Below are 72,089 nucleotides of genomic sequence, written 5' to 3' on the forward strand. Positions count from 1 at the left end.
AGTAGGCAACCAGGCCATCAATTGTAGATGCCCATGACATTTTGATGAAATTGGAATAGAGACCATGTCCATCTCCTTTTCAAGCTTTGATACTAACATAACAAGCACGAGGTCATGAGGCTGAAGGAAAGTCATGGAGATGCCACTCCCTTGACCGTTGCAACTCCTTCTAACATCAAGGAATTTACTAGGCTATGACACCAACGTAATATGAGGGCTAAGAGTCTGTCTGACTAAGCTAAAGCCATCCTGGCTGAGTACAAAGGAATGAAAATTTAAGTGAAATGGCAATCACTATGACTTCTATAAGGCTGGATGTGTCCTGATGTCGTGGGCTACATGCATGCAAAATTACCACGTAGGCAACCATGCGAGGGCCTATAGATGCCCATAACAATGAAGCAACCTTGTAGATAGGCAAAATCTACCAAAATGTTTAGGAATGTATTCAAAACAAATGCTCATACCAAACTAAAGACAATAAGCATGGAAGAAATGCAAATGTTTACAAACGTCAAAAGATAGATGAAAGGAGGATAATTTTCATGCACTAATATGTCTAATGCTTGAAGATCAAACATCTTTCCATCATCTTTCAAAGAATCTCGTCGTACTATTTGCTCCAAGACAGAGGCATGCTAAATCATTTTGTACAACCACATTAAATGCGTGACAAAATCAAAGAAAGAACCAAAATGTCTCGAGTCTCCTGACTCAAAAAATACTCTGAAATGGAAAGGGAAACGTTGATGAGAGAAGAAAAGGTGAGATTGTGAAGAAGACATGTTCAAAAAAAGAATAGATCACATCACCCAAAAATTTTGAACTTTTTGAAGGAATGAAGGTGGAGAGGGAGGGAGCTAACAACAAAGATGTAGAATGAAGAGATTATGATGGGAAAGCCTACCCAAAGCTGAGGAGTGGAACTTTCCACTTGAAAGAATGAAGAGATTAGAAATTAGGTCTATGGCTAAGGGGGGATAAAAGGGTGACCAAAAGAGAGAGAGGGAAGAAAAAAACTTCGAAGATGGAAAGGACTATAAGAAAACAATACGACGTTTATGCTCAACAGATAACAGGATCTCGTATGCAAGAGAGAAAAGCAGATAGTATGGAGAATCAAAAATTTGATTACTGTAAAACTGATACAATAGATGGCGCTGCCTCCCAACCGTGCGCTCCTGTGAGAGAAGCTTCGATTGCGTGCTGAAAACAATAGAGGACGGAGGCTGGATGCTAAGGAATCAGGGTTGCTGTAGCTAGTGATGATAATGGGCTTCACGAGCTTACTCTTATATAGCCACCAGTCGTAGTCGGTTAGACTCAATTGGGAGACCGACCCAATCCACTCAAACCGACCGACTGAAGGTCGATCCCGAAATAAGCCACCGACCACGATAGAACCGTGGCACAAAATAGAGCAACTAACCTACGGTCTCCGTCCGGCCCACAACCATCCGGGATCATCTGGGGCTCCAAACAGACCTCGCAGCCCGAGAGTGGGCTGCCCCGAGAAATGCTCCGTCTACCCTCAGTGCGGTCAGTCATGAAATGCGTTCCCGCACTTGCATGTAGCCTAGTTGGCAGTGTGCCAACTCTATCTGAAGCTGTCCAACCATCAGGCCACACATAGCCCCCATCTGGTATCCAAACCAGGACCTACCGGATAACCGAGCTACTCAAATGCTTTCTCCTCATATGGGGGGCTTACAAGTAGAGTTCGCTGGTTCCCGCATAGTTACACGAGAGTGGAGTATTGATATCTAATAAGAAGGTGGTTATGTGAGGAAATGTTTGATTGCAAGAGATTTGGTTGATGTCCGATTGAGAAGTTTAGTTTGCAAGTGTGGTTAGAGCTAAAAATATGATAGTGCAAGCTAGGACAAGAGATTTACATCAAAATTTCAGCCTTTTGAATAAAAAATAAAGAAATCATATCACATACTATCCTCCACAAGCCACATTTTTAGCCCAAATTTTTTGTAATGAAACTTTTTGGAGGAATAAGCTTTTTGGGGTTGTTGCTCCCAACCTGTGGTGGCGAGTATTTATAGCTTTGGGACCCTCCAATTTTAATGATTTGTGCACAGAAATTTTGGGAGACTCCAACATGAAAATAGGACTCATGAATTTTCTCCAACATCACATAATTTCTAGGCATTCCTTACACTATGCCCATTTGCTTTCCCATTGCCTTGCACTCTCGTTTTCATCAACCATAGGCAAGTACTTCGCCATAGCCAAACGTCTCTTTCCTTCTATCCTTTTGTCCTTCTTCCTTCTCTCTATTGTGCCTTCCCTTGCATAATGTATCTCTCTCGCCTTGTGGTTGCAACATTCGAGCAATCGTTTTCTTTTGTTCACTGCCAGTCCTGAACTGTGCTTCTTTCATTGATATGCTCAGGGGTGTGATGCATCAGTCCTGATCGTGTAGTGTTTATTTTTGTTGCCTGCACTCCACCCTCGTAATCGAATACCCATTTCTTCATTTCACCCTATTTTTCTTTCATTTTTGTTTTTTTTTCCTCGGAGTTTTGGAAGGGGGGGTGGGGGGGGGTTCCCCCACGAAAGGCAAGGGTGCTTCCATTATCTAAGAAGAAGAAAGAAGTTGCTGAATTTCACAAAGGGAAGTGCAACATTGAAGTGGGAGTTGTTTTCACGCAGCACACATCAGAGCTCCATGCATGGTTTGTAAAACAATTCCTCCTGGAGTTGTGTTCTCTTGAGCTCTAATCACTCCATGATGCAGAATGGAATCACACCCCTATTGTGTATGCTCGTATGGCAGTCCAACTACCCACTTTCCACAGACCACCATACCTACCAGACAGACTGGCTGTCTGTAAACTGCCAACTATCAGTGGGCCACAGATGCCCAACAGCCCACCATTCCCAGCCCACATGTTAGCCCTACCTCTAGCCACACATGGACCATCTGCTGCCCACTGTTGCTGGTCTCTATCCTCTGCTTACACAGTAGGTCTCCAACTGGATCTCGCTGCTCATACATCAGCCAATGTACATCTCTTTTAAGCTTGCCTCTACTGCCCTTGTGGCAGCTCTGTTTATTACATCATATGCTATAGCGTGCTACCTGTATGTCAGCCCATGTGCTGACCTCATTGCAGCCCTCGTGGATGAAACTCTCCACACAGATCCACCCATGCGGCATCTTCTCCGCATGCCCATATGGCAGCTTCTCTGATCCCCCAATCCAATTGCAGGTACCATGTCGTCCTCATTTGGGAGCTTGCAGGTAGGCCAATAAACCATCTACTCCAACAGTTAGTCATCTACTCCAACGGTTAGTGTCGGATACTTGGTGAACAAGGCCAACCAATTGACAGACTATTTAACCAGCCAAAGGTGCTGGATGGGCCTGGGTGTTGAGAGGCACAGGTGCAACTTTGTGCAAGTCCAAGCTGATATTTGAGCTTATTGAGCATGAGTCCTCTAATCCACATCAAAAGTGCATCAGTTACCAAAAGATGGATCAGGAATGTCCATGTCCTGTGGCTCAATTTTAGAATCCCTAAGATTTAAATAACTTGAATCAAAGCATTATACGTTTAAAATGTGATAGCATCTCAGATGTTTAAGCGAGTATAACCAAATTTTTCATGTTATATTCCACCTAGAGATGATGCTTGGTTATCTAGTATTGGACACACTGCCGCCAGTCACACAGGCGTGATGGAGTTTATGATTTTCAACCTTATATGAGTCACTACAATGAGATCACTGCACACTGTGTTGTGCTTTTCGCAGATGAGTTTGGGCATGTTCCTGTATTCACCTTTCCCGGTCTATAGCATAGAATCAGCATTCTATTCCAACCTTACATGTCAATATCTCAGGTTATGTCATTAAAAGCACAACAGAATGCATACAGTTCTTATGCCACACAAGAATCGTCCAGAATGCTCTACATAAATAACTTTGCCCTGTCTAGTCATGCCATGGGTGGCCAGTGGCCAAAGTGGGTGCATAACATCTTGAGCATAAAGATATCACACTTCAGAATTCATGTATCTATATACACAACAACAAGGTAAGTTTCTATCTGTCCTCTCAAGCCAGGGGCACTTCAAGCCATGGATGAAGACTAGCACTACTGCTGCGCTGCAGATAATGGAACAACTGGCAATAAGGCTCTTCAGATGCCATGAAGCTTGGGGTATTTAAGAATCACATCCGACGCATGCAATAAACTTTCCTTTGATAGACCACTGATTGGCAACATATTCAAAAAACATCATCTCGTATTAAAAGAAGATGCAACCCTCCTGAATTACAAGATGACAAAAATCTCGACAACTTGCTGTTTAAAAGATAAAGCAGCTTGCATTTCCAGATAGCATTAAGGGTGGAAATCTTATATTTCTCAATGACAAGATCCATCAGAACCAAAAATTTGTTCTAACCTAGGCACCCAAAAAATGCTCAATTTGTCATTAAAGGGTCACAAAGCATCTCTCTCCGTCCCTCCCTCTCCTCTCCTCTCCCGTTCCCCCCCTTCCTCCCTCAACCCCCCCTTCTCTCTCTCTCTCTCTCTCTCTCCCCCCCCCTCCCTCCCTCAACCCCCCCCTTCTCTCTATCTCTCTCTCTCTCTCTCTCTCTCTCTCTCTCAATCTCAATCTCAAAATCGATAGTCTGCCTGGGCCCTGCACACAGGCATGCACTTCAAACAGTAAGGGTGCACTAAGTAAAGAAAAGAAACAACTGAATCAATGTCTTCTTGCTACAACAAAATCAAATCAAACCAGTTGATTACAATTGGGGTGGGGATCAATCTTTGGCACGGCTAGCGGGGGAAAAAATGAATCTTGACATGGCTCCTGTTCAATTCTCCTGAGCCAAGTGAAGATGGAAAACATTCCTTTGCGATAACCAACATAACCCCTGCCAAAGAATAGAAATTGAATGTTGGTGAAAAACTCAAAGACAACTTGCTAGTCTGCAAACCAGACTTTTTAATTAAAAAGGCCTTACAAACTTACCAGAAGGTCCCTGGACAACATAGATGAATCAGTAGAGACCTAAGACCTTCCACCAACCAAGGCCAACAACCACCCACAAAATGCAGTTCCATACAGCACAAATGAACCCTGTTCGAAAAATTTCAGGCAGCTCGACATAGCCAGCTGTGCATGGCAGAAAGAGATTTCGTCAGCAATATATAAATTAGATGTTGGCCATGGAAACAAAATGATTTGTATATGTAAGTTGTCAAATTAAGAATCCTAGATTTGCCACATACCTCCATAGTATACAGCAGCCTGTCCACTGCTGTAATGCGTGAGAGCTCCAAAAAGGTTTGTGTTGTAAGCCAAAGCCAGGGCTGCAAGTACACCTGGGACACCAGCTGCAAGATGCATGGCTAAGAAGGCTGAGTAAAGTGCCCCTACATGACCAGTCTGACTGGCAAATAGGTAGTGGATCAAAAAGTATGATGCCTGAAGAATGCCAAATGCTGCTGGCCAGCTTAAAGAAAATGATGTCAATATCTTGGCAACGCAACCTGACATCCACTGTACAATACCAAGACTGGTAAGCTGGCCTGCCATGCCTACCAGCACAGCAAACCAAGCAAGTGTATCCCATGCTGACTTCTCGCTGAGACAATCATCCCAGTTCAGCACACCCAACAGGAGTAATACTGAAAGCCCGAGCATCGCAGCTACAACACTTGCGACACCTATCTTGTCTCTGTAGTAGACAGTCTACTGGTCAGCACCATAGTACAGATATCGAGAAGTAAGGAAAATTTGAGTTATCTAAAATGCAATAGGAACTTTTCCATGGTTTACACCTTCATTATACAAGTAAAATGAAAAATTTTAAGGCTGTGGTTTCCTCCACAAACAAATTACTAGGGAAATCACATAAAAACAAGTTCCTTTTCCTCTGTGAGATTCCCATCCTCTTTTGTTACAGTAAAGGGACATAACAAGAACAGTGAGCTCTTAAAAATACTTTCAGGTAAATAGACTTCAGCTGCACATCGTAGAACTATAAAGTCTAGGTCACGTATTCACAGAAAGAGAATTTGTGATGAGTCATTGCTAAACCAATCCTTGGACAGATGCCTACGGTGCATTGTCAATGATGCCACATCAACATTACACACATGCACGTGCATATATGTCCCTGTATAAAAATGAAAACCTTGTATGATGACATTTTTGGTAAGATCGGTTTTTTCCATACCCCTTAAAAAACAGCGAGCGCAATCGACATTGTGCCAAGGCTAGTGTTAACTTGACAATAGACCACTTAGATTTAGTCACGTTGGTTTCTTTTAAATAGACACAAATTTCAAACAAATCCAGACTGGTCGAAAGAGCATTACCCAAATACCCAGAGAGTGACTGCAAGCAGCATTGTTGAAATCATGACCCATTCATTTTGTGTCACAGGACCCATATCCTGCAATTTCTTTGCTGCGATGGCTGGTGCATCAGGCGTTTCCTTGACCTCTGGTGGCACAATCTTGTACAGAAAGAGAGGAGTTGCTAATAGAGCGACAATAGCTGGGACACTTGCAGCTTTGAACCATGTAACCCAAGGATTTGACAAAACAACCCCTAATTCCTCTGCTAATTTCAGACAAAGGAGATTCTGGGCCGCTGCAGTTAAGAAGAGAGCACTCGAGTTCCCTGCAGCCTGTAAATTTGCGAGTGTTAAATTGCTAGCTTACATGCAGCTTTTTCCTAAATTTGGGAAAACAAACACGTGCATCATTTCATAGAATTCAAATCCAAGGATCATCTGGTTGCTAATAAATAAGCACCCACACACTCAAGTACATTGCCTTGATGTCAGGACCCATCAATTGCCGTGGCCAAGTCAAAAGTAGAAGCCCAGACCATGCCAATCAAAAATATCATATCCAGGAAAGACCCAATGCAAGAGGCATCGTCTCCACCAGAGGAGGACAACAAAGGGAGGCAAACTTCACGAAAAATAATCTGACACTTGCAAAGACCTCTCAATGTGTGTCAGGATACAGATCTAGCTCTCCAACTAGAGGCTTAGAACTCCTATAATCTGCTGCACTAGTTGTCCTCCGACAAATGGCACATAATTTGGATGAGTAAGCAGAGATGCAACACACGTCATATGCTATTCGATGCATATGTATTACTAACCGTGCTGTATGGATTGAAAGTGTGGGGTGGTGGCATTTCGCAGTCAACTTGGGATGACATAGAGAAGATTTAACAATCCTTCCTTAGAGGGCATTTGCGGGTTCAAAGTTACCACACCCTACTCAGTGTTGCCCCTGAAGACAAGCTGCAAGATTATAGAGATTCATGCTTTGGAACGAGTTTTCAGATACATTTTCAAAACCAAGCCCATGGACAATGAGAGGGTACCAAAAGCAGGAGCAAGAAACCACAGAAAAATCACAAGTAAAATACTGTCATCCGGGTAGGTAAGATCTCCATGGCTGGTTCAAACGGTGGAATACAGAAAAGCACTTGGATCTACCACTCGAAGAGATGGATGAGGAGATTTTCCACCATGGTTTGTTGGATGCACTCCATAGCAAATGGCGCTCAGAAAAAGGCCGAATTTGAGTACTACTGTTATGAAGCAGATTTCTGGTCCTTGTACACACAGAGGGCAGTCAGCACACAGGTATACATAAGTAAACCAATGCCTTCCCACAAGTGGAGAGCTCTTGCATCTCTCCGAACCCCATCACATATGCTAGGGATTGAGAAGAGAGCATGGGATAAGGTGCCAAGAGGTAAAAGAATGTCAGTTCTGTGATTTAGGTCTTCTGGATATAGAGGAACACCTGGTTATGGTTTGCCCCCGGTATGCACACCAGGGATGATTTCAGCACCCCCCTTAAGAAAAACATTCAACTGCCGGACCTACTGCTCAAGGCTTCACCTTTGGCTTTAGGGACACACATCATTCGTCTTCTCAAACACAGAGACTACCTTGAGACACACGATGTCACATAATAGTCTCTCCCCCTCTATGGGAGGAGTCTATCTGTTTTCTGGAGTTTTATACTTGCAATTTTTTACGTCCCATGGCTGAGGATAATACATCATCCTCTTCTTCTTCTTCTTCTTCTTCTTCTCTGTGTCAGATCAGAACCCAAAAAACCCATTGATTTTCATAACAAGCACACAGTTATCGAGTAAGATTGCAGGCTAAGCTTGTTTATTCAAAGACGGGTGAAAGGTAAAGAACAACAGAACACAGGGAAGGGAAAAAGAGAGAGAGAGAGAGAGAGAACCTGAAACTGAGATTGAATCAAATACGAACCAAGCCTTTTCGATGAAGGGTCGTTCGGTTTGCTCCCAGCTGATAAGGACAAAGACTGAATTATAGGCAAAAATACTCCACCTGCACGTGCGGTGGTGCTCGGCATGGCAGGAGCAATAAGAGCTTCACTGACAGTCAACCCATACGAAAGCCCCAACGTACTTTTGCCCAACATTTTCACAAAGTATGTTGCAATACGGTCGCCGAGACCCGTCTTTACAAATCCTCTTGCAAAGAAGAAAGATATAACAATGAGCCAGATAACCTCATTGGTGAAGGCACCGAAAGCAGCGGAGAATGACAACGTTCCTGAAACAATTGCAACGGTGAGGCCCAGAAAAGCCCAGGCTCCCACAGGCAACGGACTGAGAACCAATCCTGTGATTGTAGAAATGAAAATAGCCAACAGCTGCCATGCCTGGGAGGTGACCGCAGCTGGCTTCGGAACAAAAAACCTGAGAATGATACCTACCCCAACCGAGATAGCAAGGGGCAAAGGTTTCGCGCCCTGCCAAGGGGCTTTTACTGCCGTAACGGCAGACCCATCATCTTGTGCAGCCAACGCGATCCCAGGCTTTTCACGCTTTGCAGACTTATTGAATTGCAGGGACAAATCATTACTCAGGGAGTTAAATCGCGGGCAGAAAAAGGTAGAAGAGGCAGCAGCAGAAAACGCAGATCCATTGACTGAGAAAGATAGTTTTGGTAAAACTGACGAGCAACGTAAGGCTGTTGACTTGTGCACATGCGGACGGTGAGACAGGGAGAAGTACGAGGAGGAAGGAACACAGGGAGTCTTTAAGATGAGCCCATCCATTGTGGAACTGGAAATGCAAACACCAAAAGCGTTATTTGATCGAAATGTCGTCGCTATAATCCCTTCCTACGAGGTTCTTGCAGATTCCGGCACTGCATGCAAAGTGATATGAATCTCAGAATATTGTTTGCAATCCAAATTCGATCCTTCCTGCTCGTGCTAAGCCCGGGTTCAAAGATTCGTTCAGCCCCGATTGGCAACTGTTGCACCGTCCGTCTCTGAAAGGTGAATCGCAAAGGGCTATTCGGCGCGCAAGCAAGCTCCCCAGCTGCTTCCAAGCCAACGATCTGCTACTCAAAGACAATCGTCATCGCGCAGAAGGAGCTGAACTCAGAAGGTTGGCCCCAAACCTCTCTCTGAGAGTGTGGGTACCGATCGCCCCGCGCGAGCTTGGAGAGTTGCGAAGGAGGCGGAGTGCAGGAGGCCAATGGAGACGAAGCTTGTCGTTTCACAACGGGGGTTATCCGCCGACTAGCAAGGGGAGAGAGAGAGCGAGCGTGTGACTAAAAAAAAGTGTGTGTGTGTGTGATTTCCAAAAAAAAAGTGTGTGTGTGTCTAAAAATGTGTGTGTGTGTGTGTGTGTGTGTGTTTTTCACTATTTTCACCCCCCAAAAAAAAGTATGTGTTTCACTAAAAATGTGTGTGTGTGTGTGTGTGTGTGTGATGCCGGGCTTCCCATGCAACCAAAGTCACCTTTCCTCAATAGGTAAAAAGGCATCCCATGAAGTGCCAACGCTCAGCCATGAAATGCGGAAATTTTGTATTTTGGGAGGTCTCCGTCATTATCGCCTTCATCTCAGTGCACCCGTTAACATCGAGATATTGGATGATAATAGCTGCGTTTATAGGGATATGAATTCTTCGAATGTTAATAGCCAATGGATGCCTCGACACATGGAGGAGCTATAAGAACAATCTTTCTGACAAGAACACAAAACGTACGGCACAAGAAATGGATTGCTTGTTCCTACGCTCTTTCCCTATTTTGCAGCCATGTAACCTGGCAGACGTGAGAATGCGCTCTAAGATGCAGAGGAAGTCCAGTACAGATGAAACATGGTGGTGGAGATGATGTCAACAAGCTAGAGAAACACCAAGTGTCAAAGAAGAACATTCTGATTTTGAATGTGAATGATCTCCATAGTTTTTATCGAAGCTTTACTTTTATATTAATCTAAAACCTTGGCAAAAATTTATCAAGCTAAGTTTTTTAGTTTCACGATATTGACAAAACATAGTATGATTTTATATATTTTCTTTAGAATTTCTAAGTAAAATGTGTAAATCTTGGCAAAACTATTAAAATTTTTGCATAATATTTTCAAATCTTGGCGAATGTCTGGAAATTTTATTTTTATTAGGGCATTTTAACTTTCAATGCCAATATAAAAGTTTCACTTCTTAACGAAACTAACATGAAAAAATCATCTTGAAGCGATGACAACGCTCTTTTCTAGTGGCATCATGCAACACAAATCATAACCACAAAATGACTAGAGCAATATTGTCCACTACTCTCTTCACCTACATTTATCTACCAATCTATCGAAATGTAGCCCATTCCCAAAGTGCATGATTATGGGCACCAATGTTCAAGTGAGCCAAGGAATTCCTTGTTTTGTCTCGATGACTCTTTTCAGTTGGTTGAAATGAATCCTTTAATTAGAGTATGTAGATCCTCATATGTGAAAAGTAATAGAGCATAGAGGTAGTCAAAAGTACAAGATATTTTTCCTTAGTCTTCTTTGTTATTCATGGGCCTATTCTTACATGTGAAGTATTATGAGGCCACTTGGCAAAATAATATACCAAATAGAATAGAGTACAAAATTTTGATGGGTTTTAATGCAGGGAACCTAGTAGCATATGTTAGATTTTGGCTTCTCTAAACACCACATGTCAAATTTTCACTCATCTATAAGAAATTTTTTGAAAACAAAAATCCTTCACTTTTTGCTTTTGAGTGTGGCCTAGTTTTAGCAAAAAGGTTTTATCTTGTACATATATCTTTTGCAAAGCTAATGGTTCTTTTTTGCCTACAAGAGACCATCAATTCATACATTGGCCCTCCAAGGTTAACATACGACACTAAGTAGGAGATCAAGAGATGCATAGTATGCCTAGTTATGACAAATGCAAAAACACACCACAAAGTACAGTTTTAAGTCCAATCAAAATAACACAAGTACACCTAGCTATGACAAATGTAACAACACAACAAAAAGTACACTTGTAAGGCCAATCAATAGGAGCATAAGAAGGTGTGTGAGAGGTGGAAACTGTTAACGACAAAGGATGATATTTATTAAGGAAATCGTTGATGGGGGGCTCAATGATTCTTGCAATGGATTTGTTGGGTTAGCTGATTGGAAGAATGAATTAGACATTGGCAATACAGCATGATTTTAGTAAGTTGAGTGTGATTTTGTTAACTCTTTAATTAAACGTAAAAGTAGAGGCAATGTAGGTCGAGAAAAGTGAAGAAAAGGCAAAACACACTATGGACCAACCTATTGGATTCAAAACATAAGAACTAGCTGAAAATCTAGAGGGGTCGTCAAGAGTGCCATTTCATTGTACAATAATGTTTGTATTGTAAACAAGGCAAATGCAAAACTAAAACATCCACAACAATATCGATATGTGAGACTAAAGGACAGCAGAGAGGACCCACCATTAAGGAACTCATCGATAGACATCACATGAACCACCAAGGCAAACACAAAGTAACATGAACTATCATCCATGACTCCTCTGTTGAAAACATCATCCACAATGGTGAGGGATAAGAAACTGCCTGAATGGAAAACCTAAGATGGTGGTTGATGTGAAGGATAATAGCCATAGATCAAAGGGTAATGTGGAGAATGAATATCAAAGATCAAAGATCAAAGGGCCATCCTAGGCACATCAACTTTCAAGTTAGCATGAACCCAAGCACACCTTTGAGAGATGGTGATACATCGAGTGGTCTACCAAGAGAAACACCATGCATCCATGGAAAGATTGTTGTGGAATGGCCAAGGCATAAGAGATTTTGGGCATTAAGGAGGACTAATGCCAAAAAGTGAAATGTGTGACTAGAGTGAGAGGAAGGGAAAGTGCAATAGCTTTATTCCATGAACTTAGGCAAATGGTGTGGAGGTACCATTATTTTCATGAACTTATCTTTATCATAAACGTAGCAAAATGGTGTGGATGACTTGTAGAGGAACCCTTATTTTTATGCACACCCAAAAGAAACCCACTCACAAATGATGTGGTCTTATAAAAATTCCAAAATAACCCTATGCCAAGTTTGTATAAAGCACCTCGCTAGTTGTGAATGGGACAAACTTAATGTATTGGGAGGTGGACAAGCTATTGATCATGCTGTTGAGATATCAAGCTCCACTCGTGATATGCCAGGGTGACCGTTGTGCATTTATGCCACCGACTTGTTAGCTGCAGATGCGGTTGGTACACCACCCATGAATAATAGATGGATGACAGCTATCTTTATGTACTCTAGTTAGTGGCTCAGTTAGTATGCCACCTTAGTTAGCTGAGTTTGGTTTGAGACCCACATATAGGGTTTAACTATTCTTTTGTACTTAGAGTTCTTTTGGCTTTCACAACTAAGAAGAGGAAAACTGTTTTCAGCCTCCACCTTTGTGTATATTCCCCCATTGTGTATGTGAGAAAGCTGCAAGTGAGACTCCTTCCTTCTCTTCCACTCTCTTCACATGGTATCAGAGCTCAGTTCATGGTAAGGAGCTCAAGAAAGCAAACCAAGTTCGCGGTGTCCTAGTAAGAGGATCAGTGTTGCTTTCCTTTTTTTTCGAGTTTGGGAGCAAATCTCTGCAGGTAGTACAGCCAGAAAGTGCAAGAGTGCACTGTCTCTGATTGGGACGCCCTTCGCGATGTGGCGAGAGGGCAGTATATGCTATGGGAGACAGCGAAACCCTTGCTGAAATTATTTTTTGATTCGAGGCCATTTCAGGGCCCATATTGGTGGCGGAAGTTTTCCGCAGGCACTCGAAAAAGTGCCCTATTTTTACTATGCGACCACTGTTCTGCAAGTCGGTGAAAAGTTATCGCAGAAATTACATCGTATGCCTGTGCGCAGAGATATTGGGAGTGGTAGAATCATGCTTATTGCCTGTTGATGCATAATCGTCACTAGGAAGTGACTGTGTGGTCAAATACCACTCTCGTCAGTTTTGCAGATTTGCCCTTGTGAGGCAGAAGTTTTTGCAGTGACAGAATATTTTGCAGTGTTCTGTAATGGCGTATGATGCTCTTTCACAAATTGTCACTGAAAATCTTGACAAGAATAACTTCCCAGCATGGAAGTTTAGAATGACGAATTTCCTTAAGGGAAAAGGCTATTGGGAGTTCATTACTGGAGCTGAATAAGAACCAGTTATTCCTAATGTTCCCAATCAACAGGAGTTGTAGGCATTTAAACGCTGGCATGAGAGAGCCAGAAAAGTTATGTACTGGCTGTCTATCAGTATTTCACAGATTCTATGATTGTGCATATTTAGGATGCAAGCACGTCGAAGGAGGCATGGGATACTTTGACAAAAATGTATAGCATAAATACGCAACCCAAGAAAATGCAGCTCAAGCAAGAGTTGCATAATGTGCAAAGAGAAAATATGAGCATTAATGACTACCACATGAAGGTGAAGAAGATTGTAGATGCACTTGCTTCTATTGGGTCGCTAATGGAAGATGATGATTTAGTTTCTGTGACCTTGAATGGTCTAGGAAAGGATTATGCACAATTTCGGACATCCATTGCCATCCGTGAGAATTTTTTTTATTTTGAGGAGTTGATTGCTCTTCTAATTTCTGAAGAGCAAAGAAATGGTGGTGCATCTTCTTCAAGAGAAACTTCAAAAGAAGTTGTCTTCTACTCAGAAGCTGGAAGAGGTAGAGGCAGAGGTAGAGCAGGCCAATTTGGAGGCCGTGGCAAAAATCAGAATATGTAGCAAATTCAAGAAAATCAGTCCCATGGAGGAGGATGTGGTAACTTTAGAGGCAGGGGGAGCCAAAGAGGTCGTGGTGGATGGTAGAGAGGCCAAAATGCAAACAACAATGTTGAATGCTACTACTGTGGTAAAATGGGTCATATGGTTAAAGACTACTATAAAAAGCATAATGACATCATGACTGGAAAATTGCAGCAAGGCAATTATGCATCCTCTATTAGACAGGGTGATGACAGAAATGAGCATCTGTTTATGGTGCGGCACATGACCAATTCTGTGACAAGTGCAGAAGAAAGCAATGATGTGTGGTATGTTGACCCAGGTGTGTCAAACCACATGACAGTTCATGCAGAATGGATGCAGAATGCAAGGAAAATGGAAAGATCAGAATTTGTGGAGACTGGTGATGATACTGCACATCCTATTGTGCAGATTGGTAAAATTCATTTGTCTATGCAGGATGGAAAAAAGAAATACATGTCTGATGTATTTCATGTCCCGAATATCACCAAGAACCTAGTTTCTATTGGTCAAATGGTTGAGCAAGGCTTGTAGGTCAGATTTAATCCTCATGGATGCTTTGTTGAGGATATGAAAAATAAAGGTCACTTGATAGCAAAAGGGAAGAAGAAGGGCAGGATGTTTACGTTGGATGTGGACATGCCTAAATTGAGTACAGCAATGTTTGCACATGGGACCGGTGTAGTTGCAGATATTGATATATGGCATAAACGCATTGGTCATGTTAATGTACAGCGACTTAAATTAATGCAGGCCCAAAATATTATTACAGGATTGCCTAAGTTCAAGGTTGAAGAAATGCATAAGGTATGTGAAGCCTGTCAATTTGGAAAACAGGCAAGGAAACCATTTCCTATACATGTTCAAGAGAGTAAGAGGCCATTGGAATTAATCCACTATGATGTGTGGACTACTAAAGTTGCATCTATTGGAGGCTATCATTATTTTGTCACATTTATTGATGACTATAGCAAAAAAGTTTGGGCGTATTTTATGAAAAAGAAAAGTGAAGTATTTGGTCATTTCAAAGCTTTTAAAGCTATGGTTGAAAAAGAAACAGGCCTACAAATAAAATGCCTAAGGTCAGATGGAGGGGGAGAGTACCTCTCAAATGAGTTTGCAAGTTTCCTGCAGGAGCATGGCATAAAGCAGCTTTATTCATGCAGTCATACCCCACAGCAAAATGGACTTGCAGAAAGGAAAAACAGGCATATTGGAGAGAGATCTCGTGCCATGCTTAACGAAAAAGACGTGCCAAATTATTATTGGGCTGAAGCATCTATACAGCAGTCTACATAATGCATAGGACTCCAACTGCAGCAATACATGGCATGATGCCAGAGGAAAGGTATACTGGTAGGAAACCAGATATTTCTCATTTGAAACTTTTTGGTTGCATTGCCTATGTTCATGTGCCAGATGAGTTGAGATCCAAGTTGGATCCAAAAGCTGAGAAGTGCATCTTTATTGGTTATTATCTGTAGTAGAAAGGGTATAGATGCTATAACCCTTCTACTCGTAAGTCTACAATGAGCAGAGATGTTGTTTTTTATGAGATGAGCAGCTGATATAAACTAGTAAATGTGATTGATGATGTAGATGCACAAAATGGCAATGCTGCACAGAATTCACAGCAGCAATCACAAAATATTAGTGGACTTGTAGTGTCCTTTAGCAGTGGCTCACATACTTCACCATGGATAGGCAAATTGAGATCAGGAGGATCTCCTCAAAGCAATGCAGATAGTGGTATGCAAGTATCATGAAAAGGAAAAGAGAAAAAAGGTCAGCCCATGGTTGATGTGAATGCAGGTCACTCTTATGTGGATGGTGAATCCAGTGGCTCAGAACAGAGCCTTGATGATGAGTTGGGTATTCCTTCTGTTGTTACACCTGGAGTAAGGAAGACAAGGGATGTTTTGAGAGCACCTGGTAGTGAGCCTATTTTGCGCAGGTCTACCAGAGCTAGGTATCCTATGGATAGGCTGAAATATGATGGATTTATAGCCATTCACTATGCCTATATGGTCAAAGTGATACATGAACCAAAACCCACTTCTTTTGAGCAAGCCATGGGAAAAGAAAAATGGGAGAAAGCCATGGATGAAGAAATGGATGCCTTGGAAGCAAATGCTACATGGGAATTGGTGCCTTTGGGGTGCACGGGATGAGGTGGGGCATGGGTTAGAACTGCAGCACTGCAGCTGTTGATTCAGAGAGGTAAGGAGCGCACGGGGGGGGGGTAAAAGGTTGCACCTAGGAAGTGTATGGAATAAATGGTAAATTTTAAGGCAATTCTAGCAAAATATTTAGGAAAAAAGTAAAAATTAAGCAAAGAAATTTAGAAAAATGGAGGAAATTTAGGAAATAATTAGTGGAATTAGGAGATTATGCAAATTTAAAGGAAAAAAGGGGAGGATAGAAAAAGTTATAAAATATTATGAAAATTAAGAAAGGTGCAAGAGTGGGTTTTATAAAGGGAATTTAGGAGAATAACGGAGTGAGGGAAAATTTTGGATGGAGAGAGAAAGGGGGAGAGATAGTTAAAAAGGTTTTCAAGTGAAGAAAGGTAATTAGTATTTTCAAAAGGAAAAAGAGGATAGAGTGTGTGTGTGTGACTTGACAACACCCCTTTGCATAGTGAAAAGACAAAAGAGCGAAGCTAGATAATGGAATAGGACTAATTGTATAAACGAAAAAGTTTGTACAAATCGGAGAATCCCTGTTTATAAAGGAGACCAGCAGTGGATCATTTTGTAGAAATGACTTTGTGAAAACTATATAGAAGTTGAGCTTGGATAAGTCATGGCAAGCAGCACTTTTATTGAAGAGGGGACTCTGCCTACCTGCCACCATCCAATAAGAAACATGGTAAGAACTAGCTTAGCATTAATTGGGAAGACAGGTGTCATAAACACCCCCCCATTGTTATCGAGGTCACAATAAAATGGAAGCTTAAAAGCAAACTTAACCAGCTTGATGTAAAAACATAAGTAAAACATGGGACCATAGAAGTAACGCGAGAGGGAAGACACTTAACAGAAAGAGGTAAATGAAAGAAAGATTTAAAGTAAGTAACTATAGAGGGGAAAGATAAAGGCATAAAATAAAAGTAACTTAACTATAACTAGAGAAGGGTGTTTAGATTTTACTTTTTTTTCAATAAGAAATTAAAAAAAGGGGGGGGGGGCGAATTGACTTAAATGAATGTAGGGGAAGGGGTTGGTAGAGAGAGAGAGAGGGTTTGGAAGAGGCAAAGAGGGGATAAATAGAAAGGCAACGAGAGAGAGAGTGTGTGAAAAAATTAAGGTGTGAAAAGTAGGGGGGAAATAAAAGGTTAATATAAATGAATTATAGAGAAGGTAAAGGAGAGAGAGAGTGTGTGTGAAAAAAATAATGGTGTGATACGAAGGGGGAAGAAATAAGAGGTTAATATAAACAAAGATTATGGTGGATAAGAAGAGGGGAGGAGAGGGGGGGGGGGGGGGGGTTATCATTAAAAAAGGCCTGTAAGTCCAATCCTAAAAGGGTAGAAGGCATTGGTTGTTGAACCGCGGGCGTCCAACTACATCGAATGCAAACTATACGGACTCCAGAGGCAAGCGTGCGGCAGGCAAGGAGTAGCACAGAATCTCTTTGAGGGCTGGCGCAGAAGTTCAGAGCAGTAGGATCGTGAGAAACGGGAGAGACGTGTACGTACAGCTCGGAGCAGGCGGCTACAGGCAGTGCAAGGAGCTTAGTTGGAGTTAGAGCTGCGTGTGGGTGACAAGGGTAACGATCAGTACGGGATAGGACGAGCATGCGTAGTAGGGGGTTGTGGGAGGGACGGTAATAAGGGTGAGTAGATGGATTTGAGCATGCGAACTTTGAAGCAGGAGTTTCCAATCAGTCAACGAGTGTGGGGGAAGGCAAACAAATGGGAGAGGAACCAGTGGGACTCCAATTTGGGAGAACAAGAGACCTGGAAGTGGGAAGGAGTAAGCCTTAAATAGGTGAGTGAAATGCAGTCGAGGAAGTTAGGGAGTTCAAGGAACCAGCCAGTCGGGGAGTTGGAAAGGTAGGGGGGTGGGTGGTTTAGAGTAGTTATGTTTGGGAGAGAGGTTAGGTTAGGTTAAGAGTGAAAGAAAGAATAGTTTAGAAATAGGAAAAAGTTAGGGGGAAGTGAGAGAAAGGGGGAATAACAGAAAAGTTCGGGGGGGGGGGGGGGGGGGGGGGGGGGACTTAGGAAAATTAGGGAAAATTAGGAAAGATGGGGAAATTGGAAAATTATGAAAAATTAAGAAAAAACAAGGAATATTATAATTAGGAGAAATAGTAAATAAGTAGGGAAAATTAAGAGATTAAGAAAATAAAGAAAACTATTGAGAAAGGAGAAATAAGGGAAAACATACAAAATTAGGAGAAATTTTTAAGAAGAAAATGAAAAAATTAGGAAAAAATATGGAGAAATTTAGGTAGAAAATAGGAGAAAAATGGGGGGGGGAATTGGAGAAAGTAGGGAAAATAAGGAGGGAGAAAATAAGGGAACTTAGGGGGAAGGGATATGAGGAAAAATTAAGGGAATTAAGGAAATTGTACAAATCAAAGAATCCATGTTTATAAAGGAGACCTGCAGTGGGTCATTTTGTAGAAATGACTTTGTGGAAACTATATAGAAGTTGAGCTTGGATAAGTCCTCACAAGCATCACTTTTATTGAAGAGGGGAGTCTGCCTACCTGCCACCATCCAACAAGAAAACATGGTAAGAACCAGCTTAGCATTGATTGGGAAGACATGTGTCATAAACACCCCTCCCTTGTTATCGGGGTCACAATAAAATGGAAGCTTAAAAGCAAACTTAACGAGCTCGATGTAAAAACATAAGTAAAAGATGGGACCATAGAAGTAAGGTGAGAGGGAAGAAACTTAATAGAAAGAGGTAAATGAAAGAAAGATTTAAAGTAAGTAACTATAGAGGGGAAAGATAAAGGAATAAATATATAAAAAGAGAGGGGTTTGAGAAACGAATAGTTGAATTTTAATGATTAAAGTAGTGGGAGGGGGGATTTAGAGGGGAAAATAAAAGTAACTTAACTATAACTACAGAAGGGTGTTTATATTTTACTTTTAAAAAATAATAGTAATAAATGGGGGGGGGGGAGGGGGGGGCCATTGACTTAAATGAATGAAATAGGGAAAGGGGTTTGTAGAGAGAGAGAGAGAGAGAGAGAGAGAGAGAGAGGGGGTTTTTGGGAGGGAAGTAAGAAGAGAGAGAGAGAGAGAGACAGGGATTGGTGTAGGGGAGAGAGAGGTTAGAGGGAGGTAGTGATAGCGAGAAAGGGATGTTTTAGGGAGAGAGGAAACGGGAAGAGAGAGAGAGAGAGAGACACACACACACACACACACACACAGTGCTGTAGGGGAGAGAGAGTTTAGAGGGAGGTAGTGATAGCGAGAAAGGGATGTTTTAGGGAGAGAGGAAACGGGAAGAGAGAGAGAGAGAGAGAGCTTGGAAGAGGCAAAGAGGGGATAAATAGAAAGGGAACGAGAGAGAGAGTGTGAAAAAATTAAGGTGTGAAAAGTAGGGGGGAAATAAAAGGTTAATATAAATGAATTGTAGAGTAGGTAAAGGAGAGAGAGAGTGTGTGAAAAAAATAATGGTGTGATACGAAGGGGGAAGATATAAGAGGTTAATATAAATGAAGGTTAATATAAACAAAGATTATGGTGTGATAAGAAGAGGAGAGGGGGGAGGGGGGGCTATCATTAAAAAAGGCCTATAAATCCAATCCTAAAAGGGTGGACTATAGAAGGCGCTGGTTGTCGAACCACGGGCGTCCAACTGCATCGAATGCAAACTATGCAGACTCCAGAGGCAAGCATGCGGCGGGCAGGGAGTAGCACAGAGACTCTTTGAGGGCTGGCGCAGAAGTTCACAGCAGTAGGATCACGAGAGATGGGAGAGACATGTACGTATAGCTCAGAGCAGGCGGCTGCATGCAATGCAAGGAGTTTAGTTGGAGTTAGAGCCGCGTGTGGGCGACAAGAGTATCGATCAGTACGGGGCGGGAGGAGCATGCGCAGTAGGGGGCTATGGGAGGGATGGTAATAAGGGTGAGCAGATGGATTTGAGCATGCGAACTTTGAACCAAGAGTTTCCAGTCCGTCAACAAGTGTGGGGGAAGGCGAACCAATGGGAGAGGAACCTGTGGGACTCCAATTCGGGAGAACAAGAGACTTGGAAGTGGGAAGGAGTAAGCCTTAAATAGGTGAGTGAAATGCAGTCGGGGAAGTCAGGGATTTGAGGGAATCGACCAATCGGGGAGTTGGAAAGGTAGGGGGGTGGTTAGGAGTAGTTATGTTTGGGAGAGAGGTTAGGTTAGGTTAAGAGTGAAGGAAAGAATAGTTTAGAAATAGGAAAAAGTTAGGGGGAAGTGAGAGAAAGGGGGAATAATGGAAAGTTGGGGGGGGGGGGGAAATTAGGAAAATTAGGGAAAATTAAGAAAGAGGGGGAAATTGGAAAATTAGGAAAAACTAAGAGAAACAAGGAATTAATTAGGAGAAATAGGAAATTAGGGAAAATTAAGAGATTAAGAAAATAAAGAAAACTAGGAAGAAAGGAGAAATTAGGTAAAATATACGAAATTAGGAGAAATTTTTAAGAAGAAAAGTAAAAAATTAGGAAAAAATATGGAGAAAATTAGGTAGAAAATAGGAGAAAATGGGGGGGGGGGGGGGGGGGGGGATTTTGAGAAAGTAGGAAAAATAAGGAGGGAGAAAATAAGGGAACTTAGGGGGAGGGATATGAGGAAAAATTAAGGGAATTAAGGAAATATTAGGAAAATGAGGGTAAACAGGGAAAAAGTAGGTAAACGGGGAATTTTAGGAGAAAGAGAGCGGGGAGAAGGGTAGAGAGAGGGAACAATTCTGGAGAGAGAGAGAGAGAGGGCGGGGGGGGGGGAGGTGGTTTTAAAAGGTGAAGGATTATAAAGGGAAGAAAAGTAAAAAGGAAATAGGGATAGTAAGTGTGTGTGTGTGTGTGTGTGTGTGTGTGTGTGTGTGTGCGTGTGTGTGTGTGTGTGCACGCACGCACGGGCGCGCATACAATTCCTAGCATCTGGAATCATTAAGTAAAAAAAAAATCTTGCAAATAATGTATCCTTAGAGTTGAACCAAATTGATTTGGGGCCCAAAATCAAAGAAGGGAATCTAGTGCCTGAAAACAAAGAATGAGCATCCCCATAACCCTTATTGATTAGATTCGACATCCATAATTTGAAATCTCAAGCGAGCATGAAAATAATCACTATGGGTTCTAAATTCCCAAGCCTAGCATCTTGGAGACATAAATTCATAACAAGTAAACATAGAACTATGTATAAGTACTCTTGGCATCCATAATCGTTAAGTAAAAAAGAGTATTTTTTTCCTCCTCTATTTCTTATTCGATTCAAAATGCATATTATCTTAGGAACGTGGTTTTGTATACATTTATCCTAGTTATACAGTTTATGAAAATATATTCGCTCTTGGAAAATGGATCATGATACCCAAACCCTACATGGGCAATAAGTAAATCTATCCGTCAATACATGCATGATGCTACCAGCAAAGTCCATTGCTATTCATAGGGAGCATGTATCCATTTCAGAAATGCTAGTACTCTTGATATGTGGATTAATCAAATTTCGTATGCAAGCCTTGGATTTCTAATCCCATCATCATGGCATTTGGACCTTGAAAATCTTATTATGTAAATTCAAAATAGGCAAAGGATTCCTAAGAATGTCCACCATCTATTATACATAAAGAACATATGGATATCTTACAAGTTTTGGTTAAACAGATAATCCACTTTCAAATCTCAAAACTTGATGCTGCAACTCACTTGATCTCAAGAATTCAAACCCCATATAATTTTGGGATTAAGTGAGGATGGAATTGTTAAGAAATGACTTCCCTCATCCTCTTTTACGCGATTAATAAATTTGGAATCAAATGCTTACCAATTTCACACCATGTTGTTTTTATTACTGCAAACTTTGGTTACTTCATTATTTTGGCAATTGAATTTCTATTTGCCCACTGTCACAGTTGAGAGTGGATCCTACACCTAATTGTTGAGTACCCACTACTGAGGAAGTGTATGATATTGTTGAGGACCCATTGCCTCATCTTTCAGACTATGTGCACTTGACAAAGGGTGGCACACACGCATGCACACACAACTTTTCTTTTGGTGAAATTGCATGCGTGCATGCACGCACGCATGCGCAAACACACACACACGCACACGCGTGCACATACACACACACACACACACATTCCTCTCTCCCTAGTTGCTTCATTTAACCCTAAGAACTCCCTTCATAAACTCTTGACTCCTCTACCTAGTTAAATTTAATCATGCTCTATCAGAACTACTGTCACCCTATTTTCTTAGCGAAAAACAATCCAATTATAAAATTTGAATTACTAAAAGGTTTTTCTTTACACATTTTTCTAAAATGAAAAAGTCCTCCAAAAGGGAACTCTTATTTTCTTAGATCTTGTTTTTGTCCTAGTAATATATGGTAGCATTGGTTGGTGGGAGGCATACGTTCTCGTCATGCTATTCTTCCTCAATGCTCTTTGAACGCAATCTGTAATGGGCATGTCCATGTATGGATCACTACTACACTAAACTACTTGAAGAAGAAGAGTTATTTGGTTGAGAAATTGATTGGGCACAGTGGGATAGTGGTCCAGCAGGGTCCTTTGGCCGTTGGAGCAAACTACCTATGGAGACAGAAGCGAGGCTTGATGCCCTAGTGCATCTGTGAGGGGCAGGGCAGCGGATGGGCAAGATTGACTTAGCCATTTCAGAGTCCTGGTGGGAAGGACTTCACGTTTGGAGAGAACATATGGTTGGGGCAGTTTTCCCGTACTGGTGTTCCCTTGAGGATGTTGATGCAGCGCAATAGCACACACCCTGACTTCTTCCGTGTAGGACCTGGAGGCCTACTTCAGCCACTCACTGAGAGTGACCTGAGATGGATGGGAGTCTTGATGTGATACACTGGCAGATGATCACAGTGGTGGGCCGTTTGGGGAAGGAGTGGCACATTGACCCTCCCAGTATTTCAGAGCAAGATGCCTCTAGATGGCGCCTTGGGAGGGTAGACCCCTGAGGGAGGTCCAGTGGGATTCGAGAGAGTGGTTCTGGCCCTCCAGGGGCGACCCAGCTGAGCAGGTGGATGAAGTGCCCTTCTTTTCCTACACCACACGGATTGGCAGGAGGCTTCAGATGGACTCGTCAAGGTGGACCCCTTCGAGGAAGAGACATTGGGTGACCCAGCGAGTGCCCCGGGATGTGCGCTTCAGGTTATGAACGCGGTTGTGGTCCAACTTGCGGCCGAGGAAGATCTCTTACTTCTTCTAGCTGGCTGCCCACGAGGCTTGCCCATTGAACCGTGGTTGGAGCAGATGCGAGTGGACGGGCAGTGCCATTGTTGCTCCGATGGTACCCTGGAGACTATCCCGCATTGCCTGTGGAGCTGTCCTAGTGCAGCGAGGATCTGGATGGGAGCCCTCAAGATCATGACACGTATGCAGAGTCTTCATAGAGACTACACCTGGGGAATGGTGGCTTGGTTGACAGATTGATGAGATCTCCCCAACCTACCGGATACAGCGTCAGAGCATCCAGAGGATCGCACTCCACGAGGCAGTCCCCCCTGATAGTCTAGCTCCTCCTACTACTAAGAAGCACAGTGTCTGGGAGGTGTGAAGATTGTGGGAGAGAGGGAAGGAGTCTCACTTGAGGCTTTCTCACAATCACAATGGGGGAATACACACAAAGGTGGAGGCTGAAAACAGTTTTCCTCTTCTTAGTTGTGAAAGCCAAAAGAACTCTAGTACAAAGAAATAGAAGAACCCTATATGTGGGTCTCAAACCAAACTCAACTAACTAAGGTGGCATACTAACTGAGCCACAAACTAGAGTAGATAAGGATAGCTGTCATCCAGCTATTATTCGTGGGCGGTGTACCAACCGCATCTCCAGCTAACAGGTCGGTGACATAAATGCACAACAGTCACCCTGGCATATCGCGAGTGGAGCTCGATATCTCAACAGGAGGTGGTAGCCAGCATCATGGCTTGGAACATTTGGGTGGCTCGCTGCAGTCTTGTGATGGGTGAGCACTCGGTTCCACCCACGGCTACCCTAGTTGCCATATGGCAAGATATCATTTATACTCTACAGTCCACCTAAGAGCGCGGGACTCCAAGCTCCAGGGTGACTATCGAGAGGCGTGCTCGTTTCTGCAAGGCTTGGCCTGCAGGTGTTTTCTACATCTTCACTCCACGAGGGATTCGCTGGCTGTATAGTCCCCCCACTTGGCTGTTAGTCCCTGTTCCAGAGATCCCCTAGGTAGTGAGCTAAGTTTCTCTGGAACAGGCCGGTTTTTCTTTCAGCCTTTTCTGATTTTTTCCATACTCAGCACCGTCGGGGCTGCTGTCTTGTATGAAAATCTTTCAAGCATTAATAGAAGGTTCCTTTTCTTGAAAAAAAGAAAAAATAAAAAAAGAAAAGGAGGTTGAAGAGAGAGAGAGAGAGAGAGAGAGAGAGATGATATGATATGATTGTGTGAAAGTTTGCTTGATACCCTTCAGAACCTATGGGACTGGTGAGCACCTCATCCTAAGGATTGATTTGCTAATCTGAAGTGGTACTAGAAACTAAGTCTAAGAAATTAATCTCTAGAATTTGGTGGAGGTGGAAGAGCTTTACTTTCCACAAAATCTGCATGATCAAAGATGGAGCCTCAGGATGGTTTCCTTGTTTCCCACAAAAAAAAGAAAATGGCTTGCTCGTATAAAGCTGGACCTAGACCTGGACCTGGAGCTAAATTATGGACCGGAGTTTGACGACGGCTTCAACTTGTTCCTAAGAGCTTCTCCGAGGAAGCTGGTGGAGCATCTGCATCGACACTTGGTCGGCGGTGAGAAGGGTGTTGCAATAAATGGGTCACCTCCCCACCTGTGTGCCCCTGTACAAGGACAACACAGGGAAGGATGACATACAGAACAGGAGGGGAGGAAGCAGAAATGGATTAGGGATGTCATGCAGGGCAGCATGTGCACATCCTTCTTAAATTGATTTTAAAGCAGCCACATGGGCCACCCTTGTCAGCACTTACGGCTTGTCAGCACACATTTAGGGCAGGATGTGGGGCTAGAAACAGCCAGCCATGAGCCCATATATGGGGCCAAAGGGCTGGGCAAAGGCCACAAAAGCAGCAGCAAACAATGGAGGGCTGGGGAGGCCTGTCACAGGTTGACCAGACAAGTCAGCCAGCAGCAGACGTAACAGGGGCCACAGAGAGTAGGGCCAGGTCGGCCTGGTCTGTAGAGTTCACAGACTAGCCAGGTCAACCAGTCCTGCAGCACACAGCCCCTACAAAAGGAGGGCCTTTGGGCTCCTGGACAGTCACTTCTGCAGGAGCTTTGGACCTTCCAGGGAGCACACAAAGGGGCAGATCTACATTCCAATAGAAGAGCCTCTTGTCGTGCACGGAGGCTGAGCAGGAGGACTCATCATTTGTAGCTATTGAAGCCTATAGGAAAGGCACACGGTGAAGAGGAAGAGTCTACAGCAGATGGTGCAGCATACAAGGCCATTTTGAGTGCCTTACGTCAGCTGGAGCATCCCTGATGTACTGAATTGTAGATTGATCTCCAATCCATCCAAACACAGCAAACAGGTAATATGTACTCTGCTCATCTGTCCTAGAGTAAATAACAGAAGCTTTTACTATATGCCTCTTCTCTCTCTTTGGCCCATGAATGCCCTGCTCATCTAATCCTAGAGTAAACAACAGTAGCTTTCACTACATGCATCTTCTTTCTCTTTGGCCAATGAATGCACTGGTCATCTATCCTAGAGTACATAACAACCTATCCTACAGTAGCTATCACTACATGCTCCTTTCCTCTCTAAATGGTGTGCAAACTAACCACACAAATAGTAAGGGCAAAACATTGGGCTTGCCTACTGTCTAGAGCTGGCCATGCAGTGCAGCATTGCATCGTCTGTGCGTGCATAGGTCATGGCTGACCAATAAAACACAGATTGTGTGGCATTCTCAGCGTGATAGCGGTGTTGAGCAAGGCAGTTCTCTTTTACTACTTTTGTGTCGGTTTATATGCTAGGTTCAATGAGTCGCTGTGTAGTGAAAGAGTTAGTGGGTGGCCAAGTGCTTTGCATATAGGTTAGCTTTGTTGTGAGTAGCTTTGTTAGTATGACATGTATACAAACAACAAGCCCCCTAGAGATGAGCTCAGTTTTGGTTTAATTTTATAGTGTGTTTTCTGCTGATTCTGTTCTTCGCTCACGCTTAGCATTCTCAGAGAGGGAGTGAGATAGTTTGTGGCATTAAAATTTGTTTCCAATTTCCAACGTCCCCCCCATGGTAGTGACTGGGATACAATAGTAACAAGACACATGTAAATTTAGACCATTGTCCTCCAACTGACCAAGAGGAAAGCATCGCCAGAGGAATCGCAAGAATACACCTGCACATGCATGCACACAGACAGACTGCATACTGCCATTGACCACACACATTCAACCTTACAAACTAGTAATTAAAAAAACGTAGTTTGAGCATCTATGGGACAGTAAAAAATCTGACTCACAATGCTCAAAAGCAGCTCTAGAAAAACTGTATTTCTGCCTCATAATTATTTGCATTCGTGCGTCCATATAGCTGTGTAGTAAGGATGGACTATGTTTATGACTCTCAACACAATTTCCCTGCAATTTACAAATTTTCTATATGTAGCAGCAGAGCTATTTTTATGACCTGCCTAAAGTCCCCCAAACACATTTCAAGATATGACCAAAGCATGAAAAATTGAATTACTTAACTTCCTTAGTCCTTAGAGATTTTGAACCTAACTATGACATAATGATGAGACATCAATCTGTTTTTGACCCCTCAATGGAATGAAGGGAACACAATTCCTCTGTTTACGAGACAGCAATCCCTCTGTTTACAAAACCAACTTTGCTAGCCTTGGAGCCACTGTACCTGCCAAGAATTGTCCATCCCTTGCTGAAAGCGATAAAGGACATCTTTCTTGCAAACAAGAGAGAGTGTCTAAATTTCTATTCAAATGATTTAGCGCTGGCAACAGATGCTATAGTACAAATGCATCTAACCTGGGTTCAAAGAAAAACCCCTTAATCCTTTTGGAAGAGGTAAGAAGTGGACAACCACCAAACCAGTGCCATATCTTCTTGAACGAGTCATACATTAGCCATCTCTGTTGCTTCTGAGCAGAGAAGCAGATGTAATTACCATGACCAAAACATTGAAAGCTTTCTGCAGATGACTTCAATAGTGCTTTGAACATCATGTGAGGCATTCTTCCTATCTCCACCCAATCCATTTGTCGTAAATCAAGCTCCCAGATCCGCATACTTTGGTGAACGCTGTACAGTCCTACTCTACCTACAAGAAGAAGGCAGCCCGAGTCCCCAGCAACCAAAAAAGCATCCAAGAGGGAGCGTGGCATTCTGACAGGAATTGATTCCCACATTCCTCGATCAATATCAAATGCAACCAAGCCACAAGGTGATAGAGTGAGGCAATAAAGCCTGCCATTACAAAAGGCTGACTTCAGTGAGTGAAGATTTCCAATAGGCATGCTCTCATAAACAGCCCAGCTATCAGACTTTGAATCGTAAACCTCTGTTGGCATTACTCGGTTGCTCCCAGCATAACTGCAATCTCCAGCAGTTATGATCCTGTAGCACATAGCTTTCTTATCCACAAACATATTTACAAACCCAAGCTGCCTGCTGTGATGCATATCTGGTAGCAGCTTGCACTCTTTTCTAAGAGGATTGCAAACAAACAGACGATCATGTCGACCCTCTAACCCCGTAAAACATAGGAGTCCACCTGCACTGGCAATCAGAGAATATGCCTTTCTTGGAACAACTGCCAAGGGAAGGGAATGCCAGGCGCTCATCGGATGGCTATAGACTGCACTTTGCCATGTCTCGCCATTTTTCTGAGACATAAGAAAGCAAGGGCCATGGGAAGGAAGCTGAGAAAGGAGATTGAGAAACCCACGTTCATTCAAAACAGAATACCATCTTCTGCACACGCCTCTTAACCTGAAGAAGCAAACTGGCGGCAACCAAGCAAGCACTCTGTCTACTAACTCTTCAGGCAAATCTGCCCATACAGAGCCTTCTAAAGCGACTTCCTTGGGAGAGGTGCAGCTCGGTGAAACCACCACTTCTTCCTCAAAGCCACGAGGCTTCGTTTTCAGTCGCCGGAAGAGCTTTTGTTGGCCGGGAGAATCACACCCCAAGGCTATTTGCCTTTCAAACCCTTCGTTGGCAGAACATTGCTCTTCAAATATTTCCATGCAGAAGGGGACCTTTATAGGCTCTGTTGATGGATCCCCACAAAGCCTGATAAAAGCTGGCCGCCTGGGAAATAAAAAAATGTCAAGCTAGACCAGCGACAGTGTATTCGATGCCAGAAGCCTGCATTTCCACTTTTGAAGAAAGAAATACATGGACACCTAGGTCCTACTAGCGTCCTAGGACCCCAAACGCCAGCGTTCCAAATCACCAGAGCACTCTTGATCCGCCAGGATCTACAGGCTCGCCGGAGGAGCAAATTGATCCTGGCCACATACAAACCAACATCTCCTATAAAGGACATGCAATATTGCACAATCTTCAGTCCCATGAATCGTTATTCTATAGACTTCATCAAGGTCTCACAAATAGCGAGGCTTACAAAACTTTTGCAAATATTATCGTCCTACCTCACTGGGAGACGCAGCGGTTGTCGAAAGTTACCACAATGTTGCGAAGGAGCTTGGTGCTCCTGAGAAAGACATGCAAATTGTCAGCGAAATGAGAGGGGGAAAATACAATGCCGTGAAAGATGAAACAAAGGCTGCGAATCTGAAAGGCAAACACGTCGCGGATCGTTTCGAATGATACCGTGAATTCAGGAATGCACGAGCAAAATCGAGTTGTGCTGATGCACAGGTTTACTTGCAGGGGCGGCACAATGAATGCTGCAATCGCCCTGGTACTGAGAGTCTCCTCAATTCTCTCTAAAGAGCGTTAAAACCAGATCTCCGCAAAGCTCTCGCGCGTCCCCAAAGCGTTCCAACAGAATCACGCGATCATCAGCAGGCTGCAGGATCATCAGCGATGAGGAACAAGACAATCCAAGGATTGTGATATTCTCGCCCCCTTGCAGGCACACAATCAATTATTAATCACTTTCATCAATTCCAAACCCAATCCAGCCTCATTCACCACACCTATGACCTTTCCTTCTTTTATGACAAAAAGGACAACATTGGAGTATCCAATAGTATAATCCTACATACATGCCAATGCTTTAAAGACACTATGAAGCTTGACCTGGCTCAGCTATACCACCACCTTAAGAAAAAATACTACAAACCTTTCCCCCCTTCTCATAGAACCCCCCTACCTACCTTCCCATTTAAATATATGCATCCATGCTTAACGCTTACATTTTACCAAATAGTTGGGTGCTCTCTCAGCCCACCAACATCCATCGGTTGCGTGAGTCTTGCTTGCCCTCCTGCATAATGATGGGCAATGAACACCTACATGATGTTTCCTTCATATCCATAAAGAAACTCCTTGAAGTGTCCCTCCCATGATAGTAATGTGCTTTCTTACCTAACCAAAGGTGTGAAACTTCATACTTTGATCCTCTTGGTCTACCACATAAACACAACCATGTAATATGAATGGGTGCTACATTGCCTTGCAACAAAATTCTGCCCATGTTGCATCGAACACATTGCAATATAGATAGCCGCTTCCATGTGAATACTATGGGCCTAAAATATGTTAAAAGTGGTCCTCCAACTAAATCATGAAAAGCATCGTGTTGCTTCAAAACCATGTGTATTCCTTGTGAAAAGGGCATCATGTTGACAATTGTTAAATTTTGTATTTATCAACTTAGCTATGATTAAAGCCTCTACATTAAATTTTGTAATTATCAACTTAGCTATGATTAAAGAAACATTTGTATAAAGCCTTAGCTACACCAATCTACACAATCATACATGCATGCATGTATGTAGTGCATGTACCACATGTGTTTAGAATATCCATATCTATCAATACATGTAAAAAGGCATGCACACATGCATACATATATGTACATACAAACGTGTGTGTATATGTATATATGCATGCATGTATGTATGTGTATGTATGTGTGTACATATCTATGTATTTACTTATGTATGTATGCATAAATGTATGTATGTATCTATGTATGTACATACATAAATTATATGCATGCATGCATGTATGTATGTATGTTTGTATGTACATATGAATATACTTACATGCATGCATGTACATATGTATGTGCGTGCATATATGCATGCATGCATGTATGTACATATGAATCTACTTACATGCATGCATGTACATATGTACATGTGCATACATGCATGCATGTATGCATGTATGTATGGGTGTACGTATGTATGTACATATGTGCATGCGTATGTAGGTACATGCATGTGCCTATGAGCATGTGTGTATGTGCATAAATACATGCGTGCTTATGTGCATATGTACCTACATGTATATATCCATGTGTAGGTACATGTATATATGTATATGCTTATGTGCATATGTATGTACATGTATATATGCATATGTACATACATGTATATATTTGTGTGTATACATACGCATGTACGTACTATGTATATATGTATATATGTATCGTAACAATCCGCTCGAGCTACACCAGAACGGAAGAGAGAGAGAGAGTAAGAGTAGAACATAGCAATGAGAGACTACAAATGTATTGTAACAATCCCCTCGAGCTACATCACAATGGAAGAGAGAGAGAGAGAGAGAGAGAGAGTAGAATAGAGCAATGAAAGACTATAAAAATACACAAAAAGAACTACTGCATAGGAGAAACGGCGCCCACCAACTTTCCAGGCCTATAAGAAATTATAAACTGATAGTTCTACAAGAGCAAGACCCACCTGGTCAGACGTCCTTCTAGATGTCTTCTCTTCATTAGCCCCATCAACACGGCATGATCTGTTTGGACCGTGAGCATACGAATGTAGTTTTTGAATGGCCCATACCACTTCCAAACACTCGAGCTCAGTGGCAACATATCATTTTTCGTGAGCATTTAAAGATCTGATGAGGTAAATGATTGGTCATAGATTGCCTTGGTTATCGCGCTATAACAAGACTACGCCTAAGCCATCTCCAAATGCATCAATGCGGATCACAAACTGTTTGGAAAAATCTGGATGTTGGAGCAATGCATCTTCTTTTAAAACATCTTTGATCTTACTAAATGCCTCTTGGAGTGAGAATGCAAACAAATTTAATATTTCTTTGCATCGGGTTTCATAATGATGCTAACAATTGTGACAATTCTAGCATGAAACGAGAGTTGAATCCAACCATTCCCATAAATCTTTGCAATTGCTTGACAATCATCGGCGGTGGAAATTTTGGTTTTGGAAGTGCCCAGACTCGGATCTGGAATACGGTCGTTAGCAATAATGAAACCAAGATACTTTAATTTTGTTTGAGCCACTTACATTGGAGAGAGTTCAATTTGAGATTGAATTTTTGAAACAGCTTGTAGTATTTGCAGTATCACTTTCTTGTGGTCTTCCCATGAAGTCAGATGGATTAGAACATCATCTAAATAGACTAGGACCTTGCCGATGAGCTTTGTGTGTACTTGGTTGTCTATATGCATCTTACCTATCTTGAAAAAGTATTTTCTAGGTGCAAACAAGCAGGGATCTCCTTGAACTCGGTCGAGTCTAGATTCTACATGAAGATTGGTGTGTTGCTTGAACTTGTGATTTCCAAGAAAGGTATTTGGACCAAGCCAAGCAAAATTCAAGCAATTGAAAAAATGACCGAGCCCACGAATTTAACATAGCTCGGATCATTTGTTGGAAGCATCAGTTTCTATAAGAGGTTTGTAAAATATTCTGCTAAAATCATAGCTTCTCTCTGTTAATAGAATACAAAACTCCGTTCTTTGAGGTTTGGAATATAGAATACTGAACTAACCATACATTGATAAAAGATAAAACTAAGATCTACAAGATAGTTGAGACATTGTCACTACTACAGAACAAGATATCTCGGTGCTTAAAGGAAAAGGAAGAATAGTTATGCAACATTGCACTCGAAAAAGTAATAATGGAAACATAATGCACAAAATAGATAATAGTCAAGATTTTATTCATCATCAGATAAGCTACTACAAGAACATCACATTGCGTATTGTGCTCTCTCAGTCTATCTCTTACATTCTTGCTAGATCTGACTCTACGGTTTGTATTTTAGTTAGAACTTCTAACGGATAAGACTGTTGACCATTCTGATACTACAGTAGGGTTACTTATTTTAGCCCTTAACATGGCAGACTGTGCTACCTTAGATTGTCTTGCTAGGTAATGTTGTTTCCTTGCTCAACTTGATCACCTTTCAGGTCGAAATTTGCATAGTCCACTAGTTTGAAAGCTAGTGTCACCGGAGTTATGTTAGTAGGGTGTCTGTCATCCATAGTTGGGTTGTCATTTGTGAGTGATGAAATTTTTTGAACTAAGATATCAAGGGATTTATCAACTCCTATGAAATTAAACTATGTGTCTTCATGTTCAATATCATGAATTTCCACATCTTTGTCTTTTATTTCCTCTATTTTTGTTATCAGTAAAGTATGAGCTACTTCCCTGTCTGTCAAACATTCTGCTACTATATTCTATTTTGTTGGAGCCATTGGTTCCTCAAAATCAATTGTTGCAAAAGCAGGAAAAGGCTTAATAGGGGATAAAAATTGTGTTGATGATGAGGTCCCAGGTTCCTCTTTGATCAGCTGTTCTAATTCTTCTTGAGCTAAGGAACCTATTGGTTCATACTCCTCTATCTTAGCCAACTTGATCTTCAATGCATAGATTTCTTTTTTCAACTCCTGCACCTCTTTGTTCCGTAAGAAGTTAGATAACTTCTGAATGTGATCATCCCAATGTTGAACGGGCTGTGGCTGTTGCAAGTGGAGTAGTCTATTTCCCACTTTTGCCCATAACTGAACGATACGTTTTGTCAGTTTGTTTTGCATTTCAAACAATGTTATAGGAGGCATAAATGTACCTGCAATTTCCAACTCCTCTTCATCTTGCATATTCTTCAATTGATCTTCAACTCGGACAAGTGCTATAATTTTATCTTTTAACAGTAAATTTTTCAGAAAATAATTTATTATGTTCTTCTATCAAATTTCCCATTTTCTCTGAACTGTTCCTATTGGTGGATGACTATTTTCTTAATACCTCAGATGTTTGCTGGTTCTTTCATACTATTGTGCTAACTGTTTCTATTCTTTGACCTTGTACTATAGGTCATGTTTTCAACAGTGGTTCTATTCAAGCAAGACATCATTTTCTTCTTTCAACTGCTGCCATTCCAAATAAACATTCTGCATCCCTTTGTATTGTTCCCTTTGTTGTACTTGAAATCTCTGTAAAAGATTAATGGCTTCATCTGCATCTAAAATGTTATTTGATTATCATCATTTTCCTTAGGATTTTGTTCCCTGCTTTTCGGATTTTCCAATGCCAATGGTGACTATGGTGGTGACTTCCTTTGCTGTGGTGAGTTTAGATGCTCTTCCTGCACTGGGGGTGAACTTCCCTCATTACTTTCTTGCCTCTGGTCTTCTAGATTCTCTTGAATGGTTTTTTCTGGCATAGTTTCCTGAACTTGCTTGCTGTTCCTATCTCTTAGCTCCCAACTCATCTCTGCTGAATGGTCTCCTATAGGTAGTCTTGCATCTAATTTTTAACTTGGGCTTTTTAGCTGATTTTGGTTTGCTCTATTGGTGAGTGATTTCTAGTGGGGATTGAATATCCTTCTATCCTCCTACTGCTGCCTGAATTTTGGACTACTCATAACTAGCCTCCTTCAGTAGTTTTATTGTTTCCTGTCGTTGAGTCTCTTCTCCAAGGCGTTGGTTATTTGGTTCATTTTCCTCATTCTAAAAAATAGTAAACAATGGCATGGCTTTAGACCCTATGGAATTTGAATAAATAGAGCATACAATATCGATCGGAGCTTGCTGTGAGTAGTATTACTTCTCCACTTGTCTTTGCCATTGATCTCTCCCATGATCCATTCATGCATGAAAGCAGACCAATTTACTGGATTACCTAGCAAAATGCATCAATGAGTAGTTGTCCTTTGAAATTTAATCATATTTGGTCAAACGTAACACTCTTTCCAAAAACCACTGGCACTGATCGTGTCGTTGGCCCTTCAAAGCATTCTTTACATAAAAATTGCCCTTTGAATGCACTTGCTCTCCGAACTCCTTTACCATCACTTCGTCCGAACATCCGCTTGGAGCTTTTGTTGGTGCATTTGGAATCAATGGTAATTTGAAAACTCGAGATACCACCTCGGCTGTTACTGGAAATTTCGGTGTCAATATTCCTTTCGTGGCATGCAAATGATTAAACTAGCTTTGGGCCTCCATATTCATTGCCCATTCCCACCAGGGAAGATGATAATACTGATGAAGTCCCATTTTATGCAACCATGCAATGTTCCAGGGGCTAGTTGTATCCAAATCATGTTTAAAATCTTGAAAATCACAACTAGAACTATCTATTGACCTTTTCTTCATGGGTCGTGGTGACTGTACTGCTTTGTCATCCATGTTTGCACTCACTTGACTACGCAGTGACCACCGTGAGGCTTGTGGCCTCTTCCTCTTCCATGCTAATGGATTGTATGAAGTTGCCATCAACTGTAAGCTAGATGAACTGCTTGCGGGCCCTTTACCTACTGTGCACTCTTCAGTGACAGGTTTGACATTGGTACGCATCCGAAAACTGATGGGAATAGAAAGGATGATTTTTTGATGGTTGAAGTAGATGTAGGATGATGGGAAATTTGGAATCATTGTTGTGAACAAAGTGAAATGCTAATTTTTGCATGTATTGAAACGGATGCACGTGTGAAGTGTCACTGTCGTCACTTCCTTGCATGATTTCCTCTTTTAGAGGCCTGATAGGGGCCCAATGCACTCGACCATCGGATCTCCAAAAGTTTAATGTCCGACCAACTGGTCAGCTCTTTAGTCAAAGCCCGTTGATTGCTTTCATTGATATATTACCATGCATATCAGCGAGTCGGAATGTGCCTTGGCCTAAATCCTTCACAATTTTGAATGGTCCATCATATCTCAACTTTGATTTTCCTAGGAACTTCCCCAATTTTGTATTAAACATCAGTATCCAATATCGTTCCTTGAACAATTTAAATTTGATATTTCTATCAACCCAAGATTTTCTTCACTCTTGGATGATTTGTGTAGTATGCCAACTTCCAAGTCGATCTTCTTCCAATGAATTCAATTGTTGTCATCGGAATTCCACCGACTCCCCCGGACTTATAAATTGGTAGTTACAAATTCCATTAGCACTACCGCCTCAACTCCATAAACCAATTTGAAGGGTGTCATTCTCATGCTCACCTTGAATGCTATTCGGAATTCCCACAACACTAAATCCAGTTTTGTGCCCCAATCCGTTCTGTTTTCCAAAACTGTCAATTTGAGAATCCACTTCATGAATTTGTTAGAACTTTTTGCCTGACCGGCTGCTTGTGGATGGTATGTTGATACAATTTTATGAACAATCATGTGATCTTTTGTCAAATTTTTTATGGTTCTATTTAGGAAGTGCCCTCCTTAATCCGATACTAACACTATCAGACATCCGAACCATGTGATGATGTTGCGGTGTAGAAACGTCATATTATTCGATGAATTTTCATGCAAAGCTTGTGGTTCTACCCACTTAGTAATAATCCATGGCTACCAAGATGTATCCGTTCCCAGTGTGTTTTGCATCTAGTTTGAATGGTCCCACAAAATGAGTCCCCCCATACTCCAAGCGAGACTTTCCGAGCGAAGGAGGAATCCGAGCGAATCCATCCAATTTTGAGTCATATGACAAAAATAGTTTCAAAGAATCTTCTTCCACATTGCGGCCCCACCACTCTCAAGATTTGTAGCCAACTAATATCGTTTTTCACAATCTACAAAAGGAACCTAAAACATCACACCATAGACAAATTGGGCCATTCAAGCAATTGTTCAAGAATACAACTCTCACGAGTAAAATTCAGCGATCACATCCATGCACACTACAAGGAACCATACCCAAAAACAAAAATGGTTTGATTTCAGTAAGAAACATCTTGACTTTCAAAAGGCATCCCAATGATGGCACCACAAAACCACATGACATTTAATACTAACCTACAACAACACGTCACACATATTGGGTAATACAATGAACTATTTAATAATACACCCCTTTAGCACCACAAACTACGTCGTAAATAACCACTACAACAAAACATCAATGTGCTTAAACATTCGAAATCCAATGCACAATGCAAAGTTTAGGAGCAAATGAAGCAAAAATGAATTCCAACTTGCAAATGCAATACTATGTTCCAACCAATAACAGTACATAGCATCGACTCTTGCGGCACAAAGAACACCGCAAATACCTTTCACAAAAAACCCTTCACATCTGCAATAATATTTCACATTAAAACCTCACACTTTTGCAACCAAATTTGAAAATGCATTACCAACTTGTAACCAACAAACATATAAACTTCAAAAATTGCACCACAAAGAATGGATGACCAGACCCTTCACCAAAAAACATCCGAACCAAATTAGCATTGGCAATAAACACCATGCAAAGAACCACAGAAGTTCTAAATGTCAAAAAGCCCATTGAGGCTATCAATGACAAAAAGCCCACTGAAGTCACAGGCATCTTAGAATGTCAAAAAAGCCCACTGAGGCTGTCAATGTCAAGAAGCCCACAACATTCCCTCTATGCTGGCACATTACATCTCCTTCCCCCAAGGGCCTGAAACAACTCCAGCTTCATTAGCGCCGCCTGGTGCATGAACTCATGAACATGTGGGTCCAACCCCAACACACTCATGAAGACATAGTACATGTGCTTGCAAGGCAAATACACCATTTTTTTGGCTTCTCTCTTTTGAAAGCCTTCACAATTGCATCGAGGCATTTCCAAAACGGAAATAGAATAATTTAGCGCAAATTCGTCCCAAAGAATTTGTTACTCACCAAGGAACACATCTCATGAATGATGTGATTACATTTCTAACATTGAGTTCATGGTAATGCATTGAGTTGCAACTACTTATTATCCCTAGTGTAATTGACAAGCTGAGTCCACTAATAAAATTCTCAAGTATCTTCTCACCAAAATAGTGAGCACACATCAATGGGATTGGGACACCAAGTTTCATGATGCATTGTCTCCATACCGTAAAGCGTACAAGGTCAGCACGAATCTAACTTCCTTCAGAATGGCATTTAGCTTAAAAGATGTGGTGCCTTTAGAATTTCTTATCCCAAGTCTTTGAGTAGCAACTGAGCACCAACTTGGAGAACCCAAGGAAATCAAGAGGCAATTGCAACAACTCGCCAAGCCAAATGAACTACACATCCAAGCAACTTGGTCGTAGTAGGTGATCCAATGGAGAAGAAAGGCTTGACATGATTGGCACATTCTCCCAAAGCATCTAACGATAGGCATGCTCATCTTGTTGTACAATACCAAGCTAGGACCACTCAAATCCAATCTCAAGCTTGGATGGAATGGGTTCTATAGGCTCATTGAGGTCTTCAACAATGGCACAGTGTAGCTATAGTAGATTTACAAGGCCAAGTAGTACGTGAGCTCTTCAATGGGAGTCTAGTGAAGCCTTATCAAGATTCAACGTCCTTAGTTGTAGTACTCAGGCCCTGCATGCATGAGGGATTTGCCAAGTTGGGGAAAAGCTCTAAATTCAACAACAATCACTAGGCATCATCATATTGAATGCATGCAACTTGCTAGAGTCGAGACATCATATGCAACCATAACTTTGATGCTCCCTCCACTCACCGACTCATTGTTGCATGGGAGATAAGGGGAAGTTTCATACTCATCTACAATATACTTTCTCATGTATTTTCTAACTTCTTGTGACCATAGAGCCCTTATTCTCATCTTACTTTCTTCATTGACACCTTTTGTTCATCATCCTTACTACAACCATGGCCTTCATCTCCTGAGCCATAAGGGTAGTAGGTCTATCACCAAAAAGCTACTCCTCGTGTGTCATCTCTACACCTAATTTAGATAAACATTAAGACCAAGAATTTGCTTGAGCACAACGGTCTGCATCAGTTTCCAAAGCTTCCATGGGGAAAAACATGGGATGCAATAGCCACCAAGGAGATACTAGAGTCATATACCATTGCAGACCATCATATTCTCATCGACAATCACCATTTTTAATCAGCAAACTATTGTAGCAGCAGGTGTTCATGCTACCCCCTACTACATAAGAAGGCCCAAATATTATGCATTGTGCCAAGTAATGCCCATGGTGATCGATACAATCAATAGGGAAGCTATTTGACAACACAAGGTGTTGTATTCTGGGTCTCGATCACGGACTCGCACCAAGAGTCACACCTAGGTCACATCATGGTCACCTGAGCAACATGCCAAGGTTGTTAGACCTTGGTCACATGGATCACTAGCTTCATTGACTCAGAACAAGCTGGAGAGTTGCAGAAGACATAAGGACGAAGCGGCCGACAAACGGCGGAATGGCTAAGGATGCAAGAAGACATCCAATAGGAAGAAGGGAAAGGGTTCAGCAAAGGGGAGCAAATGAGGAGAAGGTGAAGAGGGGGAAACGGGAGAAAAGGGGGGACATTCTAGCAGAGGCGAGGGGCATGAGTGAGAGAGAGAGAGAGGCTAGAGTCAAGAGCTCGCCTTGTGTGTATCTTCTCCTAGTGTATCAGCCATATGGTGTAACTTTCATGAGTATATGACTCATTCCTTCTAATGAACTATGCTCCTTCCCATCTCTACTCACTTCTCTAAGATCTCTTCCTGTTGTGTTCTTCTCCCCTTCTCTCCCTCCACCTGCTACAACAGACCCGGTGTCATGTGGTTGGAGTTTTGCTCCATTCATGTCGAGGGTTGGCTTTTATGATGTTGTTCCGCTTTAATCTTCTTCTTGCTCACATCACTCCTACACTTGCACCGCTCGCACATCGTTGACACCATCGACTAGCACTCACCTATGCACCATCAGTGACACCCATGGCATGTCTTACTTGCTTCTCGCACCAGTGGCCCTAGGCCTTCGGTAATACTTTTGAAAGTGTTAGGAACCCCCCCCCCCCCCCCCCCAAGACGTTTTGAAACATTTGAAGGAGCTAGTGAGAGAACTAGGAGGTACTTGAGGAGAGTGGAGAAAAGCCTTCTAGCGGACCAAACTCGGTACAAGAAGCATTACGTGTGATGGAAGTTCGCAAAGTCCTCAATGCGAGAGCCCATTGGAGTAGTAGCCAGAGCAAGTAACTTCATCAAAACTCGCATTGACTGGATCAATAGGAACCTTGGTGGTCAGATCTGGAATCCGGAGAAGAAGAAGTGCAAAGCGGAGAATAGGTGAAAGAAGAGGGTACGAAGGGCGAAGGCTCCTCAAGGACTCATCAAAGCCCCTCTCCTTCTCTTGCAATGATGTCTTCATCAACCACCACTTCTGCCAGAGTGGTGACTCCCTCTACTCCCAACTTGACCTCTATTGGGACAAGTTGCTACCTCATCTGTTATGCATAGCTCCGGGTTCCGAGCTAATCTTTCTTCCACATCTATCCCACTCAGGGGTACTTTTGCTCCGACCATGCCTTTACCTGCCACGAAGGTTTCATCTCCCTTCCCATCCACACCGGTGCTCCCTTTTCCACCACCTCCTTCCTTCCCAACTGCCTACTCATCCATGACTTCAACTCCGTCCCTCTCTTTCCCAAATGCTCTCCCATCCTCTTTAAGCCCCCCATCTAATATGTTCTCACCCTTTCCCTCTGCAACACCGAGGCCCTCCATGTATGCAGTACCATCTGTGTACACTTCCTCTATGGCTACATGAGAAGTGACTTCCCCATTGTGGTCCTCCACAAGAGGTGTTGTCGGTGTGGTCTCCTCCTCTGGAGCACCCACACTCATTACGGCTCCATCGGGACTCCCTCCAACTCTTGCATCTGCTTCAGCCTCTCGGGTGGGGATGGCCATTTTCAGTCCTATAGACAGAGTTACACTTCTCAAGCTACTCAACAAGGTCCATGTGAAGACTCAAAAGTTCAAAGGCCAGCTCCATGAGGATGCGGAAGCTCATGTGAGGAAATTCCTCACAACATGTAGAGCAAAAGGTGTGGAGAATGAGCATGCGTTCCTTCACATCTTCCCCTCGTCATTTGAGGATGTCGTGGATGTATGGTACAGTCAATTTCCCCCTGACCACTTCTAGACATGGACAGACCTAAGGGAGGTATTCTTACGCACTTTCAAGTTGAAAAATTTTGAACACATGATTGTCCAAGAGTTATCCACTAATACCATGAAGCCTAGCGAAAGTATCTTAGAGATGTACACGAGGATGAGGGTTCTGGCTGTGAAGATGTATGTGCCACCCAATGATGCCATCATGAAGGGGTGGTTTTTGAAGGTTTTACCTTCCACCATTGCTATAAGGCTAGTTGATGCCTCACTAAAAGACTTCTCGAGGGAAGCGGTGTAGATGGAACAGTCCCAGTTAAGTTTCGCCTCAACACACACTCAAACCGCCCAACTTCTGAGAAAAGAGGGCTCCCAAGCTTGGTAGAAACTCAAGAAAGAGTTAGAAGAAATCAAAGAAGGTCTAAAAGACAGAACAAGGGGGGATGGACAGTCACCCTTTGAAGCTTAGATAAAGAGTGGTCTCTAATGCACTGACTGCAAGGGTTTTGGCCATGGCTATTGGGAATGCCCATCAAAGCGTAAGGTACCCACTCCGACCTCCTTTTGCACATTTTGTGAAATTCATGGACATGATGACTTTGAGTATAGGTATCTTAAGGGGTTGAGGAAGCTTCTACCGGAGTATCCAACTAGGGAACCTTTGGTGGCTGCAGTCAACAACGCATGACCTATGGGGACAAGTTATGCATGGGCTAAAAGATCGCTTCACATGGCTCAGCGCATCATAGATGACAACTTCATTCAGATGGGTGCCTCCCTCTTCAATACTATGGATCAGGTTTGCAAGCTACTATCACAAAAGCAACACCTTTGCTGGGAACATGAAAAGAAGGTAGCAAACATGCATAAATAATGGGATACAATAGTACAGGTGAAAGAAGCGGAGTGGGGAACAACTCTACAGAAAAGGGAGGCTAAGTGGAAAGCTCAGTAGGATGAGCTTCAACAGTGTCTTGGGACGAAGGAGGCAGAGTGGGCAGCCAGCAAGGGAGGCTTTGGAGGAGAGTCATTCAGCCCAGCAAGCTGAGATCTAGAGGGAGTTTGCATCCCTACAGGATAGATACACCTCACTAGCAGAGGACAAGCATACTATTAATCAACAGGTGGAGGTGTTGTAGAGTCAGATGAAGTACATTCTCGAGGAGAAGGACCATCTCCAAGTTTCAAATTCCAATTGCAAGACGACTTCCATGGGCTGCAAACTGAAAATTCTACACTCAAATCTAAATATGATCATTATAGGTCTAGGTACCACCGATCTAAATCCAAGTACGAAGACATTTGCCAACTCATGGACACAGTTGAGGAGAGGCAAAGACCAACCCCGGGACATCCGCACACCCACCAAACCATCCCTCTTCGTGACCTTCATCCAGCAAGTAGTAGCTCACGGATCTTTCACCTTGGCATTTCTTTTTTCCAACTCTATGCATTTGGATTATGCAGTTTTTATGTAAATACAGGAATTTTGGAGTTGTATGGCCATGAGCCAAATTTATTTCAGTTTTGGAGTTGTATGGCCATGAGCCAGTTTTATTTTAGTTTTCGAGTTATATGGCCATGAGCCAATTGTATTTTAGTTTTGGAGTTGTATGGCCATGAGCCAGTTTTATTCAGTTTTGGAGTTGTAAGGCCATGAGCCATTTCTTTTTTAGTTTTATAGATGTCAGACTCAAGGTCACTTTCTTATGAACAATTTATACTTAAAGTTTTCTCACACAGAACCTTAGTCATCCACCAGGATGGTGAATGATAGTGGTAGGGGATTTGTTGTACTCTGGGTCTCGGTCATGGACTCCCACAATGAGTCACACCTTGGTCACATCATGGTCACTTGAGCAACATGCCAAGGTTGTTAGACCTTGGTCCTCAGCTAGTCGCACCGTGTTCACATGTGTTCACATCTTGGTCACTCTAGAGTGACCAATACATGACTTGTTGACAGTACATGTCTTGGACATGACTTGACAGTACATGACTTGGACATGACTTGACAGTACACGACTTGGACATGACACAAAACCTGGACATGACTTGGATATGACAAGAGCAGTACATGACTGAGGAGTACCAAAGTTAATCAGAGTGAAGTACAATCTAGCAGTTAAAAGGTATAGGTGGTGCACCAACCCTCACAACCAACTAGTGTCAGAAGCACATGAAATAGATAGGAGTACACATGGAGCACTCGCTTTACTAACTCAAAACAGGCTAGAGAGTTGTAGAAGCCATCAAGGATGAAGCGACCGATAAATGACAGAACGGCTGAGGATGCAGGAAGACATCCAATAGGAAGAAGGGAAGGGGATTTCCAGCGAAGGGGAGCAGATGAGGAGAAGGTGAAGAGGGGAAAACAGGAGAAAAGGGGGGACATTCTAGTAGAGGCAGGGGACGTGAGAGAGAGAGAGAGAGGCTAGAGTCAAGAGCTCACCTCGTGTGTATCTTCTTCTGATGTATCAGTCATCTGGTGTAACTTTCATGAGTATATGATTCATTCCTTCTAATGAACCATGCTCCTTCCCATCTTTCTCACTTCTCTAAGATCTCTTCCTATTGTGTTCTTCTCCCCTCCTCTCCCTTTATGTGGTACAACAGACCCTGTTTCATGTGGTTGGAGTTATGCTCCATTCATGTCGAGGGTTGGCTTTTATGATGTCATTCTGCTTTAGTCTTCTTCTTGCTCACATCACTCCTACACTTGCACCGCTCGCACATCGTTGACACCGTCAACTAGCCCTCTACGCATCATCAGTGATATCCATGCCATGTCTTGCTTGCTTCTCGCACCAGTGGCCCTAGGCCTCCGATAATACTTCTGGAAGTGTTAGGAACCCCCCCCCTCAGACAGTTTATGGCGATCACTCTTGGTCTCGGTCTCACGGACTCCCACCAAGAGTCACACCTGGGTCACATCATGGTCACTTGAGCAACATGCCAAGGTTGTTAGACCTTGGTCACACCTAGTCGCACTATGTTCAGATGTGTTCACATATTGGTCCCTCTGGAGCGACCAGTACATGACTTGGACATGACTTGGCAGTACATGACTTGTACAAACTTGGATATGATGGGAGCAGTACATGACTGAGGAGTACCAAACCTCAACCTCAATCGACCATGGTCAAAGTTGATCAGATTGAAGTACTGGCACATTGGACTGTAGTAGTTAAGAGAGTGCACAAGTGCACAGGCGGTGCACATGTTGGTGCACATGGGAAGCAGTCCAGCAGGAGCAGTTAAGAGGTATAGGTGGTGCACCAACCCTTGCAACCAATTAGTGTCAAGAGCACATGAAATAGACAGGAGTACATGTGGAGCACTACCTTCACTGACTCAGAATAGGCTGGAGAGCAGAAGCCATCAAGGACGTGCAGTCAGTTATCACATTGTCTTCAATTATATCCAAAACCTTGGAATAAGTCTGTAACTGATAAAGGCTTCTCCTACTTCATATCACTTGATGATTGTGCAATATTCTACCATTTTTTAATATGGGGGAGTGTTGAGATTTGTGCATTAGGATGACTAGAGGGGTTTAGATATACTTCTATGTGATTGGAAGATGTGGATATTGGACAGGTCACAGGACTTGGATTAGGAGATGAGTACTTGGTTTCCTATTTAATGGTTGTTCACCCTCCTTGTATGTTGTTGATCTTTGTAGCCTTCCTTCGATGAAGGTGTTAGCTAATCCATTTGATTGGCTCCCATTTGCATTATTCTCCATCTTGTGAGCTTCTCCTCCATAGAGCACTCTCCCATTTGATTTCCAACACGTAGTAATGAGAATGTACCTCAAGCTTGGTTACTTTTTAAAAAGGGGATGCAAGTGTGATAAACTACCCATATACACTAAATGATTGGCTTAGTAATGAGAATGTAACTCAAGCTTGGTCACTTTTTAAAAAGGGGATGCAAGTGTCACAAACTGCACATATACACAAGGTGATTGTCTCTTTGATACGATAAAATATATGATAAACACTTGCAAGTAGAGTGGTTGGTATGACTCTTCGACTCATAGGAGTGACTATGGCACAAGCTTCCCCTTAAGATAACTACATTTGGAGGCATCAAAAGCGCAAAAAGATGTAGAAGTTAGTACTTATGTTTGGAGGGACATCTCAAGTGACCATGACTAGGACCCTTACACTCCGGTGCACCACAATAACCTCTAACTTGGGTTTTAAAAGGTGAGGGCTCTTGATACCTACTTCTTATTTCAAGCCTTCTTTGATTTGTTCCAAGTCCTTTTTGAGGTAATGCCATTTTGATATCCCACATCAATTGTTGGAAACTAGGTGGTAGGGAGGTTGGGTGGTTTAAACCTTGACTAGGAACATGCGATCTTCATCGCTTCCCTTAAGAGGTCTAGAAAGGAGGATTTCTTAGGAATTTTGTAAAAAAATCCTATTACAATGAACGAGATGCCCTCAAGAACCACCTTTCATGATGACTTCATTAGGTGGAACCAACATGTTAGTAACCAAGGTCTTCATTCGAGCATACAATGCAGAGATGTTTTCCCTTGGCTTCATCATGACTATTGACAACTCCTAGATAATTATATGTTCAAAGTTTTCTAGATTAGAGGTCCACAACAATAAATTATCCTTGAGGTTCAATCATGTTTGAAAATGACAAAGTTTGGATTGACTTTACCACATGTTGGTTGTGTCTTCTAGGGATGAAAGAAAGATGTGTATAAAGGCATGCTCATTCTCAACACATTGGCCTTGTATGCTATGTGAAACTTTCTCAAATGTGCTTCTACATCCCCATGTATTAGACCCTTAAACCTTTTTGAACAATTTTAGAAGTCTTCCTCTCTCTACAGAACTGAGCAATAAGAACTACCATGGCTGATGCAACATATATCACATTTTTTCACTTCTTGTATCATGCTTGGTTTGCAAGAAGACTTTTCCACCCTCCTGAAGTCCGTTTTGGTTCTCTCACTTGCTTCGTCAAGCTCTTCGAATTGCTTGGCATAAGATCTCTCTCCTTTGAGCCCTTAGGGAACCCCTTCACTCTTTGCTCCTCAACACTAGAAGCGTCCCACTATGATTGCTAGAAATATCTAGGGTGGGGGCTCATTCTTTACTAGAAGTATACGGTTGGAGGTCTAAGGCCACTAATGCAAGGAGACTACTTCCTTTTTCATGACACCAATGGAACGGAGAGTGATGTAATACAACATATGAGGACATGTATGTTGTGGATGTGTAGGGATGTTGTGATATGTATACAAAGGGATGCAATGGGACATTGTGATTTGAGTGTACAATGAGTATTACAGTATGAAGGCACTCGAGTATGGATATGGATTTACAAGAGGAGAGGTGCCATGGAACCAATGTGCAAGTGGGAGAACTTTTGGTGTGTGCAAGAGTGAGGAGAACACATCACAAAACCTACAAATAGGTGAAGAATTCATGCTTCCAAAGACACTCACATTCACTAGTACAACACTACACCTTGACCAACATACTACAAAATGGCAAGCTTCTAACTCTAGCCTCTATCCTTTTTATTATTGTGAATGATGCTCCCCTCCACCTCTATCTTTGGTTAATTGCATCTATAGGCAATGATTTGGGACTTTTGCCATGTAGGGGAATCTCTTTCTTGCAGTCTCATTATCTCCCTCAGCCATTATGCTGCTCACTCAATCTCTTAAAGATATATTGATATTTGATTGCATCGAAGTCCAGGTCACTCTTTGGTGCTTCTTAACACCTCCATGTGCATCTAACTAGTACTAAGCTGGATCACGTAAGTTGGCACAACTTGTCATCCTACATGTGCACTATTTTGATGCACACTGCAAGCTGTTGGCTCGACCATGTGGCCTCCGAGAGAGATCACCTTGGATGTCGACCTTATCTGCCATCACTTCCAATTGTCTTGTTTGCCATCACCTTGGATGTCAACCGTATCTGCCATCATCTCTAATTGTCTTAGAAACCACATGGTTGCTTGGTCCAATCATCAATGCACATTTAGTGGAGCAAACCCTTGGTTGGTTGAAGAACACATGGAAGATCTTGACATACCTAATCAAGAATCCAAATGTGCTGCATCTCGTGAAGCTCATACATACATACTAAATCGTGCACAATATAACTTTGGATTATGGGATCAAGCCCTAAAGCCTGATATAAATGATCCCTTATTGCAAACATGAATGTTGCTTATGTTGTAGTCATTACCTGAAAGCCTTCTGAAGCCTCAAGATTGATGCAAAATGTCCAAAGTAAATGTAAATGGTAGTGCATGCATCAAGCACACCATATTCGTTTATGGCTTTAATTTCATGGTTTTTTATACATTGGTGGAAATTTTGGAATTGGAATGTTGTCCTTCTCTAAGGCAATGTGGTCCGTTAATGATGCTAAGTTTGCTAATAACATGGCATGTGGTCCTTATGCTTGGAAATGCTACACAAATTTCAATATGTTACAAAATGTGGGATTTATTAATGTAGTTGGCACTTTGATAAAAAACAAGAGGCACACATGCCTAGAGCACTGCGCCCAAGTGGCTGAGTATAAGTGCTGTAGTTCCGCTTTGAAAGGGCATCAAAAATGGCAAGTTTGTGAGCTGTGCTCCTAAGGGGGCGGTGCTAATAAAATCAATATGTTTGTGGGTGAGAGACGTTCATAAAAATTTAAACAAAGATATGTGAACAAAGCCTGTTTAATATTCTTTGAAGTGTTACCGCATTGTGCTATATGCAAAAGAAATGCAATGAACAGTTGGGTTGGCAACAACTGTTAACGTGAAACAAGAAGGATGCTCCAGTTGGAATGATCCTTGATCGAGCGCGCGAAGCAAATTGCCAGTTTGCCCCAAGGTGCATGAGCTAGCTCTGATTGAGAGACCTGTGCAAAAAGTGGAAACGGCAGCGTTGAGAAGCCTAGCGATGTAAGTTCTCAACAGTAGTCCGGCAAGTTTGCAACGGGAGTCGCTGGTGCAAAACTGCAGATCAAGGCCGTCGAAGCTCATTGTGTGAGCATCCGTGAGCTGGAACGGTCGTCCAAAAAGGGCTTGCTCCATTGCCTCAGGATAATTTCCGTTGCTCACTCTGTGGGTGTACGTCCAACCATTCAAAGATGCGTCCAACAGAAATCTATGTTGCTCAGGCCCTTTCCTTAACCTTCTTGCAAGAATCGATTTACCTGAAAGCACCGTGAATGGAATCCTTCGTGGTTGTTTCAATTGAGGGTAAGAGGTCTGATCTCTCCCTCGCCTCGATGTCATCCCTGGATCCCTCCTTGAACTTGCACTTCATCTCTCGGTTATTCTGCATGTGAAGTAGAGGCCAACCAAGAACATCAACAGGCCGACGAGTCAGTCTGTTTGGGAGATTCCACATTTGGGGAATATGAATCCTTCATTGGAAGAGGCTGGCATAGGTACAATTCTCAGACTTCTCTCTTCAAGGACGACGCTGGTTCAGGCCTCGGCTGTTCAACTCGAAGTTTTGAAAGGGGTGGACTTACTGGCCTGATCTCAATATAGTACCTTTTTCTGAGACTCCTCGGCCGCTTGAATCCAAAGGGATCCTCGTACGCCTCAACGTCAATGAACTCTTAACTTATTTCCTTTTGGAGTTTGTTACTCGCTTGGTCGAGGGCTTCTACAGTGGATGCGGATCAAGGACCTGTTTTTTGTCGTGGAGATCGACTTAACCACCAGCGCTAAGGAAAGAATTCTCCGAGAGCACCATTCTCAATTCGCAGCAGCAAGAAGCACCGTTTTGCAGCTGAAAGGTATTTGTAAGGTGTGCGTGATGAGCGAATGTTCAAACTTCGTTCCACATTGATTGTTGGAGCCGGGAAGATTCTGCGGCGTCAGACAGGAGCAGCCCGGGTAATTGAAAGTTAACCCGTGAAAAATATTCCGTTAAAACGGTATAACAGACGTCTATGTCAGAGGAAACTGCAACCTTTGACAAACGACAAAACGAGCACGATGGAGATTATCCTCAGGCTGCTCAATTGGCAGTTTAATAACGCGCAAAAGAAGTGAGTGGGAGTCGGAAATAGGCACAAGAGTCGTTTACACGATCAAGAATTTTCACAAAAGTGGTTGTATCAAACGTGGGTTACCAGATTTCGTAATAACTCGAACTGAGCAGATGCAACCGCGTTGTCGCTTATATCTATTACAGCACATCGTAGGCAAAACCAGCAAGCAGTGGCGAAGAAGCAGTGAAGAAACAAGGACATGGATGAGGACTGATGGCTACAACAAGAACGTATGCTCCTAGAGGAATCGCGAAGGAAGTGTTGAGAAGTTAACCTGCCGAAAGCAGGAGGGATGGCAAAATTGAAGTTCAACTGCGAGTTCGGAACTACACTAGGCAACGACGCGTTCCATTGATCGAGACGCATTATCATGGCTCAGCCCAACGCCCGCTTTCATGAGCTTCGCGCTCTCCACCAGGGCCTTGCCGACCTACGTAGTACCTCTCCTCATCCCGGCTCCTGGCAAAGACAATTCATAGTCCTCCTTGATACTGGGCTGCTTTCTTTCGACCCCTTAGCTGGCCCTGGCGCGCCTGTAAGCAAGATCAGGGCTCGGGACGTACAGGCTGCCAGACTCTCGCCGGGAGATCCAGCTGGTTGCACGCTGGAGATGTCTATCGTCACAGAATTTGAGCCTACGAAATTGGAGCTGCATGTCACCGACGCTTTGGTCGCGCAGCAGTGGGTTCAGACGCTGCAATCTTTCATCCCACCTTCCAAGGTAGGCTGCTTGATTGAGGGACCACGGACTCGAGACGAACATATTAACTCCTCCACATTTTTTGACCATCCATCAGACTGACATTTCATAGGTTAAAAATCCCCTAGGGACAGCTTCCATACTCTCGTGGCGAGCTTCGATACAATTGTGTACCAATCAGGGACCATGAACCACACGAGGGACGCATGGCAAAGATGCATAAAGAACATTCAGTCAGGGATCTTCCAGAAAAGAGAGAGAGTAAATTGTGCTAACTTAAGTCCTCGACTAGTTTAAATAGGAAATGTCCTATTCAGCCTAACACAGAAAAGCTTGCCCAGCAACACCAATTGTATATTTGAAACTGTCTATGGAATGAAAAAATATTTGATCCCGTGCAATGTCTAATGTTCCAAAACGCTAACAGGAAATTGCTCAATTTTCCTTTCTATCTGTTGACTGCAGGTCCAAGAGTATATGACAAGGAACCATGTGACCAATCCATTCCAGAACCAGGAACTGGCATATATGGTCAAAATTTGCTGGCAGAAATCAATAATACACTCTGTTTTGCACCCTTGGTAACTCCTACAGCAGGACATTACGTCCCTCAAAAGTCAAGGAGGATGGATGATTTGAAAAATCGAACTGTGATTGTGACTCCTGAATCCATTTCAGAACCTTTAGGAATTCAAACAGGAAGATTTAGAAGATGGTTCTTTACAGGTGAAGATAATACAATGGCAGATTCAAAAGACGATGATGTAAGAGAACTCATGAAGTCTACTCCAAGGACTGCATTTGAGCTTCCTAATGAAGACTCAAGATCATCTTTGTCCATGAACGATATCACATGTAGCACTAAAACAAGCGTAACGCTCAAGCAAAGCCTCAAGGTTGCTGCAGATGAAGAGAGCACACTCTCTGGAGAGTTATCTATGTCAGGTACTCCACGAAATGAAATTGGTTTACATACAATTGAGTCGAAACAAGTTTTGCGCAAAGGCAGCATAAATGGCCTTACCTTGACCTCCAAAAGCTTAGAGACACCAGAGAGCTCAGACAAGAGATGTTCTGATCTTGAGAAGGTATTGATGGTGAACCTTTCAAATGATGGAGATACCATCCTCCCTCCTTTCGATTCAGGTGAATTAACCAGCATAAACAGCATTCCAGAGTCCTCACATTTACCTGTAGATATTTTTGAGGAAGCAGAGTCAATTAACAACGAACTAGCATCATCTTTCCCTTACAGAATAAGCAAGGCAGCTGGGAATCTTCCAATGTCTTCAAGTTTGGAGTCACCAGTCAGATTGAAGCCACCACCTGGTTCACAGAATTTAGAAAAAGAAAGGTATCTGAATGTTGCTTATCGACTAGACACCTTTTTAGACACCTTTTATCTTTTACACTGAGAAAGAACATTTGTCAAGTGACCACAAAATACCAGGGGTACCAGGGATGTGTAAAGACAGTCACAATTATGGACAAGGCTAAACTAAATGTGGAGTATATATGGGGAAAACTTCGAGGTTCTACCAATCTAATGGGAAAGATCAAGTCTCTCCATGAGCTTCCTTTGGATGGTCAAGATGCAGCACCCTTGTACTCAAATACTTTTGGAGAATTTGGGCCTCTTATCGGTGCTCACATGCTCCCTTTGAGAAATTGTCATGGGCATCCACAAGCCCGTGGACATGCTGGACAGCCAGTGCAGCAGATGCCCGCGCAGACAGCCACATCAGTGCAAGGCTGCCACGCAGGCAGCAGACAGGCCAGATCAGCAGCAGCACATAGGCAGGCGATGACATCAGCAGCCACGTGGTGGCTGCCATGTGGCAGGTCAGTGCAGACAGCAGATCGGTGGAGCAGACTACCAGTTAGTGGAGCAGGGTGCAGCAGTCAGCCATTTTCGAGGGCCCAAGGGGGCCTATAAAAGGCAGCCCCTTGACCATCCACTCCTTGGGCCTTCAGAGGCATAGTTCAGCAACTCCTCAATCCAGGATCAGGGCAGTGCATCCCGCAGCAGACCAGCAGGGTGGCCTTGCCTCTACAGGGATTTCTACAGTGAGGATTCACCTCCTCTATGCAGTCTCTTTTCCATTACAGTTTTGTAGCGAGGGTTTCAGCCCCTTCATACAGTCGGATTCAGCCCTCTAGGCTAGACATTGTTTATATATTCTTCGGAGGCCCGCTATATTCTTTCCCTCTGATTCTCTCACTCACATCCACAGCATCACTTGTATATTGAGTGCCATAGTTCAATTAGTAGTGGGCAGGTTAGAGAGTTAGTTAGTCCATCTCCCTGCTACATTGGTATCAGTTTTCTTTCCTAAGATTGGGAGGATCAGTTTAGGGACAGCCCCACTGTTTTATGGTCTAGACAAGATCCGGTAAGGACACCATGAGCACTACACCACACCACAATTCGCAGTGTTTTGGCTATAGCAGCACAAGAAAGTTGGCCCATGTTTCAGATGGATTAAAATCCGCCTTTCTGAATGGAGATCTCAAGGAGGAGGTATACGTGGAACAACCACCAGGTTTTGTGATCCCCGGTTCAGAAGGTAAAGTCTATAAACTGAAGAAGACACTTTACGAGCTGAAATAGGTCCCATGAGCGTGGTACCAGCGGATTGATGCCTACTTTTTGCAAAATGCGTTCAAGAGGAGCCCATCTGATGCAAATTTATATAACTACAGAGAAGGAGGCAGGTGTATGATCGTGGTCCTTTACGTGGACGACCTTGTCATAACAGGGAACCATGAAGAGAAGATCTCGCAGACAAAGCATTTGCTAGGAAGAGAGTTTGAAATGACAGACCTCAGACTGATGCATTTCTGTTTGGGGATTGAAGTTTGGCAAGAGTCAAAACAGATCTTCATCTCACAGCTGAAGTATGGTGGAGAGATACTGAAGGCATTTGGCATGGCTAAGTGCAAGACAGTTGGTACCCCTATGGAGGTTGACGTGAAGCTCTCAAACGAGGATTCATTACCACTGGTGGATGAAGCGAAGTACAGAAGGCTGGTGGGCAGCTTGATTTACTTGTGCAACACGCGGTCGGACATCAGCTTTGCGCTTGGTGTACTAAGTAGGTTTTCCAATAAGCCCCGGGAGAACCATTGGAGGGAATCGCCAAAGAAACCTGTGTTCCACGCTCGCACAAAACACATTGAGATTCAATATCACTTTGTACGCGAGCTCATTATGGATGGAGAGGTCGACTTGGTGTATTGTCTGACTACAGAGAATGCTGCGGACATCTTCACGAAGGCTCTTAGAAGAGACTTGCTGGAGAGGCATCTTCATCGACTTAGCATTGGGCCGAAAAAGTAAGTTCACTTGCAGGTGGACATTGAGGGGAGGTGTTAGATATCAATGCTCCACTCTCGTGTAACTATGCGGGAACCAGCTTACTCTACTTGTAAGCCCCCCATATGAGGAGAAGGCATTTGAGTAGCTCAGTTATCCGGTAGGTCCTGGTTTGGACACCAGTTGGGGGCCATGTGTGGCCTAATGGTTGGATGGCTTCAGATAGAGTTGGCACACTGCCAACTAGGCTACATACAAGTGCGGGAAGGCATCCCATGACTGACCGCAATGAGGGTAGACGGAGCATTTCCCGAGGCAGCCCACTTTCGGGTTACGGGACCCGTTTGGAGCCCCAGATGATCCCGGATGACTGTGGACCGTAGGTAGTTGCTCTATTATGCACCACGGTTCTATCGTGTGGTCGGTGGCCTATTTCGGGACCGACCTCCAGTCGGCCGGTTTGCACGGACTAGGTCAGTCTCCCAATTGAGCCTAACCGACTACGACTGGTGGCTATATAAGAGCAAGCCCGTGAAGCCCATTATCATCATTGGCTACAGCAACCCTGATTCCTTAGCATCCAGCCTCCATCCTCTACTGTTTCCAGCACGCCATCGAAGCTTCTCTCACAAGAGCGCACGGCTGGGAGGCAGCGCCATCCATTGTATCAGTTTTACAGTAATCAAATTTTTTATTCTCCATACTATCTGCTTTTCTCTCTTGCATATGAGATCCTGTTATCTGTTGAGCACAAACGTTGTATTGTTTTCTTACAACTGACAACTGTACGGAAGGTATCCCATGAGGATGGCAATGAACACAAGAGGAATATTGCCTTAGTCTCCTTTGAGCCTGAAGCTGGCTGATAATAATATTGAATTCATTCAAGTGAGAAGCAATGACCCATTCCTTCATCTGCAGCTCAAACAATATCTTCACGAGGTAAACTTTATTAGAGGCAATTTCCTTCTCATAAGTGGCACATAATTTCTTCCACAAATATTTCGTAGACTGCTCATTTACTATTGTGAAATAAATTGACTCTGCAAAAACAGTAGACTTTGCTAATGCATCCAACTCATTCCAATCATCCTAATACCAGGTGACCCTACCTTCCTATGTGCCCGGACCCCTTGTCCTTGGAATCTCACAGTGAGATAGTGACACTTCTAACACCTCCTCAATGACTACTATGGGCCAATCCCCATGCATCAGATGAGGTTCTCCAAGTGGTCTCTTGGAAGAGGCTTCGTGAACATATCTCGTCGGAGGTTGAAAAACACATTATATCTTGTCGATGATGGTCCCGGATTAGATGGTAATGGACCTCGATGCGCTTTGTTCGTGCATGTAACATGGGGTTCTTGGCAATTTGGCTATGGAACTCTGATTGTGCACAAGCTCACCATTGCATCCTTTTAAGGAACTTCCATATTCTTCAAAATCCATCTGAGCCACATCTCGCAGCTGCAATACAAGCAGTCTTGTACTCCACACAGAGGGCAACCGTTGGTTGTTTCTTGCTCATCTACGAAATGGAACCTAATGCAAGCATTAAACTGATTTCTGTCCTTGGGAAGTAGCAAAGAAGACCCATATCATCATCCGGAACTCCTTGTCAAGAGCTCCTTGTTGACAAGCAAGATCTTCTTCTTGTGATCACCTGTAAGAATTAAGTCATCAACGAACGAGATTACAACTAATCTCTTCTTCCCTTCTGAAGGGATATGCATTAGTGTGCACAAAGTCTAAGTGTGGTGCATTAAAAGCCTTCGTCTAAGTTTTGGGGAAGCTTTGAGAGTGGTTAAAAAGCAAGCATGAGGTGGTAAATCAAGAATGACGTGGCTGGAATCAAGAAAGTCATGCATGCAACTGTGGTTACGTGAGGATGAAGGGGAGCTTCTAGATTGCAAGCTGGAGCTACGTCAAGATGGCGGCTGGGAGCTGATCGGCGTTTGTTGAAAGGATCTACGTTGCACTCGGCGTGAAGGCTTTTTCAAGAGTTGGGTGGAACGATCAGAGCGATGGGAGAGGCTCATAGTTGAGAAGAGGTTGTGTGTGAGCGGGAAGCTGAAACGTGTGCATGAAGGCCATCATGGGTGACAGGTTCCTAGAAGTGGCATCTTTACTATGGAAGCCTAAGGCTTTTTGATTGAGGGGTCTGGTTTGGTACGTGCAGAGGCCTGTGAGCGACAGAGAGTATGCACCTTGCGCTTCTTGGCTTCGTGGGAAAGGCATCGCTACTACGTGGGAAGTTTGTTTTGGAAGAGCCGTGAGCTCCATGAGCTCTGTGAGCATGAGAGTCGTGAAAGTGGAGATGAACGACGAACTGTAGCAGACTAGCGTGGAGAGCGCGGGCTGTTGCAGTTACTGGGAGCTCTGGGCTGAGGACAGTAGCTGTGAGATAATTTCCTTGTATGAAGGTGCAAATGGGCGTCGGATAAACAAGAAGCACAGTGGGTTTCTTGGTTATGAGAAGCATAGCTATCATGGAGGTTTGGGCAAAATATCTCGAGTGATAGAAAGCATGCACTACGAGCAATAGAAGATGCTGAGTCTGTTGCTTGAGGTGTAGAGATCACCATGTACAACTTCTCATACAAAGCTGCCATGTGGAGTCTCCTTTACACCCCTTCATCAACCTTATGTGTCTCACCACCCCTTGGAAGTTTATCGCACTAACAAAAAAGCTAACAATGATTTGATTTTTCTGCTTGGCTATTAAGTAAGAAGATTTCAACAAGTTCAGGGATTGGAAAGCCAAGGTGGAGTCAAGGAAAGATGTAAAGACATTCCGCACTGATAGGGGGGGAGAATATACTTCACAAGCTTTTTGTTAGAAAAATGGAATCAAGAGACAACTTACTGCAGCCCACACATCCCAGCAAAACGGGGTTGTGGAGAGCAAGAACCAGGTAATTGTGGAAATGGAGTTGACAATGATGAGGTGGAAGAACCTTCCCAAGGCCTATTTGGGTGAGGAAGTTCATGCATCCGTACACATCTAAACAAGACGAAGACAAAGGCACTTGCAGATATGACCCCTCATGAAGCCTGCTATGGTAAGAAACCTGTCATTTCACACTTGAAGGTTTTCAGTTCTAATGCATTTGTTCATGTGCATAAGGATGAAAGAAAGAAGCTAGGTTCTAGGAGAAGTGTATTATTTTCGGGTATAGTGAGGAGTCAAAAGCCTATCGACCTTTCGACCTAGACAAGAAGCAGATCCTCATAAGCCGGGATGTTGTCTTTGAGGAGATGGAGCCCCATCCAAAGGTGTTAACACATGAAGCTCCAGTGGCACCTCCACTGACACCCAGATTGGCTATAGAGCAAAAGGAAAATGAGGCAGAGTCAAAGGAGTCAGATTCTAAGCAAGAAGCACCAGAAACCCCCAAAGAAGACTTCAGCAAAGGAGAAGAAGCTTCCATGGTGGTACTTGAGCACTCTGTAGGATGCTTGGGTGACAGACAAGCTAGAGTCAAGTTCTGAGGTGAGAAAATCTCTATGAATCTCGAGGGATCCCACCATGAACTTTGCATTAGTGGCTCAGATTGTTGAGCCAAGGTCTTTTTAGGTAACAAAAGATATACTAGCGTAGCAAGCTGCCATGAAAGCTGAAATGGATGCCATTTGGAGGATGACACTCGGAACTTGGTGGGTGATTGGCACCAAGTGGGTGTACAAGGCAAAGTTCAGATCTGATAGGAGTTTCGACTAGTTTGAAGTCACGCTTCTGGTCAAAGGATATGCTCAAGAAGAGGGTTGCTTTTTAAAAAGACAAGGAACTTCTATTAGGATGTGATCATATATTACTCATAGCCTTGGCTACTCATTTTGGGTGGTCCACTTTTCAAATGGATGTCAAGTCTGTGTTTTTGAATGGGAACCTAGAGGAAGATGGATCAGCCCAAGGGATTTAAAGTTCCAGGTACAAGTACAAAGGTGTGCGAACTAAAGAAAGCTTTGTACGGGCTGAAACAGGCCCCTAGAGTGTGGTACCAACACATTAATGACTTCTTCAACAAAATTGAATTGTGTCAAAGCGCGTCAGATGCTAACCCACCCTCAACAAAAAAACTATTGCCCTCATGCACATATGACTCCGGACAACCATGAAGAGCACATGTCATCCCATAACAAAACATGGTCCCACACTAGATATCATGCTCTGGATCACCCTGGTGCAACCACACTGCATTATCATCATATCCCATAAGTCCCTATAAAAAGCATTTACAATCTCATAAAAAAATTACATCAGTATAAGTCCCTTGATGAGAGTGTTCATAAACTCAAAAATACCACCCACATGTATGTGCATAAATATGTGCCTACGCTCCAATATAAACGGTGCTCAAAGCTAGGACAAACTGCACGGTTGAACATCTTTGCAAGATTCGGGCCTAGAACCTCCTGCCCATGTGCAAAGTAGGCCCTCATGATCCTCTGCTTTCCAGCTATGCAGCCGGCGAAGTGCAGCCCATACATTCTGTGTAGTAAACATATGGCAGGTAGTGAGCCTGGGCATAGAGGACATGTCTGGTGGTGTCTGCCTCAAGACATCGTATAAGAAGCATGCATAGGTGTGCCATACTCCTGGGTCAGTAATGGGAATGGGTGGCTTCCCCTCCAAAAGAAGTCCCCATCCAGTGGTCAGGTCTCCTCTTCGAAATGATCTGATGATCTCATCCATCTTGTGCATGAGTAAGGCTCGCCTCTTGTGGCATGTCAGCCATCATCAAGAGATCCTCTGTGCCTCAGGTGATGTCAACTGACCCAAGGATCACTCTCGTGCGAGGTGGGTTCGCATCTCTCTGTACTCGTCATCAAACCAAAGGTTTTGAGGTATCTTCCCATCTCGGGCCCGTGTGGATTGGGTCGTAGGAAAGGATCTGGTGGGAGCATTTTGTATCACTATGACAAGGGTATCTGAGGCATGGGCGAGGTCTAAATCATCATTTAGTAGGGCCGGAAGCGCTCTGGCTAAGGGACTCACATATACTAGATCAAGGGCACTGTCAAAGTGGATCTGAGTACGGGCAGGTGTGGCAGTAGCCCTCCCTATGACTGGTGTAGTAGCAAGGACACAGAAGGCTAGTTATGAGTGGTCAGCTCTGGATGGGGGGGGGGGTTACTGTGAGGTCATCTATCCGCGAGACAAGCTAATGGGCCCAGTAGGTGGTCCACTGTGCAAATCCCACCTCCGTGTGGAAAATAAGTGAATCCTCTAGATGATGGCCACCTCTGAAGCCATTGTAGATGATGAGATCGTGGGCTGCTCCCAACTTAAGTAAGTGTCATCCGTATGCTGTCACATGTGAGGTATCTACAAAGCGTCTCTAGATCCGGAGCTCTACTGCATCTAGCTTTGGAATTATGTGGGGGTCTCTCTCATATGTGAAGTCTAGTAGCCCACTTGCCTATCTCTTGTCCTTGCATTGAAGTCCCCCAGAAGGAGGGTGTCTTCTTGGTTGGAGACCTCTATGATATCATCATGTATCGTCTCATAAGGGCTGTGTCCCTTTGTAGTGACCTCATGAGGATATGATGATGTGTCTGGGGGGACATAGCATACTGCAATGAAGATCAGTCGAGCATCTAGTAACTGGACTTGTATCCACATATGACGTGCATGTTCCTCTCTTCGTACCACAGATATGAGTGGTCTCAAGCGTGTCTTGAAAAGGACACCTACACCTCCGAAGCCTCGTACTCCACTATCTCTTCTCAATTCTCTCCTATGAGATGACTCCCAGGTGTATCCTGTCATTGTGGGCACCCTCTCTCTAGGCTCTCATGTGTCTCGGTGTAGAAGATGATGTCTCTATCTATGTATGTCTCCAAGAAGCCACCTGGGTTGGACCAAAGGGTACCATTACAGTTCCATACAGCCATACTCAGCTTGCTCTGTGCACTCCCCTCCCCTCCCCGATCCGACCCCGTCATAATTCCCCTTCTTACTTCTCCCCTTCTTCTTTCTCCCCCCTGTCAACTCTTTCCCGAATAATCACTTTGTCATCCCTATAGGCAGCCCATTTCCTTGCTTCCCTTGCTGCCATTACACTTGTCATGCCTTCCCTTCTGTGTTTCTGCTGTAGAAGGGTGAGGTCATCATCCAAGTAGATTTTTGTCCCCTTCAAAGATGCTCTCATGCTCATGAGGGTGGACCTATCTACCGCAGTCCGCAATTTTAACACTAAGGGTCTTGTTGGTATCTCCATCTTCCCTACCCTCCAAGCTACCTCACACGTAAGGTTGACCCCCATCTTGGTAAAAAGGGCTTGAGCATCTGCCATTGGGTTGTCGCCCACTATGAAGCCTCTAACTAGGACATTCATTGCTTTGCCGGCCCGTCTTTTCTCTTCCTCTAGTGTCTCAGAAATGAGCTCTTTTTTAGGAGCTGCTGATCCTTTTTTAACTACTTCTGTCCATTCAAGCATCACTTCTTTTCCCTTGTTGAGCTATTGTGCGAACTCGGCATGTTTACCATTCATGGTAGCCTACATGGCCTCCATCTCTTTCTTAAGAGCTGCATTTTCTGCTTTGAGCTCTTCCATAACTTTGTTGCCCCATCTGATGTTATTTGCTTGCCCTTCATTTGTTGTAGCTCAGCCCCCAATGTGTGTACTTTGTCTTGGATCTTGGTCTTCTCATTTTTCCATTCTGTCCTCTCCTTCTCCCATTCTTCTTTCTTGGCCTTTTCCTTCTTCCATTCTTCTTGTACCTTCCCACCTTGTTTCCTAATCTCAGCTAGTGTCTTGTCCACATGCGCTTTCTCAGCCAATAGGGCCACCAATGGGCCACATTGGTGGCCTCCAAGTTGTCTATTTTCTCTATCAGCACGAGGCAGATTTTGTTAAGGCATGTGAGTACCTCTGTAGTACCTTTGTGAACGGTCCCTGTAAAGAGGGCTGCCATGGCTGTCTCCAAAGCTAGTTTGCCCCATGTGTCTTCTACCCTGCTCTTGTTTTTTTTTTTTCAAGAAAATTACTTCATTAAGTATGAATGAAAACCGCAAGACCAAGCTCAAATGCGGGAATACATCATGCTATGCATGAGGGAAAAAAACAGCTCAAAAGGAGCTCATTAAAAACCAAGCGGAGGCTGAAAATGCCACCTCAACCCTGAGGGAGACTCAGAGAAGAAAGGAGATCCTCTCCAAACTCTGAAAAAAGTAACTCTCTTGGCAGTGGCTGCTCTGGAGGATCTTACTCTTGTAGGCATGGTGTCTCAGCCAATTGTATGATAATGCAGTAAATTTTATTGGCTTACATAGACTGTGTGTGGCAGTGCAGAAACAGATTGTATATTCACATAATCACTGCCCTAGGTGACCTTCAAGCATGCTGGTAATCCTTCTCTGCCCTTCCTTCCTGTTTCCCCTTTCAAAGTTGCATTGTATTGTTGCTGAAGCTTCGTTTTTTACCTTTTCCTTGATTTGACTATTGATTCAGCTCTTGGTTTTGATCCTGTACTGTTCTTGGAGCAGCCAGGCACTATCTTGGAATTGCCGCGGGTACTTTATTGAATTCTGCTGTCGTTTTCTTGATATGGATGGTGGTTCTTGGACATTGATCAGTGACGAGCAGTCCTGTGAGGGATTCTTGCAGGCCAAGTGCGGGTTCTTGCACTCCTGTACTCTCCCATGAAGCTTTGGCGGGTCGATGTGTAGGCGCGGCACACAGCAGGCCCCCTGCACAGATTCGTGGCTCACAACAGGGCTCCCACGCAGGCTTGAGTCAAGGTGATGTGGTAGGGGACTATGGGGTAGGTTAGGTGTTGGGATAGAGGCCTAGGCTAGGTGGTAGGCTGTAGATAGGCAGCTAGGCTAAGTGGATGGCGGAGCTAGAGGTAGGCTGAGGGATGGCGGGGTGGGCTGAGGGCTGGAGGATGTGCTGAGGGTTGGCGGGGATGGGCTGAGGGGTGGCTGTGAGAGAGAGAGAGAGAGAGTTTATTAAAGTCTTTGAAAGATTAAAAAGTCTACAAGACTGAAGAAAACCAAATACTATGAAAGCTAAGGGGATGGAGCCACTAAAGTAGGCATCCAATTGATGTTTGAGATGAGAATAACAAATATAGAAATACACTAAAGAGAGAGAGAGAGAGAGAGAGTTTTTTACTTCGTAGCAACAATGCCAAGACGCACATAGTAGGCGTATCCGAAGTCGACCACTAAAGAGAGAGAGAGAGAGAGAGAGAGAGAGAGAGAGATGTATGCTTACGAGAGGCATGTAATGATACTAAATTGCTGAAACCAGGAAAGAGACTTTTCAAGTGTCAATAAACACAAAAGATGACACTGATGGGACTCCAAAAGCGATGAGGAAGGGAACCGACAAGATTTATTGCCAAGAGAAAAATCTTGGATTAGACAAATGCTCCCTTTTGTTTGATGATCCTATGCCATGCCGCTGCTATTTTCCAGATGGGTCATCAAGTGGTGTTGTTGATGTATATGGTACTTAGTCATCGTCATACCTTCAATCCAAATGTTCTATGAACTTATGTAAAATTTGCCCATATTCTAGAGGAGAATTTTTTAGCATAAATGTTTGGATGATGGTTGAAAAGGCAAAGTCTTGGCTGCTTCAACAGTTTTTAACGATTTTATTTTTCATGTACACTTTGTAGAGTGTATTATCTTTACCCTATTCCTAGTGCTCTAAAAAAATTAACCCAAAGTTATTGTGCTTTGTAAGAGCAGAGTAGGAGAAAGCAACTGAGGAGAATAAGAACCATGCAACTGATCAACCAACCATGTGGAGGATGCACCAACCACATGACTAACACATTGACCATACTGTATATGACAAATCATGCAAGAGTGTTACAGGAAGGTTTAGGGATGATGGAAAACTTTGAATAGAGCAGCTAACATTGGATGATATTGGAGACGACTATGTCATGTTGATTTTTGGACCCACAAAAATCCATGCAGACTTCAGAGGCAACAAAGACAACATGGAATCAGATGACATTGGAGGCGACTAAGCCATATTGCCTTTGGGGCCCATGAAGTTGTGCTTACTTCAACGACCATGGACCATGAAGTCTATGTTGGGGAGAAGCACATCTTAGAGCCACCTTTGAGCTACACATGGAGGAGTAGTAACTCTTCACAAGGAGTAAACACGTGGAGAATCCAAAGTAGGACCTAAAGATGATAGTCTCTTTGGTGCAGCTAAGAAATGGGAAAGGCGTCAAGAGGCTAAGTGATGGAGCAATGGCTCGAGATGAGACTTTGGAAGTTAGGGGGGATATCCCATAGCAAATGAGAGAAGTCTTTTGTGGCTGTGAGGGGACGAAGATGGAGAACGAGGAGAAGAAGAGGAGTAGATGAGTAGGAAAGTGAGGTGTGAAGAGGCTAGAGTTATGAGCTGGTTTGAAACTTGTATTAGGGATTTGTGGGGACTGCTGATCCCTGTATTGTGTGGGAAATGGACGTAGTGGTCCTTACAGTGGGCTCGTAATATGTTTGGTCAAATGAAACCAAGGCTCTGATGATTTTTTGGTCCCATTTCCATTCCTTATGTTGCATTCAATCCCTGTGATCTTATTTCTCATGAGTTGTATCTTTGTCCACACTCTATTGCATCCAAGCATAGTTGTGTTACACGAGTACGCGACAGTACCATGCAAGTAAGCTTATTCGAGTATGAAGACATGCACATAGAAAACTCCTCTCCCCAGCGGCCATTGGCCTATAGTAATACCTTAGAAAGAGCATGAGCCCCCCACTGTATACAGTAATTCATTCGAAAGAGCATGAGGCCCCACCTCATACAGTAATACTTTGAGGAGGATGGACAGGAGGCTTCTGCAGATGCAATACAATACAAGAACAGGTAAGTGAGACAAAAGCTTGGGAAGTACTCAAGAGTAGAGCACACAATAAACTCATTGGGAACGCCTAAACCACTAACCTGATTGAAGTATTTGTTGAATTGGATCAGCAACAGCAGTGGTGCTCAAACCAAAACCTTTTTTTGGTGGTAGAGCAAAGAACACGTGGAGGAGAAAGGAAAGAAGAGGGTGCTTTGATTGCATTGAACAAAATGACTATACCACTATTATGTCTTCCTCATTGGCTACTTTTTCTTCTAGTCTAGTTACAAGTTTAAGAGCAAGTATGAATTCCATTGCTTCTGCGCCTAAGACGACATCTTTAGTATTTGCATGGCCTTGCTTCTAGTTTTTCGTCATTCTTGGCTCCCACATCAGCGGGTTATGCATCAGCGGTGACCTTTGCACGATTATTATCTAACTTGATGCCATCTATTGTGTACGCATTGTCTTACTTGACATTATCTATTGTGTGGGCCCCTAGTTTTCCTTCAGCCTGTGCATTGGCTATGGCTTCTGTCTATGTCTATGTCTATGTAACTTTGGCCTCACCAACTTTGGTAGGAGGTGGTTGAAGCATCGTATTGCTGATGATTGTTCTTACTCCAAAAGAGATATAGAAGTTCCGGTAAGGTACATGAATATGCAGAAGTCAAGGTGAGTTTTTAAGGGCTTGCAACATACAAGGGGTGCATAACGAGCATACCCTCTTGCACATCCGTCCGTCCGTAGAAGCTGGTGTGGAGTTTGATTTATCAATGTGTATCACTTCTACATGTGGTCAGAATCAAGGATGCCCTCTTGCAGGATTTCAACCTAGAGAACATGATTGTTTGGGAGTTGTCCATAATTATGACAAGGCTGTGGGGAGCATCACAGCCCTACATTGTTCATGGAGTCCATTTCTATTTTCTTTTTGTACCTTACTATTAGTTATACACACATGCAACAATTACTTTGTGCGAGTTCATTTTATAGAACTTCACACCATCCGGTTTTAACCATCATACAAATCCAATGCATTGGTGATCACCTACTTTGGAGATATATCTCTTGGTACACCATCTTTTCTACGGTGGCATTTTTTGCTAGGTGGCCACATGTGATACTTTTAATAGTTTTTTAGTATATGAAAGAATGATTTGAGAGCTAGCACAAGCAGCGGATTCCACTCAATAGAACTATAAGCCTTTTGGTTCACAAGGTTTCTATACCCACCAATTCCTTCCTAAAACCTTTGGCAGACGCCTAGTATGTTAGGCAACAATACATGATTAATGACATAGAGCAAGATAATTCAAGTAACCCAATGAGGATGGATGTGATCTCAAAAGCCATACCTAGCTAGTGTTTGGATAGATACTGTACACACTTTGATGGCTGTTTGGTCTAGGATATAGGATTCTTCTAGGTCTTTTTTGACTAGGAGGATGATTTGTCTCAAAGAGTGGAGAGGTTGTCCTTTCTTTTTTGAGACCATCATAGGCACAATGTGGCATTTCCAAACCACAGTCTTGGTTCTTGTCTAATTTTTCATTTGTTTAGACTCTTTGATTGGTATTTTACCATGGATTTTTCATGCTTTGCATGATGTATCTTTGCCTCGAGTTTCTTCTCTTGCCTGTTTCTCATACTTATTCAAGAAAAAAGAAGAAGAGATAATTAACAGTGGAGAAATAAAGAATGGAAGAAAGAAAGAAGGAAAATAAATTTTATACATGCTGTGTAAGGGCTAAAAAGGCGTATGAGACCATGTCTATTTGTGGTATGGAAACTAGAGGTGTCTAGTATACCCCTAGGATTTAAGATAAGCTGAATTTGAAACTAAAACTAGGATCATACTTGAGTATATTTTAAGGTTTTCTTTCATGTATCCTCCGTGTGTGGGACCCACTTGAGAGTCCTAGTGTCAATGGAATATGCCTAAGGTCTACTATTGTCCCACTATAATTCAAACCCATGGGCTTTGTGAAATAGCCTGACGTTGTGACGTTGCGATGAGGGTGCCTCGGACGGGGTGGGAACTTACCAATCTTGTGTCCAATCGCTTGCTACTCTCACATCTCTAGAGTGGGATCAGGATCTTGAGGACTCCCGTCTTTATCAGTGCGAGTTCCTCTCCTATGAGAAAGAAAGCTGCTCTCTTGTTGTCAAGGGCCATGTCCGGCTGCAACATATCAAAGTGTGATGCTAAAGAAATCTGTTCTCATGTTGTCGAGGGCCATGTCTAGCTACAAGCCTCATGAGACTAGATCGAAGTGTGGTGATAATTCAGATACAAAGAGAGTGATGTGGCACCGGTTTGTTTAGTTAATAATCTGACTCATGTCTAGCAACCTTTGGACAAAACAAGCAATGTATTAGCCTCAGATCTTGTGGTAGCAAGGGCATCGCATTAGTATGTGTGGTGTCTTGTGGACACAATCTCATGTCCTGCCTCATTAGTATGTCTAATAGTGCAAAACATATGGGTCACCTAGCCAGAGATTTCCTCCGTGGCCATGGACGAGCGCCTCCCCCCCACCCCCGCAGAGTAGGTAGAGTCAGCAGACCAGAGTCCAGCACCCCCTCAGATAGGAGCAGCAAGAGTCTCAGACCCCCTGAGTGACTCACTCAGAAGGGGATTGGACCTAGGCTAAAATGAAAAAGAAACCAAGTAAACAAGCTCGCAAGCACCGCAGGCAAAGGGCCAAAAGTAGAGAGAGAGAGACAGGGTTGTCTGCGAGGCACCTGAGGAGGAGCAATAGCAGCAATAGCAGGAGCCCTCACGTGAAGATCCACCTCCCCCAGCGGAAGGGGAGGTTATGATCTCTCAAAAGAGATGCCGATATCTGGCTCTCCAAAAGTGGAGGGTACAAAATCATCATCTGGGAGGTTAGAGAGGTCCTCCAGAGCAGAAAAGGAGTTCCACTCAGCCAGTCCTGGGGAGGGGGTACGAAGGATTCCTACCGAAGCAGGATAAGAATGTAAGACCCCCTTCCCTCTGTCCAAAGAGGGAGGCACCTGTACTGGATCCTGATCAAAAAGTGCTGCGGACGAGGTGCCAACAACCTGGGCTGCTGAGTAAGGTAAAGCCTGATCCAAGGGTGGAGTCGAACAAGGCTCCTGAACACTGGTCTCCTCCCAAGGCTCCAAGGGGGTAGCCTCCGAAGAGGTGGATGTGTGAACTGAAGTAGAGGGCCTAACCGCAACCGGAACCCACCGTGGGCCAAAGGTGGTGCGGGATGTAGAAGGGACTCGAGTAGCCTTAGGAGGGGGGGGAGCCCGTGTCGAAGGCCGTGCCTGTGGAGCGATAGGTCTTGCTCCTGCTCTCTATCGTAAGCTAGTACGAGCTGGTTGCTTTCTGGGCCTCTTTTTCTTCTTTGGGCAATCTTTGGCGAAGTGCCCTGAGGATCTGCAAATCCTGCATTGGTCCCGCTGACTTCTCTCTCTCACCTATGGACTTTCCTCCCCTTGGACCTTGTGTGTATGGCAGGAGGTCACAGCTCCGGTAGAGGTTTCTTTTTCCGCCACCAGGTCGGGTAATGTATTCCAACCCACTTCCTCCCGCTGATGAGGATAGCCAGTTGGAATATATAGGGATTGGGCGGCATCCCTCATCGCCATCGCAGACAACTGATCAGGAATCAGCTCCATCCAAGTGTTTCAGGTGGTTCCCTAGACGTTTTTTTTCTTTAGGAACACAAACTGGATGTCAGAGATTGCTCCAAGTCAGGTAAGCTGCTCTCAGGCCAGACTTTTTGGCTTCTTGCCTTAGGAACCAGAGGAGGTACATGCATTTCAGTTTCAGATTCTATTCTCCCTTTGGTCATTGGACACAGTACCATAACCCCCTCCAGGGCCCAGTGGGTTTGTAAGGTTGGTTTCCTCAACCTCTATGCTCTGAACAACAGAGGGGACTTTTTTTTTTTTGGGAAAGTGTTGCTCTCGTGGGCCGACGTTGCGGATTTGTGGATTATTGGAGGTGGCTTCAACATGGTTGAGGCACCTTTTGATAAGAAAGGGGGCAGAGAAGGTGGTATCCACTCCCTCGAGAGAGCAGCCTGGGATGCCTTCTTGTTCAGGTTCAATGGCAGAGATGTTTGGTCAGATGATGCATTTCATATTTAGTCTCAGTCACTTTTGTTTTCCTGGTTGAACCATAGGGTGCAGATGCCTATCCATGCTCGGATTGATAGATTCTATGTGGGTGACTGGGCTCTTGATAGAGGGGGGACAGTTTGCATTGCTTTTGGTGTTTCCACTTCAGACCATTATCCGGTAGTTTTGTCCATCTCAGAGCCTCATCTGAGAGGACAATTGTTACGCTCAAGTCGAGGTAACATGACCTCGGAAGGGTCAGTCGGCATTTTCCTTTAAAGGATCAATGTTTGTATCATATTTGTTTGGGCTTCATGTAAAAGATCAAAAAGGAATAAAGGTCAAGGTCCTTGGTGTGGGTGACATGGCACTAGACTAGGTGGATCTAAGGATAAGGGACCTAAATGCATGAAATGTGCCTAGGAGCAAATGTTTTAAAGATATCCCAAGAGAGGGGTAAATGATGCATTAAAGAAGGACCCTAAATTGAGGACATGTGGCATACTAGATCCATCTAGGGAGTTTGGGGATCGTTGGAATTAAGTAAGCATAAAGCTTTCACGAAAAAGTGAGTCCTTTTGGGATTTACAGCAGAGAAACTTGCAACCAACGAGGTTGGCTAGGAGGATAAACTAAGTGCATGTGCTCGTGATTCAACGAAAAGCTGGAAGAAATCAGATTGTGATGTATCATTTGGTATCAGAGCGCAGGTTATATTGGGCGTTTGACGATAGACAGTACGGAGCCCAAACTCTACGTAGATAGTAATTTGGGGGTTCGTAAGTCTGGGTAGCGTGGATAAACATCGCACGACGAGGGCTATTGGGTGGTCATGGAATTAGTTGCTATAGGTGATGGCGCAACTGTGGGTTCACGCACGTTATCGTAGTGCTGGTCACGGCACTAGCTGTCGCAAGAGGGTACGGTTCACGTAAGCTGGTGACGATACAGCTAAACCGTAGGTTCATATCTTGGTATCTCGGAAGGCAGACGTGATGCAATTTTTGGACACCCGCTGGTTTACAGCTAGCTTAGGGCCAGGGAACTTTGGCTCTTGATACTTGCGTGACATGGAGGTCCTTCAACGTGATAATCGATGCTGGGTGAAAGACCTGCGGACGTGATAAACAATGACGTTTTTTTCTTTGTTGGCAATAGATCGTTAATGTTGGGGCTGCGTGGGAAAATTCGATCGATAGAGGACCCGTTGATTAAGGTCGTTGGACCTTGAGGTCTTTGGCCAAAATCAGTTATGCAGGTTAATGATTTGAAGTGGACTACCGGGACTGGTTGATCTCTTCAGGCAGCAAGAATTATAACCAGGGAGCTTTCTATGCCTTCTAAGTTTTGCGGGAGTATTTGCTTGTTTATTTGTCTCCGTGTTTGAGTTAATTTGGGTTGCAGGAGCTTCCCTAGTATAGGGAAAAGTGGTTTTAGTTACAGTGTGATATATACTTGGTTAGCTGTAGAATTGGAAGTTGGACTTTCGATTTGTAATTACAGTTTCAAGCAGTATTTAATAATTTAAAAAAAAACCACACACAACCCCATTGACCTAAATGGAAGAAGAAGAAGAAGCTTCCAGGATGGATCCCGTAGAGTCGGGAGTCCGGCCGACCCCGCAGGTGTCGCGCCCAGCAGGTCATACATTGTCTGGCAGAATTGCAATGTTAGAGGATGCCTTGCAACAAATTTTAGCGTAGCAATTACAAACAAATGTAGGGCAGTTTGAGCTTAGGAGAATGGTGCATAGTATGTCTGCCAGACCATCTCGTGAGGAGAAAGGTAAATCTCCGATGGGACCGGAGTCCAGTGTTTGTACGGTCGAGCCTAGGAGGGCTAAGGTGCCTAATATTGCCAATTATAGGCCAGAAAAGTATTCTGGTTGGATGTCTGACCATAGTTCCGATATCATTGACACCTGGTTACACAAATGGGACGAGGCATTCACCATTTGTGAAATCAGGAATGATATGAAGAAAATCCGCGAGGCCACCCATATGTTTAATGAGGCAGCGGATAGGTGGTGGATAAAACAGCAGAAAGATGGAGTAGCATCCACTACCTGGGAGGGGTTTAAAAACGAATTTAGAAAACACTTCCTACCTCCTAACGAAGCATCCCGATGTATCGAAACCTTCGTCAGAGAAATTTATTAGTGGCAGAATACACTGATAAGTTTAGAGAAAGTGTAATGAAGGTTGATGAACCCCTACCTCAATCAATCCAAGTAAAAGATTTTATCTTTGGATTGAATGATCGGATAAAGATGAAAGTTCGGGCTAAGTATGCAAACACGCTAGATGAAGCGATTGCCATAGCCCTGAACTATGAGGATGCAAAAGGGAACAGACCAAGTGGGTTTGTGTAGGTTGGGACTTAGTATGGGTACCCGAAGAAAACTGGGTTTAAGAAGAAGTGAATTAGCAAAGGGGGTGTCTCACAGCCTAGTGGTCAAGCCAAGCAGGCGAAACCAGTTGAGACTCCTAAATCAAGTACCACCATTGGAATGAAAAGAAAAGTAACACCAATGGCAGCCCGGGCTTGGCCGAAGTCCTCTTTGAACCCAGAGCAAAGGGAAAAAGCGAGGAGAGAAGGCTTGTGTTTTGGTTGCCTTTAGCCTCATTAGTGGAAAGATTGTCCATGGAACAAAGATTGTCGGATGGCTGAGATGATGGTCTCAGAATGCAACATGGAAATGGAGGGAAGTCCCAGAGCAGAACAGATGCAGATTTAGCTAGCGGGATCTTCTCAAAGGTGAGTACCTTTTTTGTTACGTGTGTCTGTTGCTAAGTTAGTAACTAGTGCACCTGATAATATCCTGTCAAAGCCCGCAGCAACGGGGTATATAGCCTTTAATGATACGGAGTTAATTAAGATGAAAGGGCAAGTTGCAGGTCAAACAGCGTCAACGCACAATGTAATTAACTCCAAGCTCGTAAAGAGGCTGAAACTAAAAACTAGCCCATCTGACTATGCATATACAGTCAGGATGGCAGACGGAAGTTCAATTGAAGTATGGGACCAAAGGGTTACCCAGTTGGAGCTTCGAATTCAGGACTGTGCTGAGAAGCTTGACTTTGAAATGACTAAGCTTGCTCATGCAGACATAGCCCTGGGTAAGGCTTGGCATTCTAGGAAGAATCCAGCCATAGATTGGAAAAAGCACATTTATCAATTCAAGATGAATGATGTGTTGTATGTCTTACGAGGTGAAAGGGATACACCTCAAGGACCGTTGGTTTCCGTGATGGAAATTCAAAAAGCTCAAGAAGAGTTTTTGTTTCTTTGTACATCATCTGTAGAGCCGATTGACGATTCTTCGACTAGCACTAATGTTGTCCAACATGGAGAGATGGCCAAGTTGGCTGATCAAATAACAGAGGAGTTCTCTGATTGTTTTAGGGATGAGCTACCTTATGGGTTACCTCCAGAGTAGAATGTTCAGCATAAGATTGAACTAATCCCGAGGGCAGAACCTGTAAATAGACCTCCCTATAGGTTGAGTTTTACTGAAGAGGCGGAGGTGCGAAGACAATTGGAAGAATACCTCAAGTTGGGGCAGATTCAACCAAGTTTTTCACCTTTTGCTTCGCGAGTGATATTAAAGAAGAAGAATGATGATATTTTTCGTCTCTGTATAGATTATAGAGCATTGAATAATATCACTATTAAGCACAGGTATCTGATGGCTCAGATCGATGATTTGCTAGATGCATTACATGGGGCCGTAATTTTCAGTAAGATAGATCTTAAGTGTGGCTACCATCAGATCCGTATTAGAGCTGAGGATGTGCATAAAACCGCTTTTAGAAGCAGGTTTGGACATTATGAGTTTTTGGTAATGCCCTTTGGACTTACCAATACTCTAGCTACATTCGTCATGCTTATGAACGATTTACTACGTCCGTATATCGGAAAGTTTGTAGTATACTTTATTGACGATATTCTGGTATTCTGTAAGAGTATTACTGAGCATTATGAACACTTAAGAATAGTGTTCAATACTTTGAGGAAAGCCAGTCTCTATGTAAATAAAAAGAAAACTACACTGTGTATGGTAAGACTTGAATATTTAGGATTCATAATTACTCCTGAGGGGGTAGAAATGGATCCAAAGAAAGTGGCTGCGATACTGACTTGGCCAATCCCTCAGAGTTTGACCGCTCTGCGATCATTCCTGGGATTTGTCCAATTTTATCGAAGGCATATTAAAGGATATTCCGAAATAGTATAGCCATTGACTGATTTAACCTCAGATAAAGTATCTTTTATATGGGGACAAAATCAACAGGAAAGTTTTAACAACATAAAACAAGATGTGGTCTCAGGACCGGTGTTAAAAATAGTTGATCCGCAGAAACCGTTTTTTCTTGAAACCGATGCAAGTGGCATTGCGGTAGGAGCAGTTCTCCTCCAAGAGGAAAGGCCAGTAGCCTTTGAAAGCAAGAAGCTTTCTCCCTCTCAACGAAATTGGCCAACACATGAATTAGAGTTGTATGCTGTTGTCCATGCTTTGAAAACATGGAGACATTATTTGTATGGATCAGAGTTTTATGTGGATGTTGATCATGATACTCTAAAACATTTTTGTAAACAACCTGACTTGAGAGGCCGCCAAGCTAGGTGGTCAGAACTCATGCAGAGTTTAACTTGACGATTCGGTACCGAAGAAGGAAGGATAATAAAATTGCTGATGCGTTGTCACTCATTATGCATAACATGAGTTTCACGGTGTTAGAGAGTGCTCTAATGACCGAGATAAGAGAAACTCAAAAGGTGGACGAGTTCATCCAGAGCCTTTGGCCTAAGGCTCATGTGTTCAAACCCGGGGAAAAGGATGACCTGGCATCCAAAAAAGGCCAAACTTATGCAAGATATACCATAAGGGATGGTATGCTGAAAAGAAATGGCAAGGTAGTAGTACCTAATTAGAATGATCTCAGGCAGAGAGTCATTCAACAATGCCATGATAGCCCATGTGCAGGACATCCAGGAGTCGAGAAGACATATGATCTCGTGAAGCGAGATTTCTTTTGGCCAAAGATGAAAAAGCATATTCATGAATATGTGACACGTTGTTTTTCATTTCAGGTAAGTAAGGCAGAACGGGTGAAGCCACCCGGATTTTTACAGCCCTTGGAGATACCACTAGGTAAGTGGGAGAGTATTTCCATGGACTTTATTGTAGGACTGCCTACGACACAAGGTGGATATGATTCTATCCTTGTGGTGGTTGATCATCTTACCAAGATGGCTCACTTCATTCCAACTAGAGAGTCTGTTAGTGCCCCGCAAGTGGCGGATTTGTTTATTAGACATATATTTCGTTTGCATGGATTACCCAAATCCATAGTGTTAGACAGAGATGTCAAATTTACCGGTCATTTTTGGACTGCGGTATTTGAGACACTAAGGACTGAGTTGGGAATGAGTAGTGGGGATCATCCAGAAACGGATGGTCAGACGGAAAGAATCAACCAAATTTTAGAGGATATGCTTAGAGCATATGTGTCATTGAGGCAACATACA

General features: G+C 43.3%; 2 protein-coding genes across 3 annotated transcripts; both read right to left on the minus strand.

Annotated features, from left to right (window-relative positions):
- Positions 1–4,595: 4,595 nt before the first annotated feature.
- Positions 4,596–9,618, minus strand: LOC147905286 (dicarboxylate transporter 2.1, chloroplastic-like). The gene is made up of 5 exons (XM_087398050.1): positions 8,261–9,618; positions 6,353–6,666; positions 5,261–5,709; positions 5,001–5,144; positions 4,596–4,902 (listed from the first exon to the last, which is right to left on the minus strand). Exons 1-4 carry the CDS (start codon positions 9,104–9,106, stop codon positions 5,029–5,031), a joined length of 1,725 nt encoding a protein of 574 aa, XP_087254176.1. The 5' UTR covers positions 9,107–9,618; the 3' UTR covers positions 4,596–4,902; positions 5,001–5,028.
- A 17,349-nt stretch (positions 9,619–26,967) lies between these two features.
- Positions 26,968–29,347, minus strand: LOC147905287 (Galactose oxidase/kelch repeat superfamily protein). 2 transcript variants are annotated; one of them, XM_087379321.1, is made up of 3 exons: positions 29,103–29,347; positions 28,922–28,983; positions 26,968–28,777 (listed from the first exon to the last, which is right to left on the minus strand). In XM_087379321.1, exon 3 carries the CDS (start codon positions 28,511–28,513, stop codon positions 27,272–27,274), a length of 1,242 nt encoding a protein of 413 aa, XP_087235447.1. In that variant the 5' UTR covers positions 28,514–28,777; positions 28,922–28,983; positions 29,103–29,347; the 3' UTR covers positions 26,968–27,271. The 2 variants fall into 2 exon arrangements, with proteins under 2 accessions (XP_087235447.1, XP_087235455.1); XM_087379329.1 differs by having other exon boundaries at positions 26,968–28,802.
- Positions 29,348–72,089: the final 42,742 nt, after the last annotated feature.

This window comes from Dipteris shenzhenensis, chromosome 1, assembly GCF_047967505.1.
Source record: "Dipteris shenzhenensis isolate YYH24624 ecotype China chromosome 1, Dip_SZ_1.0, whole genome shotgun sequence".
Taxonomy (NCBI): domain Eukaryota; kingdom Viridiplantae; phylum Streptophyta; class Polypodiopsida; order Gleicheniales; family Dipteridaceae; genus Dipteris; species Dipteris shenzhenensis.

Bases quoted from the DNA above. Each gene is read 5' to 3' on its own strand.
- LOC147905286 (XM_087398050.1), bottom strand. From the start codon at position 9,106: ATGGATGGGCTCATCTTAAAGACTCCCTGTGTTCCTTCCTCCTCGTAC. The intron at 6,667-8,260 runs GTTCTCTCTCTC...GCAAATTTACAG, and splicing joins TGATTCAATCTCAGTTTCAG to GCTGCAGGGAACTCGAGTGC. The intron at 5,145-5,260 runs GTATGTGGCAAA...TGCCATGCACAG, and splicing joins GGCTGCTGTATACTATGGAG to CTGGCTATGTCGAGCTGCCT.
- LOC147905287 (XM_087379321.1), bottom strand. From the start codon at position 28,513: ATGGAAATATTTGAAGAGCAATGTTCTGCCAACGAAGGGTTTGAAAGG.